Below are 72,089 nucleotides of genomic sequence, written 5' to 3' on the forward strand. Positions count from 1 at the left end.
TTCTCTTTTGATGAAGGGCAAAGCTATGCCAAATTTTGGCCTTAAATTCTAATCTTAAATTTTGTTTTTATTTTTATTTTTAATCTCATTGTAAACTTGTGGTTGTTTATGCATGGATTTGGAATACTAAATGATGGACAATGGATTTTAAGACATAGGTCATTGTGGTAGATAGTTCCCTCGGCCTCTCAAATATCCCAGGGATTCAAGGGCCTCAGATTCCCTTCAATCAATCATTCAATTTTTTTAGTTTTGATGAGAATTCTTTTTGTAATTGTAGCTTTTGTTGTTAGCTTTTCAACAAGGTAAAGATCGCTTGATTGGAATAAAGGCGGAATTTTGGTGGAATTTTGAGTGGGTGGAGATTGGCTGCCTTGGCACTTTAGATCAACCATCTTTGAAAAGGCATTTCATAGTGCTTCATGATTGAATTATTATGAAATATTGGGACTAAGTGAATCTTTAAAGTGAGATTATAATGGCATAAATTTTACTGAATTCAAAGAAAAATTGAATTTTTGGTTAATTTTCAAGTAGAAGATAGTTGCTTGTGAAGGCAGTCTTGATCAGTCAATTTTAAAAGAGTAATTCTTGCGACTTAGGTATTGAATTGAATTTAAATTTATTGAAGCAGGATCGCCTTCAAGTTAAATATGCAATAAAATAAAAAATTTCAATAAACTAAAAATCATGTAATTTAGAGTTAATTACAAAATTTTAGCAAATTTTGGAGTAGAAAGGGATTTGCTACCTTCAATAACTTATAAATTTTATTGTTAAATTTTAACTTTTACTTTTAATTTTTACTTTTAACTCAATCTTTAAGATTTTTTACTTTTACTATAAATTAATGATAACAACTTGATCAATTACTCTTACCATCAAATATTTAAGAAACAATAAATTATAAATTTTAACTAATTAATTATTTATCTACTTTGATTAATTATACTTTTGTAATCACATAAAAATTAGTAATTATAGATTATATAAATTAACTTAAAGAATTCCTTGAGATTTAAGTAAGGATCATACAAATAGCCTTAATGATCATAATAATCTCATTTAGTCTTTTTTTATTTTATTTTGGTAAACATTGTTTCAAAGACTTAAAGTTAATTGAATTCTTAATATAAATATTTAAATCAATTTAATAATTATATAATTAGGATCTCTCCTATTCCACCTCTTAAATTTGTTGTATGGCATCAATTTCATCAAGTGGTTAAATTTGGGCTTTTAATTCAAAATATTCATACTTGCTTCAAAACACAATCTTCTATTCATATACTTCTTTGATGTATGCTAGATTGTATGCCCTTTATAAATCTATTTTAGTATGGATGTTAACTTAATTCAATTAATCAACAAGTCCAGATATAAAAGATAGAAGACACATATTATTGATGGTGATCTTGTTGAATTCTAAATAATTGATACATATCCACAATGATCTATCTTTTTTCTTTATAAATAAAATTTGAACTCCTACTAGAGATTTGGAATGGCATATGAAATTCTTTGCTAGATTTTCTTTAATATATTTTTTGAATTCAGCCAATTTATTTTGTGATAAATTATAGATTGGTCCAAATGGTGGTTAAGCTCCTTCTTGAAGATAAATTGAACAGTCATAGAGATAATGTTTTTAAAGAACATTTGCATTTTTCTTTTCAAATATATCTTAAAAATCTTAATATTGGCTAGAAATGCCATTTGAAGTCTTTTCACTATTAGAAATAAGTGTGGCATAAATGACACAAGATGATCATTCTTTTATAGCATGCAAGAAAGCTCTTGCACTTAAAAAATATAGATTTGGTTGTAATAAACTTATGAATTTTTACTTGATTAATTAGACTCTTAATTATACTTTAAAAAATTTTAAAACTATGAGAAATCCAATTTTTTCAAGGATTGTACTTTTTTAACCATGATAAATCTAAAATAACTAGATTAAAAAGATATTTAATTATATTAAATACTATAAAAATATTATAATCATTAATTATTATTTTTAAAAGAAATAATTCATAAATATGTCTTTAAAAGATAAAAAATAATCATTTATGATTTCTATACAAATAGGTTTGTTTTTTTTTATTAAAAGTATGTTATATCTTTTAATAAACTCTTCATCTAAAAAATAAGTTAAGATTCTTGAATCTAATAAGATAGAGGCTTTGTGATGTTTAGGTCCTAAACTAACATCTATTGTAAAACAAGAAGAGAATTTTAGGAGAAAATATGACCTTTATTAGATATTGTACAAGGTCCCAACCATATAGTTCCTATTATAGCTAGAAAAATTTATTTTTTGATATATTATCTTTTTTAATAGTAATACTTCTCATTTTATGATTACATCAATTTTTTAGAAAATATTAAGCAATGTGCTTTGGTTTTCCACAATATAAAGAAAATCTTTTTTCACAAAGATCAGGCAAACTGAGCATCAATTTTTTTATCTCATATTATAATCTATAAAAAATTTGGCTATTAAGTGCAGCATCATTTCACTTGATATCAATTGTAAGTTGTCAAAATTATCATGCATATAATATTATAGATTATTTTTTTTGTCTCAAAATATGAATCTTGTTTGTTGCAACATAAACTACATCATGTTCTCCATACATAGATCAAAACTCTGCTAACATTTGTAACACAACTATATGGTCAAAATATAATCAAAAATAAATTTTTAATTAATATCTAATCATCTTGGTTCTATAATAATTCAAGATATTTAAACATGGTTTTTATAAAAGTCTTTTAGTTTATTTTCTTGTCTTAATAGCTAATAGATTAAAGGTTGATTAGTAATTTTATCTTCTAAGCTATAGAAATAATTTTAATATCTTAAAAGACTATAAATTGATAAAAATTAGATTGAAAGAGGAAAATAATTAATATAATTAATATTAGAATTCAGTTAAAGGTAGGATTGGACAAAAAAAATCCCTATGATAAGTTAGGTTGATACGTGGGAATTCACCATTTTTGGAATAAGATTAAAATCAAACTTCTAGCTACTACAATGACTGCCTAAGGCAATGTAGGAGAAGCATTCAAAGATCAACAATTAGAATTGGTCAGTTAGCTTTAACTTGATTTTAGAGATGTAAGACTTATTTTTAGTAGGCTTAGAATAACTTTGTAATTATTGTTCAAAGTGAAGGTTTGTATTGATGATTTGAAATTTATGCAATACAATTAAAGCTAGCACTCTCAACTAATTCATACAAATAGTATGAAATCTATAATTCAAAATTTTTACATTCTTTAGTTGATTGGGTGTCCAAAGTATGTATAAATTTTGTGTCAATCCAACAGTACAATTGAAATACCTAAATTTTGGTACAAGAGGATATTAGAAGTTGATAGTTTAGAATTAGGTAGGATTTCTATGATATTTGAAGTTCTACTCGTCAAATTAAGGTGAAGTTGGCATAGTTATAGAAGACATTATCATCAAGCTATCTACTAATTTTGAATTGAAGTTAATGGTTATAAAAGGAAAAATTTTAACTCAAATATTTGCATTAACTTTCAAATTGCTAGCCAAATAATATCAATGCAATTTTTAGGATTTTTTTCATAGTTTATAAGTTAGATTGGACTAAAAAAAATTAAACATGTAAAAGACTTACAATAGCATTTGTGTGTAAAATTTTATACTAGGTGGACGGTTAGATTAGGAGTTACAACTCACCAAAGTTCATTGACTAGAATTAGGGCTTGTAAAAATAAATAAATAAATAAATACTTAATTATGTAAATAATAAGGTAATTGGAATTTATATATAGTTGAGATTTCTAAGAAGAGTATTTTTTAGCACTTTTTATTAGCTTTAAGTAATTTTAAATTAAAATTTGAATTACATTCTTCTTATATGGATGAAACCTATTAGAATTTTTTGAATATTTATAAAACACAACTTATCAAGGACATGAATCCTCAATACTCTCTTCTATCACTGAAGAGAACTAGAAGGTCACTCAAAAGCTGATGTAATATTAACTATAATGGCTATTGCCAAAAACAAGAAGACTAGAAAGTCTTGAAACAAGATTAAAACTAGAAAGACATTGACAAGAGTGAAGAAGGCTTCACTCTTGCCTCCATATATACTATCTAACTAAGAGCTATGTGGTAATGTCCTATAGGACCTCCAACATGTGTTGACTTTGCTAGCCATATGTCTAATCTTGTAAGGCAAGTTATCTATGTATGCGCCACGTATTTAACTTGTTCCACAAGTTACTACATACAGATAACTTGTTCTACAAGCTATCAATATATGGTTAGCTTTTTGGCCAAGTTTCTAACCTACAAACACATCTAAAATCAAAACTGTATCTATAAAGCTTCTAGAAAGCTTGTCTAGAAGACTATATGAAATTATTTTATATTTACCTACTTTTACTTAATCATATAAGTAACTATTGAAATAAATACATATGTCCGTGACATTATTCCGCCTTCTAGGGACGAGTTCCACAAGGAGCGATCTTCATTAGTTGAAAAAGTCCAAGATGCGATGAATTGTATTTGCTACATACTCTAATCTTTGTTCTCTTTAAAAATGGTTGATAGGTTCCGTCAACAATCTATAGTGTCCCATATCAGGGCAAGAAGACCACCCTATTATTTGGTCATTGTTGAGGCCTTCGTAACATCCTTCAAATAAAATATTTGGAACATCATCAAGAATTGTTCCTACCTCTGATAAAATCACTAAACATCGAAAGTCTCTTCCAAGGTCATGATATCAAAATACATTGTATCTTGCCATCTATTTGAGGAAGGATATGTTATTCCTCAAGATCTTCATTTCAATTTTGTTGTCTTGAAGGTTGTGACAATCACAATATCTCATCTAATAAGTCCACAAATAAAAGCTCTTGAATTAAATCTACTAGTTGTTGATGCTTCATCTCATCACAAATACACACAAGCTACAATAAAAGATAGAAGATAGAATGTTATTTTCCTTTGATCTTATTTCTTTTATAGCAAAGATTTGTTATTCTTCATCTTGATTTTGATGGATGTTGTTGATGAAAGACTTCAACTTTCTTTGCTACATTTACAAGATTCTTTGATGGTTCCTATGTACGTTCACTATTATCATATTCATGCCAATGAATAAGATATTCCAACCTATTTTGGTGCCACCTTGAGTCTAAGACTTCTTCCACCTCAAAGTCTTGGTTATTATCCACTTTTATAAGAGGAGGTGGCATTTATCTTCTTCCTAAGATATTCACTATCTTATACGACTCCAGAAGAGACATGTGAAATATAAGGTGGATCTTCATAAATTCTGGTAGATGTAATCGATATGCAATAGGATTGATTTGTTCATAAATACGAAAAGGTCCTAACCTACGATAATCTAATTTATCACAAGGATGAGTAGTCTTGTTATTATAAAAAAGTAACCATACTTTACCATCCATATTATATTGTGGTTGCTCTTTGCGATAGGCATCCGCATTGGTCTTTTATTGTTCTTGAGCTTCCTTTAATTGTATCTTTATTGTTGTATATAGCTCTGACAAGCAATTTGTTAAATCTTCCGCCACAGGATTATCAACTTTTAAAAAGTCAAAAGTATCAAGACATGGATGATAACCATAATTGGTAAAGAAAGGTATTTATTGAGTAGAAGAATGTACTAAATTATTATATGCAAACTCTATCAATTGTAAAAGAATTGTCCAATCATCTTGATGATAGTTAATGATACATCTCAAATACTACTCCAGAATTTGATTTATCCATTCCGTTTGTCCATCAGTTTGAGGATGAAAAGTTGAAGAAAACTTTATATCCACCTTTAAAATCTTGAATAGGATTTTCTAAAATCTTGATACAAATTGAGTTCCTCTATCCAATATAATATCCTTTGGCAATCCATGATAGCAATAGATATTGTCAATGAAAAGCTTAGGTGTTTCTTCAGCTGTAATAGATTTTGTACATGGTACAAAATGTGCCATCTTAGTAAAACGATCTACTATCACGAATATAGAGTCATAAGAACCTGAGATTGGAAGATTTGTAATGAAATCCATAGAAACAGAAGACCATGGTTGTTTTGAAATGGGTAATGATTGAAGAAGTCCATAAAGTTGATGACAAGGAGTTTTTGATCTTCAGCAAGCATTACAAGATTGTACAAAATCTTTGACTGCCTTCCACATTTATGGCCACTAAAAATCCCTAGATATTAATTCCAAAGTTTTATTGTATCCAAAATGTCCTGCTGTTGGAAAGTCATGACAAGCTTGAAGAACACGTAATCCAGCTTCACTTTCTAGAAGATATAGGTATCTTTTAAAATATAATAGATTATTCTTAAATTTAAACTTGGAAGTATCATGGGACTTAGAAGAAGTATCCTTGATATCTTAAATAAGAGGATCAAATGACATACTTGATTGAATTTGCTTCACAAATGTTGAATCAACAGTCAATGTTGAATCAACAATCAATGTTAAATCAACAATCAATGTTAAATCAACAATCAATGTTGATTTTATAGCTCAAAGATGAAAATGCGCAGGCTTCAAGAGAATTGATCTTTGTTGATCAAAAGATGCATCTCCTTCTCTTGGTGTAAGATAAAAACGTCTAGAAAGACTGTCCAATAGACTTTGTTGATTTCTAGCTCGATAAGTGATCTTGAAATTAAATCTACATAAAGACATGCTCCAATGGGCTTAACGATGATTCAAAACACGTGCTGACATAAAGTACTCGAGGTTCTTATATTCTGTATACACATTAACTGGATTTGAGGTGCCTTCTAAATAATGACGCCATTCTTGAAATGAATCCATAATTGTAAGAAGATCTTTGTCATGGATCTCGTAATTAATCTCGACTGCTGAAAATTTTGATAAAAATAATTTCTATAAAATTAGTCTCGAATAGAAAGCTATTGAGTGGAATTTGTCATCTATTCTCATTTGAGACAACACAGCACCTATAGCAAAATCTGACGCGTCTATTTCCATAAAAAAAACTTTGGAGAAATCAACACAATATAAGATTGGTGCACAAATAAATTCCTTCTTTAAAATATCAAATGATGCTTCTGCTTCTTTATTCCACTCAATTTTGTCTTTACAAGTCAAACGTATAAGTGGAGCTGCAACTTGAAAAAAAATTCTTGATAAAGATTCGATAGTAATTAGCAAAGCTCAAAAAGCATTGCACATTTCATATTATTTTTAGAATCTTCAAATCTATGATAGTTTGAACATTCTTGGGATCCATTATAATGCCTTCATTAGAAATGATGTATCCTAAAAAGTCAACTTGAATAGTGTGGAATACACAATTTTCTAACTTGGCATATAATCTTGCATCTCTAAGTTTTTGTAACACGTGACAAATATGAAGCTCATGTTGTTTTGTGTTCTTAGAATAGATTAGAATGTCGTCTAAATATCAAACAACGAAATCATCTAAAAACTCACGAAAAACATCATTCATAAGATGTTGAAAAGTGGCCGACACATTTGTGAGTCCAAAAAGCATGACATTATATTCAAAATGTCCATACCTAGTTGGAAAAGTAATCTTCCATTCATCTCCTTCTTTGATACGAACTAAATTATATGCTCCTCATAGATCTATTTTGGTGTAAATCTTTGCTTGATTGAGTTGGTCAAGAAGTCTTGAAATCAAAGGCAAAAGATATCTATTTTTGATGGTGATCTTGTTGAGTCCTCGATAATCCACACATTCACAGAGATCCGTCTTTTTTCTTCACAAATAAGATAGGAGCCCCGGTTGGAGATTTAGAATGGCATATAAAATTCTTTACCAAATTCTCATGAATGTACTCCTTTAATGCAGCCAACTCATTCTGCAATAAGCTATAGATTGGTCCAAATGGTGGTTGAGCTCTTTCTTGCAGATCAATTGAACAATCATAAAATTGATACTGTAAGAAAATATCTGCATTCTTCTTTTCAAAAACGTCTTAGAATTCTTGATATTAGTTAGGAATACCACTCTACATTGTTTCACCATTAGAAATGGATGTAGTATATATAGCAAAAGATGATCCTTCTTTTGCAGCATGCATGAAAGCTTTTACACCTATTAATAAAGATTTGGACATATTGGACTTACGTACTTCTACTTTACTAATGTGATGTTGGATTATACTATCAAGAAAGTTAAGGTTATTAGAAATCCAATCTATTTGAGGGTTATATTTTTCTAGCCATGATAATCTTAAAATAACTAGATTAGAGAGAGATTTTATTACATTAAATACTACTACGTTGTTATGAGCTTTAATTGCTACATCTAAAAGAATAGTTTTATAGATAATATTTCTAAAAGACAACAAATGACTATCTATGACTTCTATATGTAATCAAGCTAATGTAAAATCAAAAAATAATATTTTAATGAATCCAACTTATGATCCTAGAATTTAATAGCTTTGGTACTGAAGTTTAATTACCAATTTTAATTCATTGATGAATCCTTGAAACTTTGATCTTATACCATCAAATTTTTTAAATAAGGTAAATTTTGGTCACTTAGTACTTAAATAGTATTCAACTATAGGAGAAGAGATATGATTTGGTACAAATATTAAAGTAGCTCCAATCATCTTTATATCTCCACTTTCTATCATTCTTATTCGTCCTTGTAGTAGTAAATTGAATTGATGCATTCCAAGCATTAAATACTTCAATTACTTTTTTATTTATTTGATTATACTCTTTATTTTGAAAAGCTTCGCCATAATAAAATTTAGAAGAAAAATGATGTTTAATATTTCTTAGGACAAGTTAAAAAAATATATATAACTTAAAAATAAATAATAAAATAAAATAAAATAAAATATTAAAATAATTATAGTTTAAAAGAGGATAATTTGTAACTTCTAATATACTTTTTTTATCAATAAAAAGAAATAATCTACTTTTAATTATAAAAAGTTAAAGCTCTAATATTATAAATATATTCTTGTCAATCTGTCAAGGATAAGAAGTGAATAAAAGAAAATAAAAAAGTGAGACTTTTTCAAAGAAGTATGAAAAAATAGAAATAAAGAAGTATGTATAAAAATATATATATATATATATATATATATATATATATATATATATATATATATATATAATATTTATTGCCAAAAGATTAAGAAACTAGAGACTCTTGAAATTAAACTAGAAGCAAAAAAAAAAGTTGACAAGAGTGAAGAATACTTTGTTCTTGCTTCTATATATATTATCTACCTAGAAGCTATGTGATAACATTCTATAGGACCTTTAAAATGTGTTGACTTTATACAATACATATCTTAACTTACAAGGCAAATTTTCTATATGGGTGTTATATAGTCAGCTTGTTCCATAAGCTACCAACATGTGTGGCACGTGATTAATTTGTTGACCAAGTTCTTAACCTATCAATTAACTATAAATACATGTAAAGTCAAAGTAGTATCTATAAAGCTTCTAAGAAGCTTTTCTAAAAGATATCATAAAATTAATCTATTTTTATTTATTTCTACCTATTTATATCACCTAGATAATAATTAAAATAAATATATATTAGTGACACATTTATTAGCCAAATATCATAAACAAAAAAAATTTAATTCTTATAATATTTAAAGATTAATTTATAAATAAAGTTGTCTTTTAATCTTCATGTAGCTATTCAGATGATTTCAAATGCAAGAAGGAAAGAATTAAATTAAAAAAGAAATTTGGCTTGAAAAGTTTTTTTTTTTTTTTTTTTTAAAGAAAAGTATTAGCATTGTGTTCAGTTTGAATTTTTTTTCTAACTAAGCATATTTGATATGGAAGCTAATACATTTTGTCAATAAATTGAATGGGATTGATATTAATTTATAATCTACATTTTTTCTCAAAAAAAATATTTATTTTTTAACATGCTTATACCTTTTCATATTTAGAATATGTTAAAGAAATTTCAAATTCAGATTTTGTATATCAATGGAAATACATGGTTTTGTCAATTATTATTCATGAATGAATGTTGTTGCAAAGATGAAAATATACCTTGATATATATAATCTACGTGGTTTTATTTCATTTTATTTATTTACATGTTCAAATTTTATTCAATTAAATAAATAATGAACCAATAGTCAAAATTCAAGATTAACACAGTTAGTGAGTTTTAACTTTTTTCTTCTTCTTCTTTTCCATGTCCATTAGCAGATGATATTTGAATGATTTCATGTAATTACATCATGATTGTTTTCATTGAACTCTAAAGTAGAAAGCTTGTTTGAAAAATCATAATATTTATTTTATTTTATTATTGAATTGTGTATGTGTGTGTCACATACCCAAAGTGAGATAGAAAATATCAGGTGATTGTATGGTCAATACTCATTGTGTTTGCCTAGACTTTGGCCCCATTCATACCCAAAGGAGAGAATGCATATGTTGCATTTCCACAGACACATTAGAACTCCCTCACCCACCCACCCACCCTGACCCACACATGGGTGGTCTTAGGTGTCAAATCGTGACCTAAGGCTGTGGGAAAGGAATCCTCATTTAGTCAAGCGAGCCCTATTTAAGTCCGAAGGGACAAAGGGAGGGAGTAAGAGGGGGAGAGGAACTATGACCATTTCCCGAGAAGGATTCTTGGTCAAACCATGAGAAGATGGTCATGGGTGGCCCCATTGTATGTACAACAACAACATCCCCCTTCCCCCTTCCCTTCCCCCACTGCTTCTGCTACTGCTCCCTCTCCCCTGCTTTTTCTTTTCCCTCCTTCTGTATAATTGGCACTTCTGCACCCTTTTTTCCTTCCCATGTGTGAGCCTCTGCCCAGCCTATCCCCCCTCCACTATGACCTCCCTCAGGCCAAGTGTGTAAGAAAAGTCCTTTTGGTAGAAGAATGTGAGAAGGGAGTCTATCTGTCCATCTGCTGGAACAATCATTCATTCGTTGACCCATCCATCCATCCATCTCTCACTCCTCCCTTGCTGCCCTAACTGAGTGGATTAGGGTTGGGTGACAGTGGACAAGCAGTGTCAGGCACTGTTGAAGAGGAAGAGGCGGAGGAAGAAGAAGATCTAGGGATGTATGATTTGCTCATCACTCAAGGTTCACCTGACTTGTTTGTTGTTAACTCACATTCTTCTGCACCCACCCCCTCCCTCAGAGCCAGCCTTGGTAGCTGTGCCAATTCCAACATGGAGGAGGAGTCAAGACCTGCCTGCTTCTTCTACCTTTGACCATCCACATCAGCTGTTCCTTGCTTTGCCTTCTTATCCTTTCTTTTATTCCTATTATAGCCAAACGTTCACTCCATAGCAGATGATTGCTGTTGAGGAATTGACACACTGCCTACATTCAGGTGAATGCAAAAGTTGCATGGCTCTACAGAACACATTGAATGATACTTGGTAGATATGTAGCTTCATTATGGCTTCAACTCCACTTTCTCACTCACCTGTGTGTGTTTGTATGTGAATTTTAAAAGAGAGAGAGAGAGAGACCCACAAATACACAAGAAATGCTTGACTCTCACTTGGGGTGAAACTGTGGGACCACACAAAACTTCATTTATTCTTGAACATTGTGCTGAAGTAATGAAATTGTCTGTAGAATCTTGCTATTGCAACTGCATCAATCATAAGTATGCCATGATCACTTATCATTAGTGCTCACACTGGATACAAGGGAGAGCAAAAGCAACAGAAATTAATGTAAGTGGTTTGGATTTCACTTTCCTAGTGCTTCAAGCTCATCACCTGTAGGATTTACACCAGTTTTCCTGTTTGTTTATTTCCCTAATGGGCTACATTGTGTGCAAAGATGCTCAAGTAGGGTTTGAGCAGATGTAGGACAGCTTTGGGTTGAAGAACTGTGTCTAATCATGCAAGGCATGCTGCTTAAAGGATATATGGTGAAGGGGTCCATCTGAGAGGGCATGTGAACAGGAGGCATGCCAGAGTTGCCACAAACGGCAGCACACCACAGCACTTATGAGTTATCGTCCCAACTTCCTTATCCCACTCTGTGTTCAAGCATGGGAGTCATAAAACTACAGCACTTATAACAATCCCAATCCCCAAGTCTCCTTCAATGCTTCCCACCACCACAGCTTAAAGCAAAGTATTCATGTGTGTGGGGCCTTAACTCAGATACTCAAAAGAACCTCACACTCTTGTCTGAAACATTTCATCCTCAATTTGAAGAAACATCCTCAAAAAAGGCAGTCTTCAACATTTTGTCCATGCACAACTATTGAGTATTCTCCAAGGCCCCATGCATTCCAGACTGAGGAGTAAAAATAGAAGATGGTAGTCATGGTAAATATCCCTGAGGAAGAAGATGAAAACATTATACAAAATAATAGTTCAACAATGGGGTATTTTGCAAGCACATGTATTATGTCTATGAGTGCAATGCTTGTTTTCTGTCTTTACTCAGCTGACACGCAAGGGAGACTATGGTTTATTCAAGCAATGGCTTTTGGACAAAGTTGGTGGTTTTATTGGTTTCCTTTAAAGCAATTTCCTCATATGATGAAAAGCCAGTCAGAGGTGCCACTGACACACATCATATGATAACTCCTTTTAATAACCTTTTCCTATTCCTTTTTTGGCTTTATTTTTTCCCTGTCCCTCTGTGTGAGTGAGAAAAAACAGAAGTTTGGTGAACTGAATCTAGACAACAACCTCTACTCTGACATTTTATGAATGTGATTATAATGTTTTATTTGGTTTCCTCAAGTAGTTAGACTTGGAAGGAAGGTAGGCTTCAAAACAGACAAGGACTGGAAACTTCCCTTCCAACAACTGGGAATTGGTTGACTACATAAAACAAATAAGACGCTAGTTGGATTTGTTTTTTTATGCAAATGCTTTCTTGTTCATTGATTCCCAAACATGCATTAATAGATTATAATCCTTTAATGTTTTTTTATTTTTTAATTTGCTCCCTCAGTATCTTTAAAGGACATGGTTAGTCAACTCTGTTAAATTTACACACAGCAAAAATTGGATGGCCAAATTCTTTACATGTATATATAAATCAAGGAGCTTTGAAATTACTTATGAATACACACAGTTCAAGCTTAAAAGAAACTGTGAGAATCGTAATTACCTTAAAGCAGTGATTTTAGTCAAGGGTGTTATCTGAGAATTGTCACAACAGCACCAAAATAATGTTCAAGAGGAAATATCTTAGCTTGGTAGTAGTAATCTGGTCAAAGAAACTTTCATGTCCTTAGAGTGGAAAAATTATCTCTTAGCAATTCTAAAAGCAAGAATCACTCTTTTTATCAACTGTACTCTTGCATTTAATAATATAAGTTTTAGTTTTTTTAAAATGTAAATTGAAACCACTTTTCAATCTGAATATTCACTTTTTGGAACAATATAAAGGAACTTTTTATGTTCAAGGTATGTCATACAATTTAGTTATCCTTTATGATCATCTTCAAGTATATCAATAAAATTCTCAACTAAATCTCATAGCTTCAAAAAATTATAAAATATTGCCCTTTGAAGAAGAGTTGCATGCATATATATATATATATATATTCATTCAGTCTAATTTATCATTTTAAACAATTGATTTTTTTATTGTCTCTAATAAGAATGTAATTATATTAAGGGGTCTTCATATCTAGAAGTCTAATTTGAAAGGTCACAGTCTAAAAGTTTTCTAATTGGTGAAAAAAAGTTGCCTTGAATCTTGTACAAACAGGCTACTAACAATTTGAACCAGAGAAGTACTTCAAATTTACCTAAAATATGTTCATACTTTTGATTTCTGAATTCAAAAGCAGAATCCAGACATACCCATTCAATCACACATGCTTTAAAAGCATCACTTACAGTCCAATTTATCTCCAACTCCATGACAAAGTAATTTGTGATTGACATCAACATTAAACAAGAAATCAACTCATGCTAAATCTACTTCGAAAATGAAAAAAATCACCTTTAAAGTAGACCATTCAGAAATTCTTTCTATTGAGGAAGGTTTGAGCCTCCTGTGCGAAACTTAACCTGTCAACTCCCTCTGCATCAAATTAAGCGACTGTTTAATTAAGAGAAAGTCACAATCATGAATATGAGCAATATATATTTGAGAACAGTTTATTAATGAGGACAGTACTTGTAGTTTTTTGAGTGTGTTGACAAACGTTGTTACACAGATTGTAAAACAAGAAGTAGTTGCATTGAAGAATGAACACAAATAAATGTTCTTATTCTTTGTCTTTATTATTGATTTTTAATTTGAGATTTGATAATAGAATTAATGAGACTTAAAAAAAAACTTTGTTTTGTTAAAAATCCCACCGCATTGTTCAAATAAAGTTTAATCCTCACACCAACATTTTAATACATGGATGTAATACATGGAATATTGTGAAGGGTTGAAGCTATCCCACCTATATCTGTGTAGAACTGACAACAAATCAAAGTGCTCTTCAAGTTTGGTCCACTCCCCGTGAGATATTTATAACATTCCCTCATTTTGTCTACTTGTCAACTTGACTGACCAGCATATTTTTCAATTGGAAAACTTTAAGTTTTCCAATCCTAGTTTTTATTACAACCAATATTACTGTAGTAGCCACTGCTACAAGCACGTGACACTACTTCATGCATTGAAACAAGAAAACAGTGTAAAAAAGTTGGTATAGAACAAACTAAAGATACTTTCCTTCTACTCACTCATGCATACAAATTGTAAGTCTTTTCTAAGCATCCATTGTTTGGCTCATAAGTAGGTAGGTGAGTGCCACCTCAGCTTGTTGACCAACACATTATCTTGTTGAATAGTACACAATGAAAACCCTTTAATTGTTAGAAAATTTGAGTTATTCAGGCTTAGATTACATATCATTACATACTTGGCAAGTATATAATTTCATATTATCCATTGTGTATTAGCTGAGGGCACAAACTTGCAAAATCTTGACTCTGCTAACATTAATGTGAATATAAATGGTTGGTTTATTATTATTATCATCTATTCCCTATTCTCTTCTCTACTTTTATCTCTAAACATTCACAAAGTGGTGATTTTTTGCCTGTGGGGTTACCACTTCTCTCAACAATTTGATTCAAGGTTTAATCATCACACCGTACAAAGGAAGAAATAGCAACCCACAAAAGAATCTTATTTCAAACATAACAACTATTTTGTTTGTCTGCAAAAGAGTTATAAATGTAATTTAATGCTTCAGAATATACCATACACTAAAATTTTAGCGCATTTGTTAGAAAGTTTGATATTATCTAATAACTCCTAAAATCATACTCAGTTGTATGTATTTTGTTTAAAAATTATATATTTGTATGCACTGAGAGAGACAGGAGTGAACAATTTGGATTGTGATCAGACTACATTAATTTTTGTAATCCCGCTTTAAAAATAAAAATAAGAATAAAAAACTTTTATTTATTAGCACAAATGATGGCAGTGGTGTGCAATCAATAATCATTCATTCACTAAATGCTGGATGCTCATTACTCAATTTCTAATCTCCACTTCTCGACAATAGTGTAATGATTTTCATAGCACAAACCAAGCTCATAAAAATTTACAATGCTTTGAAAGAATCAAACTAATTCAGATTTATTTTTGCCACATACATACAATATGTATGTGTGCTTGTGTGACACACTATTTTTATGTTTTTTGAAAAGATAAAACCTCCTAAATTGCTATTTTAAATGCAAAATCTATGGTTATTTTAAGAAATGTAAATCAAAATTTAACCTTAGAAACCTGTGAATTTATAACAAGATTCAAGAACAAAATATGTTTGTGTAATAAACTGCTGAAAATATTTGCTCTCTTCAATCATCAAAACTTGAAAAGTATGCCTGTAAAGAAACTAGAACAAAAGATGGTGATTGTAAATTACAACAACAATACTGGTACAGTAATGTGAAAAGAGGAACGGTAGTAAATTTGTTAACCCCCCCCCCCCCCCATGGCTCAAACAAACCAAAGGAAGGCAGTCTAATCTGGTGTGAACACATGGGGAGAGACTTGAAAGAGTATTGGAAGAGGCCACCAAACAGAGGAGACAAAGTATTGCACGAAGAATTGAGTCTGAAACCAAACCCTAAACCACCACTCTCTGATCAATGGATGACCAGATTCAATGAATGAAGTGTTTACTGATGGATGTCGTCCATGGCGGATGCTGAGTCACCACCATACAGGCTTTGTGGGCTTGCTCTGAATTTCCAGCACTTCCATCCACATCCATTCATTCGCTGTGAGATGGGTACTTTCATCCAACCCCACCAGGAAGATGAAGGAAGCAACACCTTTGATCATGAATCCCACTCACATATGTTGGCAGTTACAAATAATAATAATAATAATAATAAATAAAATTTTCACATTTTTATCCATTCTGAAAAATTTTACGAACATACTAACCATAATGAGTTTAGTGGATTTAATATGGCATTTTGTGAAATTCTTTGCTTCTTTTATAGGTTTTGATCCTTTCTATTCTTTCATTCATTTCTTGAAAAACATATTCACTTTTGAAAGTGAAATTTTAAGTAATTTGTTCAAAGTGTGTATGATGGTGACTAACATGATGGTCATAAATTCTTGCCTTACAACATTATATTTTTCTATTTTTCTAATTTTTTTTTTTTTTTCTAAATTCTTCCAAATAACTAAATCTCAATCAGGCATACAAGAAACCCAAAACTTTCAATAATTAGCTTAAAATGTTTTAAAAGCACGAGAATGAAAACATGAGATTATAGATTATATGTGAAGAGCATTTAATAAAAACTCTCCCTCTCTATGTACCTTAATTAATTTTTCAATTTATCTTTTCTCCAAAAAATTGTTAGCACCAAAATACTACATTTTTTTCCCTTTCTTTCATTTGTAAATGAAAAAATTATAAATAATTTAACTTCATATTTTTATTTACAGATCTCATAAAAAAAATCATTATTAAAAAAATGATCATGCAATATATATATATATACATTTTTTAAAGTTTGCCATTTTCTATGTGTACATTTTCATGTATCAACCTTCAGTGTACTGCAGCGTGTTAGAGATTGTGCGCTTTTTACTTCAAAGTTGATAGTTTTCAATTTTGTGTAGGTTTGTGCACGTGTTTCTTTCATTCTTTCTTTGTATTGAGAGATATGTGCGTGTGAATATAATTATATAGACACAAAATTTTAAATAATAAAATCAACAATGTATTTTTTACATTAAATATAAGTTACTAGTCACAACATGTGAGCTTAGATCTAAAATGCAACAACCGGTCAACATTGTTACTTGAACGTGAATAAGAACAATAACTTATATATAAATAACGCAATTTCCTTCAACAATAAGTAAAACAACTCGAGACACATTTAAAAAATTTAAAAATTTAATCAATATAATTTACTTATAATCATATTCTTACAGTGTCATATTCTAATTTTTTTTAACACAATAAAACTGATTCTGACTACAAAATGTAACCCATTATTAACATCAAGTATTTTGTATCATGTATATCTAAATAATCATCCTTAAATTATTAAATTTATCTCTGTGATATTTTATTTGCTACATTAAGAAGGCATTTTTAAAACCCACCCAGTAGCAAAAATGCAAAGCATACATTAAGATCCATTATTTATCAGGGTATATTGATTGGATTCAATACATCCATCAAGTTTATTACAAGTGGTGATTGATATTACATGGAATATTTTATTTTAAATGGAATATAGTAATAATAAAAATTGATCTCAAATTTACCTGATGATAATATAATGAACCAAAGAAACCAATTTTTTTATTTATTAAACACTTATCATTCTTTAAAAATTAATTTGTGTAGACATTTATGCATTTCAAAATTAGTAATTCCATAAAAATTTGGTACTAACCATAATAACTTTGACATTGCACAATACCTTTATTTATTTGTTAACTTTAATTTCTTTTGCAACAAGATTTTTAAAAATCTTGAAAAAAAGTTATGACAACTGAACAATAACCCTTTGGATACTAAAAATAATAACCATAATATAAATGAAATAGATTACACAATAAAATTTGGGGAATAGAATCAAAATAAAAAAATGGTTCCATACCACATGTTATTTGTAAAGTTTTACTATATCTTCACTTATAATTTATACCATTATTTATTATGACAACTAAAATTCATAATATATTTATATAAATAATTTTATTATTTTATAAGTAAAATTTATATATATAAATATTTTACAATATTTTATTTTTTGAAAAAAGAGAATATATATATTATCAGATAAGTAGTGTAAAATTGTAGCAAAAAATATATAAATAGAAAACAATTAGCTTTCATTCATGTATATGTGTATATATATATATATATATATATATATGTGTGTGTGTGTGTGTGTGTGCATGTACGTATTTCCTGTTTAATAGGTTTTTATTCATAAAGAATTCAACGTGAGAATATGATAGAATCATAAATTATCCCAAGTGCTCTTGCTTGATATATTTTCGTGTGTTTGTAAAATAAAATACTGATTGGATACTTAATATCAAAGCACCTCATTCCATTCAACTGTTTTTTTAATACAATAACATTGAAACTTTCACTAAATTATATATATATATATATATATATATATCTCATAAGAAAAAGGTATTTACACATTAGACTTTTCTGAACCCATTTTAATCTGAGAATAGTCTTGTAACAAATCAAATTTTTCAAATTCAATTGTCAACAATATCAATTCATAGCATTTTTCACTAGTGAGCTATGATGTTTCAATCTTGATCACTCAGTATATTAAATTTGCATGCTGTTATGATGAGTTATACCAAACCCAATGGAAACTAACCATACTGTTAAGGATTTTTGAGGATTTGTTTTATTATACATCATTATGTCAAACTAAAATCTGTAAAAAATGCTCCAATCTTTTTTGATATTACAGAATAGTGTTTAGAAATCCCAATTTCATCAATTTGGACAAATTTATAACATTATTAAAACTATTATGATAATTTTTACAATACAATAAAGTACTACTTCAACTTACACAATTCACAAATTTGACAAATTTAGTGCATAAGTATACAAGATTTCTATTAAAAAAAAGAGGATAATTTATAATTACACGATATGTGTGGTTGCATGGTAAAGTGGTATATTTTATAATTTACTAAATTTTGAAGAGTATTTTACATCAATGTTCACAAGTTTTATTTATAAAATGGGGCTGAAGCACATGAAATAAAATATCTTTAACTTTAAGAAAAATTAAATCAGCTCAATTATTTTCTTATTCATAAATTGTTATTATTATTTTGAATGATTAGAAATGTAGGTAGAGTAAAGACGATTTGAAAATCACTTAAATGTGGGATAGTGGATTTTTTTACTTTTTGCATTAACATGTTTATTAAATGTTCAATTTCACAATGAAATTGGTGGACAATGAAAAATATTTTCAAGTGCAAGAAATAAAATATATGTAAAGTCTTCTTTCTTCTCCACACTCCCTTGTATAACGAATGGATGGATATATTTATATATATGCACACACATACACTCTCTCTCAAGCAGTTGCACGATACAAAGATTGACAAAATTAATCAAACTATCTAGAAAAATCAATATATTGCAAAATTTAGTAGAGTACACATGTACATATGTTCATAAACAACAGGTTGCCGTACCATTTAAAGTATAAATTAATAATCTTTAGAAATTGTGTTGGTAATGTTAATCCTATGCTATGCAGCAGGTACTTAGATTTATTTTATTATACTTTTTTTCAATCGGAAAATATAATTTAAAAAACTTTAAAATTCCATTAATGCAAAAAGAGCATCACCCGAGAATTCCTTACATAAATTACAAAAGGAATGTTCACACAAATTTTAATAGTAATATTTTTATCATCATCCTCAATGATGATTTTTAACAATATGATTACGAAGTTGAATGTACAAGAATTAATATGCTTGAAATGGACATGAGTTTCCACAAGCATGAAAGTGTAGTAGTATTGAAGTGAGCATTAGTAGTGTGTGTGTGTGTTGGTTAATAATAGTAATAATGATGCATGAGAAGGTAAGGAAATGCTAACCGTCCATTTCTGCAAGGAAAAGAGAAAGCTTGAAGGAAGAGAATTGTGGGAGGGGGATGGGGGTGAAGGCTTGCAGAGCGAGAGAGAGAGAGAGCACCACATAGGACTGGACAGGACCGGACCAGACAGGACAGTTGTGAGTATAATAAGTATATGGCATTCATGTATGTAATCCATCCATCCACCCTCTTATTCATTCATTCATTCTTTCATTCATTCTTGCATTTATAAATCTTCTTCTGCTTCTTCTTCTTGTCCCCCTCTCTCTCTCTCTCTTTGTCTCCAAGTGATAAACCATTCCTACACAATTCCATCCCTAAATGGAAATGAATGCAGAGCAACAGAGCGTGAGAGAGAGAGAGAGCCCCAAATCAAAAAGGGGGCTTGGGGGGGGGGGAGAGAGAGAGAGCAGTGACGGCGCCCGAAAGATGCACAGGGGGCAGGGCAGCAGGCACGCGACCAAGAGAGAGACCCTGGTGGGGGGGCAGAGGCAGAGGCAGGGGGAGGAGGGGGCACCGCCATGTGTCCACCGCCTAGCAGCAGCAGCAGCAGCAGGGACTGACTCTCTCTCTCTCTGGCACCACACCCTCCCACCTCAGCGCAGGCAGCCAGGCGAGCCAGCAACCCAATTCCGTCCCCCTCTTCAACTTCCCTGTTTTGTTCCCATGACCGTGCCCGATCCCTGCCCCCCTGCCCCACCCCCCCGGCCTATTTGCGCACCGGCCCCGTCCTCGTGCCGGGCCTGTGCTGCGAGTTCGTTACTCCCCGTCACGCGCGGGCGGACCAACGGAGCAGGTTCCCTCCCCTCCACCCCGACGACGACGACGAACTTATGGCTGCCTGCGTTGATTTTGGGGGCGTCTTTGTTGGCGCGTCTTGCCGTTCATTTTGAACCCTGCCCCTTCCATGGATGCTGTCTTCCCCTTTCCCCTCCCCTCCCCCCTCACCGCTCTGACTAACTTTGTGCGCCCCCTCCCTGCCTGTGCCAATTGAGGGTTGCAACAGCCTTGGTCTCGATTGCTCAGCCCCTGCTTGCATCGGTGCGGAGAGATTGTTCTTGTGAAGGGAGCTTGTGCGAGGTGAAAGGGTGTGGTGCCTGTTTCTAGCGGGTTTCGATTAGGCGGTCTGCAGTCTAACGCAGTGCGCGATTGCATTTGCTGCGACCTCCTTAAGGGGTTTGCGTCTGAGAGGGCGTGTGAAATGTTTTGGGGAGATTTTCTGGGGAAGATGCCAGAGCAGGGCATATTTGAGGGATTACATTGGTGGCCACAGATATATCAGGGGAAGGTGTGTTAGAGGGGAGAGGACGCGCCCGGGGTGTAGTTGGACATGAGCTGTGGAGAGGAAGCAGAGGGCTGTGGGGATGGTGATGGTGGGAGAGTGATTAGAGAGGATGCCGGAAGTAAGAGTTGATGTTGTCAGTTTTTATATGACGTGGGTGCGGCTGGAAGTATTAGCTTCGGACTGGTGGTAGTGCAAGGTTTTTCTCTCTGAACTGGCTGATTTTATGCATTTGACATTTTTTTTTACACTACATTCTTCACTTACATTTGCCCCCACCATTGCCTACCAATATGTAGAGATGGCTTTTGATGGCGTATTTGACGTGACCTTTACACGCACCTTAGTTTCGTGCCTCCATGCCGATGTAGCGTTAATCCTGAATGAGCGTTTTTGGATCAGTCTAGCGACATTCTGGTCGAGGGAGTCGCCTTCTTTGTAGTGTTGAATTGAGGGCGTCGATGGTACATCGTTCACAAGTTACACTGTGGCTGATAGCGTATCGTGGCTGCAGTGTGCTTGCTGTAACGAAAGTGCAGCTTCTCTTCCAAGTTAACTATTAGACAGTTACGTCTTAAAACTTCTGCTGGGTTACACAGACGTTCTTGAGTGCATACATTGGTTGGGAATTTTCCTTCCTGTTTTGGTAATTGCGGCACTCCGTTCAAGTTGTTATGGGTTTGAATGTGAAAAGATGAATATATATATATATATATATATATATATATATGTTGCAAGCCGTGCTATGGCTTAGGTATATTCAGGTGTTCGCGATGGTTGACCCGGTTTCTAGTTGTTTCTGTGATACTTCTGAAGTGGTACATTTAGTCATCTACCAAAAGCGATGATCTGCGAGTGGGAACATTGCTTATCTTGCTTGTTCCCCGTTCAGTGTGGATGAGTCAAGACTGTTCATTGTGAGCATTAGTACCAATTTACACCTTTGTTCTCGTGCTTCAGGACAACAGTGCTTAAATCGACCATATTGGAATAGCTACAGCATTATCCTTTAGATTTCTGGTTCTTTCATCCCTTAGCTTAGCCTGAATGCGAGCGTTGCGCTTGAAACGGACGTGCCTTTTTGCCGAGAGCATTCATGTTATTGATTAAAAATATACAGATGTGATTCGGAGACTTCTCGGTCATAAATTTTTTCGTCTTCTCAAGAAGATTGTGTTGGAATGGGCAATTTAAATCTGTCCAACTCTTCTGGACAGATCATGTTCGTGGAGTTGGAAATTAGTACGAAATACGGTCGTCTCATTCACTGTTGGTATTGTTATATTAGGTATCCAGGATGATGCGGAAAAGAGCAAGCTTGAAAGGGATTTATAGAATCTTCCTTCATAGTCTCTCAATATGCCTCTTACTGTGATCGTTGATCCCACTTCTACCTTTTGCGAGAATCTTATGCGTCTATTTTATGAAAGTATTAGGGACTCTGGTATGAAGACCATATACAATCGTCTTTACTGGCAGGGTCGGTGGGATTGTTTTCCATAGAATTAGTTTCACCTTCGTAGATGTATTTATATTTCACACTGGTTTTTATGCTGGTCTGAATGCTCCAGAATAACATTAAGCTATTTCTGAGCGATTGTAGCAATTTTTACCAGTGATTTTCTTATGATTTTGGAGAATTGTGAAATCTGAGGCTGTCGTCTTGTCTTTTGTGTTCTTACAGAGAACGACTCCCAGATTGTGGATAGGGACCACTGTAGTTACATGCAGCTAGTATATGCTGCACTAAATATGTAAAAGTTGATCACAAACTAGCAAAGAGATTTTGAAATTGAGAAGGAAATCCGGGCCCAACGTCTGGGCCTAGCGTGCCTTGTATGGCATCTGCTACTGCCGCTGCTGTTAGTGGCACAAATATGATAGGAGGTGGAAGAGCGGCTCCAACTAAAGCAGGTTCTAGTGGCGTGGAGTTATTACCCAAAGAGATGCACGAGATGAAGCTAAGGGATGATAAGGTTGACCACGGCGATGATAAGGTCAGTACTTGCTTGTGATTTGAAGGAATGCAGCCAAACATGTTGAAATAAAAGTTCTTGTCGCCTTTGCTGGACTTTAGTTTAGTGATCGATCGTTCGATTATTGTTTTATTATGTCATACCTAGCCCGGGTTTCATAGATTTTGATAATTACATGCAGGAGATTGAAGCAACAGTAGTTGATGGAAATGGCACCGAGACAGGCCACATCATAGCTACCACTATTGGAGGACGCAATGGCCAACCGAAGCAGGTAGGATAGTGAGGCTCTGCTATCAGAATATTCATTACAGGAGCAACTTGCCGCGCCAAAACCGCGTCTAATGAATACCCTTAAGATATTTGGCCATGACGCAATACCGTATTTAAGAGTTCGCGAATCAACTCGTGGATCCTCTTTACATACTTTTTAGTGTACCCAAAACCAAATTGCTGTTGTGCTAAATCTCATGTGTAATTCTTGCATCATACTCTAAATTGCATTTAAACCTTACCCAGCTATAGCTACATTACAAGGATTCCTATGTGAACCCGTACATTCATATTTGTAGAGGTTTGCAGTCTGGAAGGACTTGATGGCATCCTTCGTGTGATAACTAAACCGGAGGTTAACTGGCCTTATGGATGGTTTAATTGGATGAATTGGATGAATTGTGTAGACCATCAGTTACTCGGCGGAACGTGTTGTAGGTACAGGATCGTTTGGGATCGTGTTTCAGGTAATTGGGATTCTTCAGTACCTCGAATATGACATCTGGATAGTTTGTGAACTGGTCATGTTCCGCACAACAGTATTCTGATCAGAAGCGACTCAATGCTGTCTTGAAAATATCGTCCTTCACACTTAAGGTAGTTTGCATGAGATAGAACCTTGTAACCATAGTTTGTACTGTAGTGGTGAAACATGGGATACATCTGTTTGTGGGACACTCATGGTGATAGAACTAATACATATTCTCATGACTGCGGTGACTCCTGTTGTCAGGCTAAATGCATTGAGAGCGGGGAGACGGTGGCCATAAAGAAGGTGCTCCAAGACAAGAGATACAAGAATCGAGAGCTCCAGATCATGAGGCTATTGGATCATCCTAATATTGTAGCTCTGAAGCACTGCTTCTTTTCTACAACTGAGAAGGATGAGCTGTATTTGAACTTGGTTCTGGAGTACGTCCCGGAGACGGTTTATCGTATTGCAAAGCACTACAATCGTATGAACCAGAGAATGCCGCTGGTTTATGTGAAGCTGTACACTTATCAGATATGCCGGTCACTGGCGTACATTCACAGCGGCATTGGAGTATGCCATCGTGATATCAAGCCCCAGAACCTGCTGGTAATATTGTGTTGTGAGTATTAGTATGTAAATATGGTCGACTCGAGCACAGTTTAAGACCGACAGTTGTGGTATTATTGAGGTGGATGAGGTTTGATTGTATGAGCATCGAGGAGTTGTCAAGGTGTGGAAGTGTGGTGATGAAGAGGTTGGTTTGTGTGGTGCAGGTGAATCCCCACACGCATCAGCTAAAGCTATGCGACTTTGGAAGTGCGAAAGTTTTGGTGAGATGTGATGAAATGTTTGTGATTTGTGGTTTTTTCCTTTCACAAGGTCATGCAGTTCATAGAGAGATAGAAGGGCTCCAGTTGAGATTTTTTTTTTATTTGTAATAATCAGGTCTACTAGAAGAGTCTGCAGTGGTTGCTCATAATATGGAAATTGTCTCGTGCGGTATTCAGTTGAATGCGTGGGTGCAGCATTGATCATAGTGAGATTTGAGTTGTGCAGGTGAAAGGGGAGCCTAATATTTCGTACATTTGTTCACGATATTACCGTGCTCCCGAGCTGATATTTGGAGCTACAGAATACACAACTGCGATTGACATATGGTCGATGGGTTGCGTGATGGCGGAACTTCTCCTAGGACAGGTACTTATGTAGTTCCTGGTAGATGGTGAATTCATGGAGATTCTATTACTCCTGAGTACTATGGTTCGGAATGGAGATAGATCATTGTGTTGATTGTAATGAGATGTAAGTGGTTGGTGAAGTGATCATTGTTGGTTTAGTTAGATGATATGAATTCTGTCTGGACAATTTCGATGTTGGTGCAGCCTTTGTTCCCTGGAGAAAGCGGAGTTGATCAATTGGTGGAGATCATCAAGGTATGTTATACATGGTAGAGTGGAAGCATATGGAGCTGAAGTCGTTTGTACTGATGTTTGATGTGTATCGATTAAAAGTATTGTATTATATTTAAAGATGTTAGCTGCTCTTGTTGCTTCGGGTGGTGTTGCGGTGATAGCGCAAGAGTGATACTGTAGAGCTTATGAGTAGGCGGATGGTGATGTTGACAGGTGTTAGGGACACCTACACGTGAGGAGATAAAGTGCATGAATCCGAACTACACGGAGTTCAAGTTTCCTCAAATTAAGGCTCACCCGTGGCACAAGGTATGGTTTGTATGTTTGGGTTAGCTATTTTTAGTGGTCTATTATATAATTTGATAGGAATTATCCGTGTCCTCGATATTGGTGATTTTGAATTTGGTTGGTTGGACGCTGCTACTCGTTGTGATTGGGAGAATGGAGCGTGTTGCATTGACCTTAGCAACGTGCGAATTGATTGGTTCTGTGGTGGCAGGTTTTCCACAAACGCATGCCTTCAGAAGCAGTGGACCTGGTTTCAAGACTGCTACAGTACTCCCCAAATCTGCGGTGCAACGCTGTGAGTAATAATGGGTTTTCCTGTTGCAGAGGGTCCGTTCGAAGATGCAGGCCATTGCTTCAAGTGTCGGCTGTTGTATCCGGCATTGATTGATGGCATTGGATCTTGATTTGTTTGACAGGATTTTGAATATTGGTTCGTTGTGACGGTAGGTTATATGTGAAAGAATTGTCTGTAAGTACGTTTGTACGTTAACTGACTGGTTATGAGAGTTATGCAGTTGGAAGCTTGCGTGCATCCGTTTTTTGACGAGCTTCGGGACCTCAACTGCCGTTTACCAAATGGGCGGCCACTTCCCCCGTTGTTCAACTTCAAACCTCAAGGTGTGACGTTATGTCTTATTGCTGGTCTTGCGTCTCTTGACGTTGGACTGTTTCAGGTTGTGTTCTTTATGTTTGGATTTGGTGTGCGCTTTTGTGGAGAATTTGAGATTGCAGGTATGGAGGCATTGGAATTCGTTGATTACAGCAATTCTTATTAAGCACTATTTGAGGTTTGATGTACGTATGGACGCTGTGATTGTGCAGAGTTGAAAGGTGCTACTCCTGAGATTCTGCAACGGTTGATACCTGAGCATGCAAGGAAGCAAAACCCGATGCTCGCGTTGTAAGCGCTGGTTTGGAGGCAATTGAAAGGCCTTGTTTTTAAGGGGTTTCCCTGCTTAGAGAACCGGGCAACTATGTGCACAGACATAGTTGAAATTGCGTCTTTTCTGGTTTGATAGCATTCGGTGCCCAGTCTGATTAGGTCCCCTGCTTTTCATACGCTGTGTAAGGGAGACAGAGTAGACTTTAAGCATGTCGCTGTTACGGACAGGTAAATATGGGAGAGTACAGTGTGCATGCATGTCTATGCCAGGTGCGCATGTAAGTGTATCCTAATGTTTCTGGGAGTGCATTGAGGTGCGCGGCAATTGGAAGGGTAAGGAGCGGAGATATTAGGTGTAGAGAGGCTCAGTCGGGCTGTTACATATAGGGGCCCGGCTGGTGCTAGAAGTTAGCGAGTTAAACGGAACGTTGTTATTTAGGAGCAGAAGTAGAATGTAATTTGGGTAGAAGATGGAAGTTCGAAATGTGATTTTATCATCCGGATATTTGTATACTCTGCTTGGGTGGAGAATGCCCTATGTGTACTCCTAAAATCCTCCACTGGGTGGTCTCCCAGATGGTGCTTAAGGAATGGGCCTCCTGCAAAGCTTCTCCTCATCCTAGCTCCTCGAGCGGCTCACTGTGGTCGTCATGAGTAAATTCCCCCACTTGAGTAGCAAGTTGCGAGCACTTGGTGGGTGAGCCAAACTTACATTGGATCGTCCACCTTCGCCTGCATTGCCTACCTCATACTCCACAATTGAAAAACGTTACGTAATATTGCAAATTAGAGCAATGCTCTTGGAGTATGAAGAAGGTAATTTAATAGATAGTATGTTTTTCATTATCCATCACTTAATCATGTTCCAACATTCCTTTTCTACATTGTCTCTTATCACTCTTATCATATGCTTGGATCATTTTGAACAGTCGTGTGCAGTAAGACCTTGAGTCCTTGTACCCCCCTAGACAGAGCCACTGGAGATCTGTCTTCACAATGGCACCTTCTTGGAGCCAATGAGAGGTGAGGGAAGAGTTGAACAAGAAAAACTCCAATCTCTACAATATTGCATATTAGAGTTATGGGAGAATTTCAAAAGCTTTTGGGGTAGGATAGTCATGAATTTAGGAGGTGGTGAGGAGAGTAGATTTATGAAGGGGTCATGTTGAGAATGCTCTTTGCAAAGGTCATTTGCATAAAATTACAAGGTTGTGAAGAGGAGAGTAGAAGAGGTGATAGATGAGGATCCTAGGTTATCTTTGTAAGAGATTGCAAGAGATTGCAAGAGCAACATATTGGGCTCTCTCTCTCTCTTAAGCATTTGAACGATTTTTTTTTTTTTTTTTTTTTACTATTGGTTTATGCTTGAAGGTGTTGTGATTGAAATCCCATGGGAAGTCAAGTCAAAAAGAAAAATGTAGAAAATTTGCTTATAGACATTGTGAGTGGAATTTGCAACAATAGGTTTAGGTTTGTTTTATTGATGAGGCTATTATAATCCATGATTTGTGTCTTGCAAGGAAGAAGGTTTATATGTGTCAAGGTGAGGAACTACATGAAAAGAATTTGAGACCTAGTTTTAAGTTAGATATAACAAATGTTGGAGTTTTTACATGCATTGCAAAATAAGACCATTTAGGTTAGTTTTAATGAAGAGGAAAACAAAAAGAGAGTGTATTATTCCTTATAATAGACTTAGTTTCAATGCTATGCAATTTGCTTGAGAATTGCACAAATCTTACATTATTCCTTTCATTTGCACTCTAAGCAATGAATTGAGTCACATCTACCTAACTGTAGATGGAGCAAGATGGCACCAAGACTTGAAAATGCAAGAATTTATAGAAAATAAGACTATACACAACTATCTTGGCCACCTAATTCTTTGGACCTCAACCTAATTGAGAATTGTTGGATGATTATCAAATGATGCCTTAAAAAGCATATCTTACAAAAAATAAAAAAAAAATAAAAAAATCATGATGTCAACAATTGTTTGAAGCAACACTAGAAGAGTGGAATCTCATTAATTTGAGCACTATTAATAAATAGATAGATGAGATGCTTAGAAGATTGTATACGATTTTTAATGCAAATGGATGTCATATTTAGTAGTAATAAAGTTTAGATGGTATGCTTCAAGTCTTGTAAATTTTGTGAATACATGAAGTTGTATGTGGTTATAAGCCTCATTGAAGTAGACATGTTTTTCATCCACATAAATACAAAGACTTATTACACATGGCTGTATACAACACCTACTATATCTTGATACTAAGAATTTTTACAGCCACTATAATCCAATCTTTGACACTGTTTTTTTTCAATCAAATGGGAGATATTCAACTTTTTTCACACAATCTTTGTTAAAAGTAGTGTTTTTTAAATAATATTATAAATAATATCATATTTTTAGTTTTTGTTAGATGATTAGTACTCTCATTCCTATATAATGATATTTACATTATATTAGATGATTCTTATTTAAAAATTATAAATAAACTATAAATTTTTAAATGGTATGTGCATATAAATTGTTTGTACCTTGAACATTTATACAAAGGGTGATAGATTAGATAGAGCATTTGTATCAAAAAACAAGACTTATACCCAATTTATTTTGTACTTTGTCTTAATATTTTGTAATAAAGATAGATGAGCTAAAAAATCTATTAAATATAAGTGCATAAGGATACACAAATAGATAGAGCAAAATGATTACCTTGCCATGAATAAAACTTGTATCTAATTTATTCTTTACAATATGTAATTTCTACATAATTTGTTTAGAAAATTAAACAAATTTTTAACTTAAAATTAAAATTTAGAATTATTAATATGCAAATATGTTTTGTAATTATATGCTAACAATAACTAATATGTATTTCATAGTATATATTAAAGTAAGTCTATTTTTTTTCTAAAATATTTAAGTATATTGCTTGCCACAATTATTATTATTTTAATATAGCTATTGGAATTTGTCTTTACACCACATAAACATTTTGAACATCTACTATAATTAATGCACACATAAATTGATATATAAATGTATTGTTTATTTATTTATTTTTTAAAAAAAGTAACAATACTTACAAAAAATGATTCTATTTGAAAACCAATGTCTAGTTATTATCAACAAAATTTAAAGTCAATAAGCAACACAATATGTAATTACAAAATTTAACATTTTATTACTTGTTGCATTTTTTTATGACTAATTATCACAATTTACACATTCAGTGTATAATCACAAATTAAAACCTTTAAAAACAACATTCTATAGTAATTGCCAATTCAAGCAACAAAACAAAAGCCATACTATTATAAAATATATTTATATTATTTTAAAAAATAAAAATAAATAGAAATAAACAAAAGTTAGTAGAAGCATTTTAAATAGATAATATCTTCTTTAAGAAACATCATAGATTTTTCTTTAAACATAGATTAGATCTATAGGTTCTTTTATATTTACCATGTTATAATTGAAACATATTTTAGAAATTTAATTTCTTCATGAAGCTACTATAAGAATAATCTATAATACGGATCTTTTACTTACAAGCCTTATGATTCTTAAGAAGTTTTCCATGGCTTTATTAACTTCTATATATAGAAGCAAGATTGTATCAAGTACATGAATTTGGAAAAAAAACTTTTAAAAGACAATATACTTAAGATTTTGCTAATGCCACCATAATTTTTGATACTACAACAATTCTATGAAAATTTTAGTTTTTTCTTGCTACTTTTAACAACAACCATTTTATCATGATTCAATATGTATATTGGAAATATTAATAGTTTTTTTTGATTGGAATAAAAATAAATCAAAGAAATATGTTGAAAAGGTGGCAAGTTATGGTGGTATTAGCAACATAATAAGAAAAGAAAAAATAAATAAAATAGTTATTGCTAAATACTAAAAAACTAGAGAGTCTTGACCAAGACTAAAATACAAGAAAGACATTGATAAGACTTAAAATGGCCTCACTCTTACTTTGTACATATATTAGCTACCAAAAAGGCCTTGTAGAAACTTCCTGAAGACCATGAAGTTTGTTGCCCAAGTATTCAAGTTATTTTCAATAGGGCTTCTTATAAAATAGGAAACTATTAGATTGGTTTCAATAGCTATATGACATGTCTATAGAAATTTAAAGATCAATTCCACATCTAGAGAACTATTTGATATTTTTTTATAAAGATATTATCTACCTTACATGTTTCTACCTGTATCTACTAACCTCTATTTATTTAAGTATTATAGGTATTTGTTACAAAGTGAAGCTACCTTTAGTCTTATTAATTCCTTTTTTAATATTTTATTCTTGGTTCAAGTCTCTCTAGCTTCTTTGTATTTGTCAATAGTCATTCTAATTCATTTCTGTTTTATAATCATACTTTTTAGTTGTTGTTGTTGTTTTTTTTTTTTTTTTTTTTTTTTTTTCCTAATGGTTTATCAATACACTAAACATTTAGAAGTATGTCCAAATACATGTCTTTGACAACTTTTTGGAAATCTTTATTAATACATAAAACATCTATTAAACAAAAAAAAAAAAAAAAAAAAAAAAAAAAACACACACACACATAAAAACATAAAAATAGAAAAAACCACACAACTTTGCCTCAACTTTTTATGTGTAAATAATAAAATATTTCTAAAAACAAGAATATATTCTATCTTGATATCCAAAACGAACACATCTACACCTACTTGAAATTAATATGTTTGTAATTGCTTTAATGTGTTTGAACATTAGAATATATTATTAAATTTGCACCTCAAGACCATAATTGATAAAAGATTTCTATAACAAAAACTACAGACATTAGATAAAAATAAATAATAAATAATAAAAACAACAACTACAATAAAATATGGACAAACAATTAATCACTTCATTTATTGTTCAAAATAATAATTTTAAAATCCACATTTTAGAGAAAAAACTAACAATTGTACAAAAGATTTAGATTTTCCACCACAATAATATTCATTTTGTAATAAATTTTGATTTAAATGCTATAAAACTTTCCTTAATATGTTTTTTTCAAATGTATAAAATTTAACAATAGGCATGTGAAATCATATACATTTCTTGTTTATAAAAGCAAAATCTAATATTTGTCATCAGAAATCATACAACCAAAAAACATGTTGCAAAATTTATTTAAAAAAGCATTACTATGTCCTTGAATAGTATGTCGTCAGCAACCAATCCAGCACCAAATATACTTTCCATATACTAATGGGTTTTTCAAGAATTAAATTTCTCTGGATCTACAACAAAGTAAAGTCTGTACCCAGATCAATCACAGCTCTTAGGTGCATTGGAATTGACAGCTTGTTTGAAGATTATTCTTTTTATTACATGTGTATGACCACCTCGCATTGTCACGGCAGCACCTATCGCAGGTAGCCCAGCCAGGAAATGACCAGGTAAAATATAAGATTATATGATTTAGGCAACCGCTAAACAGGCAGCATAATACAATGAGGCAATCAAGCAATTGCACATGATTAGAAGTAGACAGTAGTTGGCAATGCGAGAGTGCTGCAATTCATGGACTTAGTTGTGAAAATTCAACCGTCAACGTGCAACCGCGAAATGACCAACTCTGAAGACAATCTCTAAACCGAACATAACTACGCCTTAAGAAAACCTAACGCGACTCTGAATGACAACAATTGCTAGAAATAGAAATGAAAATATAATTGAAGTGCCAATGCACCAACTGGAGTCAATATTGTCAATCCTTAGATCCGCTGTATAAAAAATCAGGAAGCGTTAATTTCTTTCTAGATCTCCTTAGGATGGGCTCCTGGATAAGTTCACCAGCGGTTGTGTCTGTCTCATGTACTCGACCATCTTGTCCAACACCCGATGTAACAGTCCCTGTGGCGCTCAGCTCAACAGCTCCAGTGTTTTCGGAGCATGTTCTACTACAACTTGAAACACGATTCTTCCGCCTTGTGTACACAATCAACTCTGCATCCTCTTCATCCCTTTTTTCTTTGACAGCATCATTACATGGTGAACATATCACGTTGCTGACCAAAATTGGGTTAGTTCTATGTTCCACTAGGTCAGCATCAGAGGCACCACCCCCATTCCCTGTATCTCCTCTTACAAACGGCTCCTGAGCATAATTTCCATTAACTGAAGAAGTTTCTCTCGCTCCTTCAACTGTAGTGACCATACTATCATTTGACACACCATCTCCTGAAACTTCTCCAGCACTTGGCACTCGGTTCTGAATCGGCAGCATCTCTTCCAACACTAAAGCGAGTTCTGGTATCCGAGTCTTCGTGGAGGTCTTCACCCTTCGCTTAGGAGATTTCTTTCTCCGGCATAGCAATTTGGAACCAGGTATTCTCGCTGATTCCTCTACGCTATTAACCGGCGCCGCATTGTTACCGTTTGATGAATCCACCTCAACACTCTGCAGGTCCTTCTCAATTAGCAGATTCTCTGTAATAGCTGACACAAGCTCTGGTGTCTTTCTCTTCTTGGCCGCCCTCTCACCAGGATTAGAAGATCGTCTTTTCTTTGATTTCTTTGTGCTGTTGAGGGGCGCTACATTGCTACCATCCGCAGAGGCAACTTCGATAATCTGCAAGTCCGTTTGTATTGGAAGGTCATCATTCGTTTCTGAAGCAAGCTCCATTGACTTCATCTTCTTAGAAGACAACTCCACTGGCTTAGGAGCTTTTTTTGGCCTAGATTTCTTTAAACTTCTCACCCGCACCTCCTGGTTACCATTTGAAGCAATCCCTTCAGCTCTCTGCAATTCCTTCTCAACCAGTATGTTCTCGTCTGTCGAAGTGGACACTTGTAATTTCCTTTTCTTAATGGCGTTTCCTCCCGGTCTGGCAGCTTGTCTTCTCATCGCACCGTTTGAGCTGTTGAGTGGCATTGAATTGCTACCATCTGCGCAGTCAACTACGACAGCCTGCACTTCTGTCTCAGTTGGAAAGTTATCCGTCGATTGCGAAACAAGCTCTGGTGTTTTCCTCTTCTTGGACGGCCTTTTCCCTGATTTACGAACGGCATTTTCTGTTGATGTGGTTAAGCTTTTCGGCGAAGCTGGATGGTTATGCTCTTCCTCACCAGCCACCGGAGGTGGAAGAAAATCCTGAAAGCCAAGGTCCGGCCGTTCTTTCTCACGACCTACAAAATTATTTGCAAGAGCAGCTCGACGAATAGCCATGTCCTTCTTGAAAGAGATCTTATGTTCCGGGTGCAATAATTTCCAATGTCGAAAACATTGATTATCAGTACGACCCAGCTCAGCTCCCACTGCAGCCCAGCGATGCCGCCCGTACTTGACAACAAGTTCTTCTAGCTTAGCATCCTCCTCTGGACTCCATTCATCAATTTTCACCGAAGGGTCAAGCACATTGCACCAACGCTCCCGACATTGAACATCAGAACGTCCTGGCACATGAGCGGCAATATTTTTCCAGCCTCGAGGCCCATATACAGATACCGCCCATTTCAGCCGGGTGTCTTCCTCGGCAAGCCAGCGTCCTCGACGATGACGATCTGGATGCAAAACCTTTGTCCACCTGGACATGCACTGGGAACCTAATCGGCCTTCCATGCAGGCGGCTACTGATTGCCAATCTTTTTCTCCGAATTTCTCTACCGCTGCCTGGAGCTGCTCGTCCTCTTCAGGAGTCCAAGCACTACGCAAAATTGCCGCATTCAGACTTCGCTGGTATCGAATGGCACATTGTGCTGGCGTTCTTTGAGTATCCAACTCCTCTGCAATAGCAGCCCACTCCACCATATCGTGTGCCTGGACAATCGAAAGCAGTTTCTTGTCCTCAGCCTTGGTCCAAGGTTTACTGTTTAACAAAGGATTCTCGTTATTCTCCCACTGCAACTTGCACTCCCAAGCTGACCGGCCACTGACATAGATTCTAGCCACCTCGTTCCAATCGATAAATGGCAAACCCTTCTTCAACTCTTCTTCATTCTCTCCTATGGTTCGCATTTGCTCATCGAAATCCTGACCTTCCTCATCAGAGTCCCAACCTTCCATCATCGCACGAAGACGAATCTCTTGCAATTGTTGCCGGACCCCCTTGGACAGAGCCTGAGTTTCCTTCTTCGTCCACTTCTTAACATTAAACTCTGCTGGAAGCTGGCTCTGAAGTTTCCTATATATTTCAACATCAGGGTTTTCTGGAGGACCCCTAACCTTAAACTCTCCTGACTTCTTTTTAGATGCAGGTTTAGTTGCAATGAGCTCCACAGAGGAGTTAACTACCTCTGTAAAACCACAGAATTTGCGAGTGCAAGCCTTCTGATACTCTACTAATGATACTGCACGTCGTTGCATTTCTTTGTTTTCGCTCAATTTCCTCTCCACTTTCTGAAGCACATCTCTAAGAGTTTGCTGGCAAAGCCTATTTTTCAACAATGCATCAGTAACAGCCTGTACATTTTCTGGCACCTTGGTCTTGCCACCACAGGATCCCAACTTGGTGTCATGAATAGTGAGCGCCAATGGATTCTCGTCAAACTCATCGTCACTCAATTGAGCCGGAAGAAAATTCTGTAGTTCATCAACTGTATCGACGATCGCAGTGTTCCATCCTGCCCCTTCAGACCTAGCTATCGCCTGAGCATTGTCACTGCTAACAGCCTCCACGCCTGGGACACTCGCTTTGTCCTCCTCAGCAGTAGAATTAGCACACCTTTCATCTCTAGCAGACTCTGTATCTAGGCCTCGGAAAGTTGGCACAACTACCCCAGAGAGGACTTCTCTCTCTACATCCCCTACTGCTAGTGATGGAGGATTTGAAAGGGTGGTCTTCTCGTGCTTAGAGGCTTTCACGAGGTCGAGAGCCCCACAACTTTCTTTCACTGACCTCAAAAGATCTTCATCCTCATCGTCAGAAGAATTCTCACAGACAGGAGCAGATCTTCTTAAAGATTGGGACACTCCATCAGTTTCTGGTACAGATGGACGTCTTGCAGTCGTACCCGTGATTCCTCCATCCTTGGCAACTCCTTGTCGCTCCTCACATTCACTGGAGGCTCTTGGAGTAATCCTCTCCTTCGCAGGAACTGCTTTAGATCGAACGGGCCCTGATACCAAGCCACCTTTTCCCAAAAATTTACGCTCAATCGACAAAAGTAGGGCATCATCATCATCATCATCATCATCATCCACTTCCCCATCCCCCTCTTCCTCATACTCTTCTTCTCCAAACTTGGATGCTGCAAGGGTTGAGGAGCTCTTGAGCCTTACCTCGGCGCCGGGTAACATCTGGCAGGCTTGTTTCAATGCCTCTATGTGTTCCAAAAACTCATCGTCAAACAAATCTGCAACGTCATCATCCTCATCGTCGTCATCCAGCACCCGCGATAATCCTCTTTCATACGCCATAACTATAGAAGTTCGCCCACAGACGATCAGCGAATCCGTAAACCTCCCAACTCTCACTGATATAGTATTTCAATTGCTAAGGAATCCCTACCATCACCTATAGAAACCTCTCGCGTCCCAACCGACCTCACCAACTAAAAACCGCAGAGGCAGACGAACTTCTCCGAAGATCTGCCGCCCATGCTAATGCTTACGCCAAGCATGAATCTGGCATCCGGCAAAGCAATCTCCTGTCAAACTCATAATACTGCAAAATAAGCCCGACTGCCACGTCAAAGCCAATCCAACTTTGTCGTTTGACAAGTGGCAGTGACGCCATCCAGAATTCAATCAGCTTTCACCAGCGGTGAGCGCAAGGCAAACTCCATGAGGAATCCGCACGAGCAAAGCACGACGCCAACAAAGAGGAAACCCTCGTGTCCCGGCACAAGAACTGATCCGAGCAAAAAAATCCACCCCAAGATTATCGCCACCAACGATGCAACGCCGAACGCGCCTCCGTAACGAACCGGAACACGAACTTCAGCCATCGCACACATACACACACAGCACTCTTGCGACACCACACAAGGTTCCGCAACACCGACTCCGAGACTCCGGCAGACAAATCTGGTGGCAAGAAACTCGTTACATGCGTAAACCCAGAACCCTAAACGGAAGAGATCCGAGCACCGCATGCAGTTCAAAACAGAAACTATGACAGATATAAGAGGGAGCCAAGCCCTCCCTCCCCTAACCTAGGACTGCCCTGCACGGACCTACAATCCCCAGTTAGCAGGTCTGGAGTCGAACCTAGCGGGTGGGGACTTGCAATCCAAGCCAAACCCTTGTGCCTCGTTTCGACGTACTAATGTAAGCACGTTCCATTGAAAAAGTAATTAAGACAAAAAGGTCCTTTTCCCGTTTTCCTTCTTGCTACCGTAAACTTTTCCCAACAATTTCAATAAACTACTTTTGCAAACTGCAGTCCATCTTTTTGTGTTCGTTACCTTTCATGTAAGAAAGAATTTAAACATTAGTGGTAAAATTTATCCGATTATTTGTATTACTTTGCTTCTGTAAAATACGTGGTTGTGTTGATAAATTGTGACTTTTATTTTTGATAAAAATAAATTAAAACTTAACATGCTTTAAGACTGTCCCTTAGACGAAAAACCCAAAAACACAATATTTGTTTAGAATCATAGCAATGTATTTTCTTGAATCCTTTTAATAAAAAAATAATTAAATAATTAAATTTTATATGATGCATATAACATATTTTAATTTTAGGTGTTTGAAGACTTCTTATTTTACTTTTTTAAAATACAATTTAATATCAATTTTAATTCTTCAAAAATATATGTATATTCTATCTTTTGGAATATGTCCAAATTTAGAGTTTAATATTTATTCTTTTGTAGCCACTTTCTCTTTTGTCTTGTTTTTGCCGATGCTTTTATTCTACAAAAAAAATTGAATCGAGAATAATTATCTATTATTACCACAGTTATTGGATGGATCAAATTGTTTGTCATTATTATTGTACATTTTAGTTAGAATTGAGTGCTCCATCTTTGACCAATTGTGATTGCAATGCTAGTGTTAAAAAGGTGGTTGCTTGGAGATTTTATTGGTAGATAAGTCAATTTAGTTTAATATCTTGTTTCTCTTTCATTAATTTTATACAAGTTTAGGTGTCACCATTTATATTAGTATTCTGTAGCATTTTTTATTAAAAAAAAATAAATTAATTAGTGATTTTTTTAAGGATATTGATAATGTATGGTAAAAAAATAGAGATTAAGTATAACCTATTGAGAAAAATTGGATTGGGTTCTATGAAATAATTTGTTTATTTATTATAACTAACAATTTAAAAAAAAATTAGGGTTTAAAATTTCAACCTATGTGGACTTTAGAATCTCTCTGCACATTTGTTTTTGTATGTAGAACAAAAGTATAAGACTTTATTAATAATATTTTTTCATTGTTTTAATTTATTTTTATAATTTATACCTCTTTCAACATGGTTCTAATTTGTAGCTTCAAGTGCTACAAAGAATTGGACATCTTTGACTTTTGTTAGATTACTATAATTATATAAGATTGTTTGATTCCTTAAAATTCACTTCAATTATTATTATTATTATAACTTATATATGTACCACTGTTTTACTTTGATTTACAATATGTTATTTACATGTTTTATTTTTATTGTATAATATTGAATGTTAAAGATAATTTAATATTCAACTAATTTTGTTTCTTGTAGTGAAAATTAAGCAGTCAAAAATTAAAATATGGCAATGATTATTAAACATCATAAGAATACAAAATTTATTAATATGGAATATTAATAAATTTTAAATAGCTATTAAAATTTTAATGCTTTTATTGATTTGATTTATTTGCATGACTTATTTGCATGATTTATTTGCAAGATAGAGTTGATAAAGTTAGAATTAAAACTCACACATACAATAAATTCAGTGTTCAAATTAAATATGTTTCTAATAGTATTGCAATTCTGTATATTCTTAAGTGTGGTGATATTTCTATAATAAATTTTAAAAACATTTTAGTTATTTATTTATTTATTTAATGTAAAAAATAAAACAACTTATCATTAAATGCTTATAATGTTAATTTTTTTACTTGTAATATTATTTAAAGAATTGGGTTAAATTTTTGCCAACTAAAGATTTTACAATTGTTTTGCTACAAATAACTTAAATAAAACCAAAGTTGACCAAAAAATAATCTTTTAATATGTATGTTTATTACAAAGAAAACATTTAATCAATTTTCACAATTCAGTAATAGTATTTAATCATAATATTATATCACATTAAAAATATAAACAAACTTATATCACTTAAATATACAATTGGTATAATTTATCAACATTAGAGTTATAATGTAAAGATTTTATAATATATACACAAATCATGTAGAAAATTGCATCAAATCATATAATGTTTGTTGCAAAACTAATTTTTAAGATGATGTAATGTTAATCACTTTAAATATTCTTGACTCTGATATTGCATATGATTTGAATAAAATATAAAATATTTTGAATCTTTATTATAATATAATAATATAATAATATAAAAATAAGATATAAAAATAAATCTACTGTGCTGCAGTTGTCATTGATTTAACAGTAAAAATTGTGTACATAAAAATTATATTAAAAAAAAAAAAAAAAAAAAAAAAAAAGAATGTTAGAATTCCTAGTGGAAATCAATATCTGCGAGATAGAGAGACTATGCAATTGCAAATTTTATTTGGACACAATATCCGCTATTCTTAAAGAGGCTTTTTTTGTCACATGCACGTAGTAGCAAGTTACTCTTTCAATCTGTAATTTGAGAGGAACCTTATGCAATGCATGACACAAGGATCTTAGAAGTTCGAATGCCTGGAGAACAGAGAGTTTGTATTCAGATGTAATGAAAAGGAAAACAAGCGCAGGGTTCAGCCATAAGTTTCCATAAGGATGGGCTTTGAGAGCTTATCAAACCTCCTATATTCTCGAAACATCTTTTGGATAAAGGGCGAAACCAAACGCAACGTACAAACCATGATAGCAGAAACTTCGTGACCAAGGAACACGGTTCTTCCGCAACCTGATGACACATTCCATCCAAATAAGTAACAATGTTGGAACAACATTCCAAGAGCAAAGCGGCTTGTCATCCAATGAACTCTGAATCCTTGAAGATGTTAAATGAGAAAGATATATCACTGATGTCTGTTTCGGCTCTATCCACTGACAGTAGACAGCCGACGAAGCTGAGGTTTGCCGTGCAGTATTATGCAACAGACAAATATCAACCAAGACAAAAATGATTCCAGAATAGTTGCACACATGACCATTTAATCTGTGCGACACCCAGACTATGCAGTGATTAACTGGGTAATACACATACCGTGACGCACGAGTCGTCTGCTTCAAAATGATTTAGAACTAATCAGCGAATTGGCAACACAAATCAAGTGTCAAGTTTTGAACCTTAACTGTTAGCTTTTCCAGATGCAACAGGTATAGGAAGAGCTAGTGTAACATCACATCTCACAATACCTGCAGTTGCGAGCCAAAGTGACTTCCTCAACCTTCCGAGCGAATACTCCAAATTGTCATATGCACAAAACAATCACAGGAGAAACAGCAAATAGGAGAACAGAGTACGCGTGGAATGTATACATAGTGTTATCACCTGTCTGTCACCACCAAAGCCAAATATCGAAAGCAAAACAACTCAAGTACTAAAAATCTACAATTTCGCAGTAAAAAACTGTGGTATCACACATCAAACGTGAACTACAACTCAGACGTGCAGCAGTATCATGTAAGCCGGGATTGAAGTTATCTATATGGACGCCACCAACCCCTTCCAGAACTGATACAGTTTATAATTATCCAAAATCTCTCAAGGGATCCAGTCTAATCTTGGTTTAAATTGGAACAACCCTTCTACCCTGGCTTGCCGCATCTTATCAGAGAAGGACGCAGTTGGAGGAAATCTCCAATACTTCTCTGCTTTCTTGTAAACTGCAATCCTAAAACTTCCATCTCTCGTATAACCAGTAATGGCGAGATGATTTCCACTAGCAACTATTTCAACACCCTCCTCATCCTCGAAAAACTTATTTCTAATCTTATAAGGAATCTCGATTCCAGTATCTTCCCACCTCTTCGTATCAGGATTCCTCTCGAAAAGCAAAATCCGGTATCCATTTTCTTCAATAAAAAAATCATCAACAAGCAAAGGCAGGGCTGTCATCACATGACCGTCCCACTCAAAAATCTCCATGCGTTCCTCCTCGTCAGTAGTCTCCTCATGCCATTGATCGTTCTTTATGTCATATGACAAGAGAATATTCTCATTTGACGTGCTTGTAACAAAGTAGACCATACCATTACAAAGCATGCCTCTTTTAGGTGCTTGATTAAATGAAGAACTCAAAGGAAGCTGGAGTTTGTACTCTGGAGATTCCGTCCACGTCCCAGTTGCTGAATCATAGATCTCGGTCACCAACCTTGTGTCGGACTCCATGTACTGGTAAGGGTGTTGCTTTGGGTTATGAGCCATCAGAATTTTGTAGGTCTTGGAACTGACATCCGCATAGGCATGCACAAAGAAAGTGCCGCGATTGACAGTTTTGTGCTTACAGGTGGGAAGATTCTTCCACTTGTTGGTGAGAGGGTTCCAAACTAACCAGGGGAAATGAGTTCGAATATTCTGCTCTTGCTTCCAGAGGAGCAAACAAAGAAGCCCTTCTACAGAGTAAATGCTCTGATCGACAAGAGAGTGCTCCACTCTAGTTTGAGGAGGAAAGCTCCTCATCTTCTTCCATACTTTGTCGACATAATCATAAATTGACCACTCGAGACTACTCGGGTAGTAAGATCCCGCATAACAGATTGCAGGACTAGGACATTCTGAGGCGTACCTTCCATCGTACAAACTACGAAAGCCACGACGATGGATTACGTAGCGCCAGTCTTTGCACACACACCGAACCTGGAACAAGTTTCGAAGGGGCAAGTAGCTGAGCACCTTATGTTGCAATTCCCGGGGTAGTTTCGTCCACAAACAGATATTCTCCCCTTCCGTAGCGGGTTCGGGATTATCCCTGTTCATCGTATCGGGATCCTCTTCGGCCATGGCCACCTGTTAGTATAAATCCCACGAGACGACAAGCTAACGCTTAGCAGTTGACGGGAGCCTACTAACCACTCGGCTTTAAGGATTACAATACTAGAAGAACAACAGCTTCAAAGCACAAATGACCTAACCTCAAAGGCGCATCACAAACTGACACGGGAAAATTTCCACGAGAAACAAAAATATACCAGACAAAGCTTCTCAAGATCCTCAAGAGCGAGTAGAATGATACAATTTGGGATTCAGGCCACGCAACGTCTTCAGACGATGATCTAGCTCCTCAACCAGCTCCAATCCAAGAGAACTCGCTAGCAAGAAGCTACACCACTCCCAGCTCAACCCACCATCAGTTTTAACAAGAAAATCACGCATCGTACCGCAATTGAAATTCCAATCCACGCAAAGAAAGAATTGAACAAGATGCAGCAGGAAGCGGCAAAGCACAATTAGAACTTCAAACCTTATAACAGCGAGTGAAAGCGAAACAGAAACCCTACAGAGGGCGAATAGAAACAGAGGGAAAGGATGCTCCCATTCCGACACCATCCATCCCCTCCCTAAAATCCAATAGCTGTTTGCGGCTACATGAATGATCCACCTGAAGTGAGGAGCACGGCCACAGACATCATGCTGCGAAGACAAAATCCGACACCGCGGAATGACCCGAAGAGCAGAGATAGAGAAGGACAATTATTTGCCGCACCACAATGCTCCTCCTCTTCCTCTTCCTCCTCCTCTAAACCTTGATTGAGTGAGGGGGGGCATGGGCCGGCGTGGGCGTTGTTGTTAGCTTGCTTCCCTTCCCTTCCGACAACTTAAAAGACTTGACCAAGCCTTCTTTCAAGTGGCGTTGGCTCCTTTTCACACTACCGTAATGTGCCCTCTCTTCTCTGTCTGCATCATCCCATCTATGCCACCAGTGCAGCCAGTCATATCTCTCCTTCGTGCACATGTGAGCTCCCATCCCAGCCGTCCACTCACCCTTCGTAGAATTGTGTCGCAGGAGCCTCCCTACTCAATCGACTGGGTCCGCCATCGTGGGCCTTCGGATTGCAGCTGCCGCTCAGATTCAATCTCAACCGCCGATTCGGGGGGGGGGACGGAGGGAAGGAACGTAGGGGGACCAGGGGGGAGGGCAGATTGGACGGCGGCAGGGTTTGGAACTCAGAGCCCACACTGATTCACATTCACATGGGTGCTGACGTTTGTTCATGGGCTGCCTCAATCCCAATTTTCAACTATCACTCTTGCTTCAAAGATTTTTTTTTTTTTTTTTTTTTTTTTTTGTTGTCATACACAACAACAGTACTCAACTCAATGTGCATGATACTTTTGTTTTCAACAGGAATTTTTGCAACTCAAAAAATTTACTAGTTACTTTTTTCTCAAACACAGATATTTTACAAACAAGGATTCATCATTGATTATTTTCTTTGTAAAAGAAATAAAATATAGATTGGCTACATTATAGTTTATTTTATTTTTTAATTAAAATTTATTTTACACATACTCTATTGGAAATATTATGAAATGTTATTGTTATATTTTATAAAAAAATTAAGATAACTCATTTAATTAAGTTGCTTTTTGAAATATTATTTTGGTATAAGATATTATATAGATTTATTTATTTTCAACTTATTTTGCAAATCATAAAATATTTTCTAGATTAAGATGCAAGCTCTCCTCTTAGTAATATACATATATCTCCATATTTTCCCAAACTCCTCTACATGTTCTTTGTGGCTACTATGTAAGGATGTATTGATGTTCCAATAGAGGTTGCTCAACATGTGCATAGGAAATGCTAAGTTATTATAAGTGTTGATATAGTGAGAGGGGCTTTATGTGTTGTAAGATTCAAATAATAAATAAAACAAAAGAAGCCAAAATTGAATTAAAAACATATCAAGGAGCAACTTGAATTTGCTAAACGCCATGAACATTAGACCATTTTTGACCAAGAGCATATTATCTTCTTTGATGAGGCAAAGGTAAATTGATTTTGCATTGATAGTCATAGCTCGTGCTAGATCTATAATAGAAAATCTTGCAAATTAAGACAATTTCAATAGACAATAAACTTTGGTGGTCATTTGGTGATGGTGTGGAATTGTATGACCTTCCAAGGCCTTGACATTATTTGTAGAATTGAAGGAAGAATGGTTCAATAGTAATACAAGAAATCTTGTGGTGAGATTTATTATACACTCCAATGGCTTATGATCTTGATCCTTCCCATTTAATTTTTCAACGTGATAATGATTCCAAACATACAATAAAAAATATTGGCTACTAGTTGAGATCAAAAAAGTTACATGCACAATCTTGTGATCTAAATCCAATTCAGTATCTTTGGATAGGGCTAAATTGTTGTCTCAATTAATATCAAAATGCTCCAACAAGAATTGTAGAGTTGTAGGAGCATATTATAGAATGTTAGGCTTCCATTACACTAGAAGAGTGTAGAAAGTTATATGAGAGCATGCCAAAGCTAATCCAAACTGGTTTAATTAGTAAAGATAGATGGACAAAAATATTAAGTTGTTTTGTGATGGAAGATACAAAAGTGAGTCAAGGAACTTAGTTTCCATTATATATGATTTTCTTGTAAATATTAATATAAAAGAGACATCTTTTTCCATCAAAATGTAGCCTACTCAAACTATTATCTTGGACAATTTATGGTTTATGATGATGATCTATTGCCAATTTCTCTACATTATTGATTAAATCAGGAATTTCAAGAGTTTTACTCAGTTTTGCTACACACTACATGTATGTGTATATGTATATATATATATATATATATGTATATGACAGTGTGAGTCTCAAGCTTTGGGCACTTAAGAATTGAATAAACCTAGTAGAGGCAAGGCTTTTATGCTTTGATGAAATCCAGTGGCACAGGTTGTGTGTGTGAGACAAAAACCAGCTTGGTTGTGGGTTCATTCATGCACTTGTGTTCATCCACACCTCATTCATTCATCCAAAGGGGTCATCAGCACAGCAGTCGTCACTCAACTCTTCTTACTTCTGCTTCTTCATTTTATTTACTGCAGCTTGTTATCATATCTGCAGCATCGCCATCGCCATTCTGTGCACGGAGCTCGGTTTGCCCTTCTTCTTCTTCACCATCCCACCACCACCACCACCTTCTCTTGGTTATCTATTTATTTATCTATCTGTGGCTCCTGATGTCTCTTCTTATCCTCTCTCTCTCTACCGCCCCATTTTTTTCTGGTGCAGTATCCAGGACTTAAGTTTGTTAATGCTGAGTTGGTCTATTTCTGTTCGGGAGAGTTGTAGTTTCCTTGGGAGAGGAGAGGAGAGGAGAGAAGCTGTCTGACTGTCTGCCTGGTTGGTGCTCCTTCACCTACTCTTTCAATTCTTTATTATTTTTCTATGTTATCTCTGTTCGTCGTGTTAACATGTGGTTCTTTTCTGAGTTCTGTTGCTTCTGGTGTACTCATTATTTTGCAACCTTCCACTTTGCCAACCTCAATGGTTGGTGGGTCGATACATGCCTACCCACGCACCTATATACGATTTAGCCTAAGTTCTGAATTACTCCTGGTAGACTAACAACAGTATACTGTCCTGCCTTAATCTCCAAACTAGGGTTCACTTTTAATTTCTTTTTGAATATCGGCATTTTAATCACTGTGAGATTCCCGACGGAGTTATTTTTCTCTTTGGGAGCTAGACACTGCAGCCTATTTTTGAAGGTTGGGATTCTTTTGAGCTGTCTGTTTGTTTTCGGATCCACTCTTCATCTGCGAATATATTTCGTCGTTAGAGCTTATTAAGTTATGTGCGTCCAGTTTTTTCATCTTTGTGCCACTCCGTCCGCTCTTCCTATTTGATTCTTCAAAATCATACGAATTACACCTAATGCTTGCGTAACTGATGAGATTGGATGGTTGCACGACTCACATATTGAGAACGCACACAAACACACACACACACACACACTCACACACACACATTATAAAAATCACTGTTTGAGTGTCGTGTAACTTGTCGTTTAAAATTTTACGTAAGTATTACGTTATATCACCATGCTGTTTCATCGCGTCTAAATTTTACATCGAATGCCTCCCCATTTTAAACTCTCCTTACTGAAACTAGTGGGACTTGGAATTTTGCGCAGTTGGTGCTGATTACAAGGAATCATACCTGGGCGTGGGATCACTTAAATTTTTTTTCCATTGGTTCTTTTACTGCAAGCATATCTTGAATTTTCCCAGAATTAATTCTCAGGCACCATGGATGATGAGTGGGGTATGTGTCTTCTTCTATTTCCCTTCAATGTGGCTTTGCATGACAGCAGCACTATATTATTTTGTTCCTTTTGCCCGTCGCGGAAGTTCTGACTCATGTCTGTCGCGTTTTCTGTTCGTCTTCGCAGATGCCGACGATTTTGTTCCCTTGCCCCCAGTGTCGGCCAAGGATGAACCCAAGACTACGAGTCAATGGGACGATGAAGACGTAGAAGACGAGCTCAAGGAAGAGGCGAAGCCCGAACCTGTACGTTCGGTTTTCAATCTGTGAAGTAAATGAATTTTCATGTTTCATGGGTTGTAATACAGATAGCTAACGCAGGTATTGAAGTTTATTTATTTATTTATTTTTTACCTTTTTAATAATTCTATTATTAGTTATCCTTACAGCACCCATCGTTTATAATTTGCATTATGGTATCTTATACCCTGGATGATGTTGCTGTCAAGACTGGGTGAACTGATACTTGGTCGCTGTCTCATAAAGGTGATTGCACCCAAACCCAAGAAGAAGTTCAAGAAGAATATTGATGACGAGGGGGATTTGTCGGACCCAATTGCGGAAAAGCTTCGTCAACAGAGGTAACACTTAAATGTTTATGGAGTGGTCATTTAGCTTGTCTTTTAATGCTCGAAAAATATATGGACTAATATCTTCCATTTTTTATTACCGTTTTTTGGTTTAAGGTGGCTTAACTACAAATTGCTTTTCATCTCATCAAGAGAAAAAAGAACTAGAAAATTGTGTAGATCCTCATTTAGTAAGTGTATGTCATGTGCGATTAGCTTCTTGATTCAATGCGGCATGTGATATCTGGCTTTTGATAGGTTAGTTGAGGAAGCGGATTATCAAAACACATCTGAGCTTTTCGGAGACAAGTCAAGGACTGGTCATAGTTTAGAGTATTTCATTCCCAAGTCTGAAGAGGATTTTCTCGATTATGCGGAACTAATTGCTCAAAAGATAAGGCCATTTGAGGTACAGATTCTGCAATCTATCGCAATTGGTACATTTGAAGTATTCATTAGTGTGAATAGGTTCATGTTTGCTGAACACACTCTGGGCTTTGTGCAACATGTGCAGAAAAGTTTCCATTACATGACACTTCTCAGAGCATTGCTGCGGCATTCAGTTGCAGCTGTGAAAGCTTCTGATGCGAAGGAGTTCGCTTCAAGTATGACTGTTATTGCCAATGAGAAGTTGAAAGCTGAGAAGGATGCTACTGCAGGAAAGAAGAAGACAGGTACATGTCTACCCATTAACAATATGTGAGATTTGTGTTTAAACTGTGTTTTGTTGGTGAGATCTGGCTCTTGAACCTGCACTACATGGAGTCCATTTTCTTCATCAATTCTGGCGGTATATACTCCGTATTGTGGAGGTGAATGCATTGTTGTACTGTATTGATAGCTTGTTTGAATGGTGCAGGTGCAAAAAAAAAGCAGCTTATGGTTGACAAACCAGATGATGATGGATTGGGTGGTGGCTCTTATGATCCAATAGATGACTACGATTTCATGTAATGGAGATGGGAGATCCTTTCACGTAGCCAATTCAGACTCTGAAGTCACGTTGAGTAGTGTAGTTGAAGGCAGTATTTGCTTAAGACAAACACGTCGCTGTTAAAAACGTCGTCTAGATTCAGCAATTTGTTTGGTATTGCACGCCGGGATGCGTGTCTGCTGTTGATCTGTAACCAAGATAATCGTTGCTGTTAGGGTAGAATTTCTCTCCTTTTTTGTTTTAAGTGCAATTTTGAAGTCATTGAGGCTTTTCTATCCTATTTGTGAACGAATAGTAACTATCTACTGGGAATTGTCCCGTTGAAACGTGATGTTGCTAACAATTTGTTACCATGGGAAAGAAATGGCTTGGTAATTTGGACTGGTAACTAATCTCTAGAGCTTGGTTTCTTTTCAGCGCTATGCCTCCTTTTGACTGGCATATCTTGAAGTATCTTCTCAATCAGAAATTTGATTTTACCCGGAGGCTCTCGTTGTTGGTTGTTAAAAGACCGAATTTCTCTCAAGAGGAATTGGGTTTAAGGAATTAAAGTGACAATCCTACGTCTTCTGTTTAGCTGATTTTGCGTGTTGGTTATATTGAGGATATTATCACAACCTGTTTCTTACGTGCTACTCGTGGGCATCTCAATATCTTGCTAAGTCCTCGTAATAACATCAAAACCGCAGACAAACCGGAGGAGGACGATTTTTCATGAACAAAAAGTTCTGTAATTATGTCCTCAACGAGGCAGTACCTCAGTATGACACTTGAGTATCATAAATTCTTGCATAATGTTACCGTGACAATCTATGTAGAATTGCTTTTCTATACTTCGATGACTGGAAAATTTGGATGCCTCAAACTTAAATTATTTTTTCGCGACACTTGATGCAGTTACACACAAGAATCTAGTCTAAATAAAATTCTGAATGTTCGTTTCATCATCCAGCGGTAAATCTCTTGGACATCTGGCAACTCGAACACACCATTGCAGTTCTAAATCATAATCATAACTACCTCAAAGCTACTCAATGTTCCAGTTCAAAGCATGCCCTGCCCACATTGGCACCACAGTACCTGGTCCAAACCCATATTCTGTAGGCACATTCCATCTCTTCTTAACCAAGGTGGTCGTGTTAGAATTTCTTGGCAGTCCATAAAAATCTGGCCCATTCAAGCTTGTAAATCCCTCCAATTTGTCAAGGGCATCTGCCTGCCATCACCAAAAAGTAGCAAAAGTAAAATGTCATTTTTCTGAAGGCCTTGAATTTTGCAGGCATACTAGCGCAAATAATGTACATGTGCCATCAAGAGATGGAATGTGACTAACAAACTAACTGGGTCATTTTTGCATGAGAAGAACACTGAAGACGCAACACTACCAAACTGGACAGACCTGAATTATCAACAACAAATTTTGCTAACTGTCTGCGTAATAACTCCAGAAAAGGAAACACCGTTTATCAGACTCGAGTGACATATCCATGCCTGAGGACACTGGTGACAAACAGTTTACGTGTAACATACTCGTTTGCGATGGTGTAAATACCTGATCAAATACTTCCGCGTATAAGGGAAGGGCAATAGGAGCACTAAATATGCCTGCACACCCACAAGGTGCTTCTTTGGTGTGCCTCTCGTGGGGTGCACTATCTGTTCCCAAAAAGAAACGTGAGCTGCCACTTGTAACTGCCGCAACCAAGGCTCTTCCTACAATATCATCCCAAGATAAATGAGTAAAAGTAAAATGCAAGCGCGAGTTGCGAAACAACGGTAACGCCAATTATGAGATACAACTATGCCCTACCACAGGTCAATGCTAGTATATTTATTAAAAATAAAATGAAATAAAATAAAACAAAAGTTACAAGGTAGATATGCAAAACTACAGACAAGTAACATTTTTATCTTGCTTAATTATTCATGCAACACAATTACTTAAAATAGAAATGATGTCTTACTGTGAGTCTCTCGCTTAAGTACTGGAAGGCAGTAATTATGGGGTTGAAGTCCTCCCTGAAACAGCGCATTCCTATTCATTAAGAGATGTTGTGGTGTTACTGTTGCTGCGACCTTGCCTGTCACAAGAAGATGACAAAAGTTAACTATCTCCCAGCTACCACAACAGGAAGGGTGGAAAACTTTAATCCGGAAACATTTTCAACTCACTTTCTACTCAAAGCAGGGTGAGTTTCTACACATGCGCACAACGGCAGCTGCTCCACACTAGATTCCTAAGTCAGTAATGAAGGACTCGTCCAAGAATCTTGAAAATTGATGATTAATATCTCCGAGAAGTACCATCACTATTCGACTCAACATACTTAACCGCGTCTTCAGTAGTAATGTGTTCCAATACAATCTTAAGATCCGGGAGTTTCTGTCTAAGGGGAGTAAGTACTGTCTCGATGAAAACTTTCTCCCGGTCAAAAATGTCCACCATTTGATCCGCTACTTCTCCGTGAACCTACAGCCATGTCACCAAAATAGGTCAACGTATCAAAGATAGAAACAGAAAAGGAATCCCTAAGGTGCGGAGCTATAATACAAAAGAGGACCTAGTTGTCTGAGGTTTCCCCTGGAAGTTTTTCATCATTTCAGAACCTCAAGAAAAACGCGTATATATCTGGCCTGAAGAGCACGAACTAGTTATCTACCATTCAAAACTTAAATTTTCCATTTCAAGTGGAGGCGACACCACGCAATTGTTATGAAACATGCGCAGTAAAGAACTACCCTCGTAGGACTTCAGAAGAACATCAAGGACACCAAATTTACCAGAAGAGGCAACCCCTGTTCGACCATTTCCTCAAGTACAGGCAGGCACTTTCCAAACAAGTCAGTGACGCCTGCTTGTGAATTTGTAGTTGCTCCTGCTGGGTACAATTTGACAGCTTTCACCAGCCCACTTTCACCTGTCAAGGCACCCCTCTGCTACTCCCTCAGTACAGCCAAAATTTCGACCTATTGAAAAACAGATTCCTACTCCTGCTTCATTCGTTTTAGAAGCAACCAATTCAAAAATTATGCAGTTCATGGAGTCAAAAACCCTTGAAACTTACTTGCATCCTTGACATCTTTCCTGGTCGTTACATCTGTCAAATACAGAGTCATCAATGGCTCGAATTCTGCATTTGAGGGTAGAGCCTTCATGATGCGATCCCTATACGCCAAAGCTGCAGCAAGATCTGTAACTGGCGGCTTCAAGTTGGGCATAATGATAGCTCTCCTGAAAATACCTGCACTGAAGGATTTCAAACAGCTCCCGTGAGCACTTCAGTCTTCAATGCAATGTTTCAGGTAAACTGCGATTATTCACAGAAGATTGAATCTGCGACATGATTGGTTTTTGGTATACACATTTCCTGTCTAAGAACACATATCCCATGGGCAAAAAGTTGCAATTAACTCAATCATGAAAACAACCCCGTCGATGTTTCATTTCCTAATTACCTTAAAGGAGCAACTGCATTCAGACCATCGCCATCCCGAAGATGAAGATGCCAGTCATCTGGCTGGATAATTGTGAGCCGCTGAATCCCGTTAGTTTGACCAGTGCCTGGCTCAACAAGAGTGCTAGCTCCTGAAGTCGAATTCATGACTGCCAGCCTCCCCTTTCCTGATCTCGGGAAGAAGCCTTCAGTAGGCACTAACGAGAACGAAGCCGCAAAAGCTCGGGGTTTAAACATTGCGGGAAGCATCACGAACTTAAAGTTGAATATATGCCGAGGCTTCAAAGCAAATAGTCGTAGAAGAATTGGATTTGGAAAAAGGAGAAAATCGTTTCCGATCAAAAGGAATCTTACGCCTCGTCTCCCAAAACCCTACAGAACACTCAACTAAAAAAATGTAATCCCACAACACTAGAATGGCTCCTACGAGAACCCTACCCCAACAAACAATCAACCCAGCTCCAAGACCAATACCTAATCCCTCAGCGCCCGAATCGCCACTTCAAACCACCACAAAACCTTCAAAGGACACGAGGGAACAGACTATACCCAGGATTGGAAACACCTGCGTCCATGGACGAAAAGCACACTCGACGACACTGCTCCATCTCCATTGTTGAATTTGCAGAGATAGATAACGACGAATACCGAATCTGCAGTCGGCGCAGCGCAGCGCCAGAATAGTGGGGCGTGGAGACAGACCCATGGACACATTTTTTTCTATACATTGCATCTTTGTGATTGTTGTCAAGTTCTTTTTGGAGTGCCATAATATTTTGTAGCTTTACAACATCTTGCTCCACTTTCAAGGTTTTATGAAATGACTCCAAATTAAGAATCTCAAATTAATTCTGTCTAATGGATTATCTTCTAGTTTGTGTATTTTTAAACTTCGTTTTCTTAGGGCAATGTGGTAATAACGGCTGAGCATGGGTTCAAGTAGGCTGAGCACGGGTTCAAGTAAAGTTTTTTTTTTTTTTTTTTTTTTTTTTTTGCATTGCTTCTAATTAGTAAGTGGCACAGAGAGTTTTTATATTCATTAAAGATATCTTGTAGATCTACAAGGTCCAAGTTTCAAATTTTTGTAACATTGCTTTATTGCATTTATATAAATTTTACAAGTGTTTTGATTAGAACCTCTATCTAAATTTGGGTTCTTCTACCTTCTTATGGACCACACTCATGACCACTTAGTATAGAAAAAATAACAATTTTTTTTTGAATTTTTTTAAAAATTAGTTGGATAAATATTAAATTTATTTTTTTTATTTCCTTAATTTCTTACTTTCAAAGTTATCTCTTGGGAGTTATTATTTTTCCAATTGGATCAAAAGATTTTTTTGGTAAAATTAATTAAAATATTTTATAAAAAAGGCATATATTTTATCAAAAAAGCTCCTTCAATAGAACTTGGATAGAAATATTTATCACTTGAGTACATAAAATGATAATATTGTAAGTTATTTAGGATAATTGAGATAATAGAGAAATAAGGGTTTTGACAAGAAGAATGAAAATGATGCAATTGACTATTTAAAAACATGCCTTAGAAGTATAAAACTATAATTTGATATTATCTACTTTTTGGATAGCAACAAATCCATTGACATAGTTGTTGTTAGTAAAATCTCATTTAATAATTTATTTACCAACATTTCTAAGATTAGAAGTTTTTGTTTATTTTTAAAGCATTGCTATTATTTTGGATTTTGTTTATAATTTGAAGCTATTTGAAATATAGCTATTTAAGCATAAATTTAGATCTTATTTAAAATTTGAAGTTATACTTAAAAGTAGATAGTATTAAATTACAAGTTGTGTCTAAATAGTTATGCTTAAAAGAAATAGATACTATTAAATTACAAGTTGTGTTCAAATAGTTATGCTTAATTAGAAATTATATTTAAACTAGATGAATCCATATTGTTGTCACAAAAAGTGTGATTCAAATGAAGTTTTATTTATTTTTAAATATATGTTTGAGAGCTAATGAATATTTTTTAATTTTTTTAAAAATAAATAAATAAAATTTACAATCAAACTTTCAGCTAAAAATATGATAGCTAAACTTGTGCCATTGTCATGGATAATATGCAAAAAAAGTAGTTAAATTTTTTTTAAGGAATTACTTGTGAAAATTTTAAATGAAACATTTAATTACATTAAAAAATCATAAAAGTGTGTTAAGACATTTAAAGAAGTATTAAAGTCAAATTTAAAAGATATAAAGCAATTTATTGTGACATCTTTAATAAATCACTTCATTGTATGAATTCAATCTATAAATATAAAGATTTAAAATTATAAATATAAAAATATAAAGATATAAAATTATAAAATTATATAGATATTTGATAAAACTATAATATTATAAAAATATAATATTATAAAACTATAAAGATTAAATATATATGTATATATATATATATATATATATATATATATATATATAGAGTCTTTTTATCCATAGAATATACCTTAGTAATAAGCAATTAAGATTTTATGGTTCTTGAAGAATAATTCAAAATAGTTCGAAAATATGTGGGAGTTTGGAAATCATTTTGCCTTTGTAAAAGTAATATCTAGATGGTGTGTAACATGCTATAGATAAGATATTTGTATTATTGATACATAAAAATAGATAGTTGTAACCATGTTTGAAAAGTTATGGAAGTTTTTAGAATTGGGACTAGGTTAGTGGACTATGTAGGATCCATCGTGGAACATTCTAAAAAGAGCTTAGGGCGGTTATTTAGGTCGAGCCTACCATGGAACCTTCTAGAAAGAATTTAGGACAGTTATCTAAATAAGTTCCATAATCTAAGAATATTTTAGAAAGTCTAAGGTGGTAGAACAAAGTATAAATAGGACTAGCTAGGGCCTTTTGGGCAGTTGGTTAGGTATAGCTTTGGATCTTTTCTCTTAGTAAAATTTAGTTTTGCATCTTCTTGTTTAGTTTTGTACTATTTTTGTTTGCTGAGTTTTGTCTTTCGTATCTTATTTTATTTAATTTTGTTCAATTTTATTTTGATCGATTTGATCCTACCTTATAATGAGATTTTATGTTGCTGTGGATTAAAAGGATTTTAGACTCTCGAGATAGAGTGATCCTATTTTATTGGTATCAAAGTGACTGTTAGACTATTTTTTGATAGTGTGTCAATAGTAATCATCTAGTTCAAAATTAATTTTGTAGTTACATTGGATATTGTCCTAAGGCTATCATAAGCTATTCTTAAAAAATCAACTAAAAGGTGAGAAGGCATTACAATAATAGAGTCTGATTGGAAATTACAATATGAGAGATATGACAAAGCAATCTGAGATGGAGGCTCAAATACAACATTTTTTAGGCCAAATAGCTACTGTGCATGTGCAAATAGAGTCTTCTAGGACAAAAGAATTGGCATTTGCTAGACTAAAATTGAATAAGCTAAGTACATACTCTGAGACTTCAAGGCAAGAAGATATATGTCAATGACTCTTCAACATGCAATATTACCTTCAATTATCTAAAGCAAATACCACTGAAGGAATTATATATGCAGTCAGCTGTTTGAAAGATGTAATAGCCATTTACTTGCGACATTGAGTTCAAAGCTATCGAGCTTAAGGTAGATTTTGTGATTGGGAGGAGTTTGAGACAAAGTTCAAGAATCAATTTCAACCTATTAATGTAGAGAAGATAGTACGCAATCAGTTGAAAAATCTTACACAATTTAGGTTGATGCAAGATTATGTCTTTTAATTCAAATCTCTATGTCTCCAAATTGGCAATGTTTTAAATGCGGACATGATGAATTGATTTCTATGAGATTTAAAACTTGGGATCCAGCAAAAAGTGGAACTAAGAAATCCATAAATATTTGAAGAGAAAATTAGGATTGCAAAGAATGTTAATTCTATAGATTTCAAAAATTGTGCAGCACAAATTATAATGCAAAGTCCTATGCCGCTATCTAATACTATGGTACAACAATCAACACCAATGGAGATTAATGCCTTATAAAGATCATTAATACTACAAAGACAACAAATATTGGTGCAAAAGAAATTGTATTTTTATTGTCGGGAGCCAAGCCATTAGATTGGATGTTATCTAAAATGTCAAAATTCAAGCACCAACAAAACAAAGTAAATTTTTAGTCTCAAGATTCACAAAGTCGATAATAAGACATAATAGAAAACAAGGCTTCTTAATAAAGGCACCAAAGGCAAGTACTGGAGATAGCTATTGTCTCTCAAAGACAAATGGCATAGCTTTGGACAACTATAAAAAGAGTCGACTAATACATCCAATGAGACTACTAAGAGGACAACTATGTTGAGGGCTTGTAGATTGTGACTCTACAGAAAATTGTATCTTGGTTGAAATTACTGACTTACTTGGGATTAAAAACAAGGTAATCAAAAGAGGGAGTGTATACCTTACAAATGACTGAAAAAATATATTGAATGAAATATGTGAAGAAGAAACCTTGAGGTTGACTGACACCTAAGTCTTAAGAGAGAAGTTCAAGGTAACAAAGCTAAGATATGATGTTATTCTTGATATGCCATGGCTAGAGATGGAAAATATGTAAATTAATTAAGTAGCAAGGACAATCTTCTTTAAAGATGGTGGACACAAGGTAACTCTTTATACTTCCACACTACGTAAAGAGAAAAAATAATATGCAGTTAAAGACTTACTTATAGAAATAACCTTTATGAAGAAGCAAATAGGGCATAAGCAATTAGTATATATGGTGGTTTTAAATCTTGTGTTAGTGGCAGAAAAGATAGCCAAAAGAGTAAAATGGATAGAGCACTTCATAGAAGAATATCACAATTTCTTTTCAACCGACTTACCTAATGGCATGTCTTATTATCAAGGTGCTTTGTTTCAAATAAAACTATTGCTTGGAGCCAAATCAAGAAGTAAGCAAATATATCTTCTAGCACCAAATGATCTTGAAGAGCTGCGAAAGATATTGAATGAACTCTTAGAGAAGGGCTTTATTCAAGAAAGTACATCACCATGGAGAGCACTTGTACTCTTTGCACCGAAGAAGGATGGTACACTTTGGTTTTGCATTGACTATCAAGGCCTCATTAAGCAAACTGTTAAGAATGCATATTGTTGTTCTCATTGTGTTCAAGCTTCAATATACCAAAGCAATTGAACTAATAGAGGTCAGTTTGAATACGAGAAAAGACTTGTTATATAAATTGGATTTGTTAGTGTCACAATTGACTATACTTTAGCTATCTGAAATCAATTATCAAACTACAAAACACCAAGGTTTACTACTTCCATCTTAATTCAACCCATAATCCATTCTACGACTATCAATTCAATAATACTTCCATATTCTTATTCGTTCATCTCCCACTTACTCTCTTTGAGGTTTATATATATTAAATTACTGATCTCCATCTTACCTATTGTATTCAGTTTTTCAATTCATCACACAAAATTCAATATCTCCACTTAAGACTCTCACAGTTTGGCTCCGATCTCTCTTTCTTCAACCTCTTTATCCTACCAAAAAGATGATCCGTCGGCCAACGGATTCCAAAGGTTATGACCCTTTGAATTCTTAACTATTTATTCTACTAAGAACCTACTGTTATCAACTAAATTGCCTAACCATTAGTCTAATTCTCAAGGTTATCAATAATCAACCAGTAACTTACTACAAAGTTTATTTACCTATTCTACATAGCCCCACTCTTAATTGTGTAGCATCCTTGCAAACATTATTTAGTCTCAATTTATAAAGACATAGCAGTGTTGATTTCTTCAATCAATGGCGTTGGCTTACCATCCAATTGATCATTTGCTACATTATCAAATTTGCATTCTACCAAATTTGGTTTCAATTGCAAATCTTCTTCCTCCTCCTCCAGTCCGTCCATCGACTCCTTCTTCAACTGGTTTGAGAGATCTTCATTATACTCTCCCAATTCACGGACTTGAGCTTTCAGTTTCAAGATCTGGACATCCTGAAGTTTCAATTGTTGTTGCTGCTAATTCATCCATTTTGGAACATCTTCAATCGACACTTGTGACCGGATCCTCACTATTAACTCTTAATTAGAACTACTACTCTCAAAAATACAAGAAACACAAGAAAATGGCACTCCAACTAACCCAAAATAATACCATAGAATGACTTTATCTAGTGCCGTACTCCTATTCTTTTACTATCTGGTGATAATGACAACATGTTACCCATACTATCCATGAAAGGTAATGGGAAGTAATCTTTCTTGGTGGCTGCATTAAGTTTCCAAAAATCTTGACAAATTTGGATTTTTTCATTCTTTTTTTGTACCATAATAATTGGTGAAACCCATTCACTAAAAGGAACTGGATAGATAAATCCAACCTCGAAGAATTTATCTAGTTCTTCTTTTACCATAAGTGAGTATTTTGGATTAAGTTGATGTTGTCTTTGGTGTACTGATGTAGTATTCTCCTCCAATATAATTCGATGCTCACAAACTTGAGTTGGAATTCCTTTCAAATCCGCATCCGACCATGCGAAAGCAGTTTTATGCATTAAGAAGTAATCCACCCAAATTTCTTTTTCCTTGTCTTTTATACCGTCGTAAATTTGAATGATTTGGAGAGCCTTTCATGTACCTAAATTAATTGGTTGACATCGTGGAATTTCAAGAGTCTCTGGAATAATGTTCTGCTCAATTCCAAAATCTTTCATAAAATCTGATACATTAAAACTTTCCAACTCCAGTTCCATAGTACTAATGTGATTAACATCCTGTTTATTTATTTAATATGCAATCATATGATCAGAATCGTCAATAATATCTGGAGGAATTAAGTACTCTCCCTGTCCCCTGCACTGGTATTTCATTCTAGTGTGTTCAACAACTTGCCTTGTATCAACATAAATTGGTTCAAGTGCACCAATTTCTTCTTTTATAGACTCATCTTCACAATTTGACGTGAATTTTGAACTGACAACTTGAATTTCTCCGTGATATTGGACAAGGTACATTTGAAGCACAATTTTATCATTACCTTTCTCAATTGTCAATGTACCATGGCCCTAGTCATTTCGAGCTTTAGCTTGATACAATCACGGTCACCTCAATAAAATTGGATATGACAATATAGAGCTTGGCAATCAAAAAATAATATAATCAATTTTGTAGGTAATCCTTGCAATTACTGTATCAATACTTCATAAAATACCCATAGGTTTAACTCGACTGGAATGAACTATTCTCAAAACTACTGTAGTAGGTAATAAGTGATCCAAATCCAACTCCTCTATTGTAGCGGCATTCATAAGATTTACACTAGATCCTCCGTCTACTTGCACTCCCGATAATAACACTCCATCAATTGAGACATCAATTATTGGTGCACCTAGATCGGGATTCAAACTTACTTCTCGGATTTCTTCATTTCGAGATCTGTAACAAATTAATGAGGTATTCAAGATAGTTCGACACTTAGGTACTACTACCAATAGTTGTTTCATAGAGATAGTGGGCTATATGGTGCCCAAATCTTTTAGAATATCATATGATTCTGTATTAGTGATAATTTCCAATGTTTATTTTTTCTTCCCAGTCTTAGACACAGACGCAAGTAAATTGATTTTCTATATATTAAAAATTGGTAAAGCTACTGGAACTAAATTTGATGGAGCCTGTAAAATTGGTTCTTTCAATGGGTAAGATTTTTCTCTCAATTGGGCCAATATTGGTTCCTTGGAATTCATGCCTTTGAGAGGATCTTTCAACAAAAAGGACGTTTTTTAAAATTATATAGAAAACGGAATAGCTTGAAATGGAACCGAAGCCTCCGTAATTGGTACCTCATTGGGGTGCACAACTGATTTAGGTCTTATACTGAGTAAAGACCCATGTCAGGACCTAGATTGGATGTCCACGTAATTGGGTCTAATTGATTCTTTGCTTCAGGATCATCCAAATGTTGAATTGGTCCCTTTCTCTTTTGCTGACTTCTTGTAAGGATAGCTTAGACTACTTCTACCCGATGAACTGGTCAATCTTAAGGACCTTGATTTATCTCCTCCATTGTTCCTTGATTTTGGATCTACTGATCTTGATTATTAAAATTGAACGGAGCATTACATTGTTGATAAATATGTCCCGACTGCTTGTAATTCGTACACACTGGTGCATAATCATCACTGGCTTTGAGATTGAGACATTCATTAGCATAATGACTAATTTGTCTGCAACGGAAACAATGAAGTCATCTTCTTGCACCTCCATTCGGCATATTGGATGTCTCCATCGGTATATATCTATTAGGCTTGTTCCATGTAAGGTTAGAAAATGATCCTAGTTGTTTCGTTGGTATACAAGATACCTAGTTCGATGACGCCAATAGAGCATATTGCTGATACCTCTGTTGCTCCTTCTCATAGTTCTAGGAGTTTGATGCAGACCCCATATTAAAATTGGAACTTTTAAAGTTATTGAATGTTCAATTTTGTCGATTAGATCGATTTCCATTCCATCCATACGTATTTCTCATTTGAACTTGATTGACTTTTTACTGAGTCAATAGGATCATGGTCTGATTATTGAATTATTGTTACCTTTGTAAATGCTAGCAGTTTTGGGTAGGGTGCTTTCCTTCGTAAAATGGACATTGAATACCCGTTTGTCTAGGTGATGGATATTCCATATCAAAATGACCTTGTCCCTTACAATTATTATACCATACATTAGGTCTCGTATTAAAAGGCTTAAGTCATTTTTCCTTGTCTTTAGACAAATTCATGGCTAATTCTTCCATCTTCTTTGTTAGATTTAATAACAAGGCTTTATTTGGATCTTTAATAGTCGCATTTGTGAACAACTATGGTTGTTGATAGGTGGTGATGTAAAATAAGGTGTCATTGTCATTGGCGCTATTGCTTGGAGTGGTGTAGCATTAATTGGTTGTTGCAACATAACATTCTTCACATTGGAGGTAGCCATTAGTGGATAATTATCCATGGACACATTTCTCGGTTGTATTTGTTGGCTTCCTGAACTTGGAATCATCATGGCCCCCACTGTTAATAATTGCTCATAATGACATTCTTTCCATATCTTTGCTCATGCTAACGATGCCTCTATCATAGCTCGTCGAGCCTCTTTTACAAACATTTAAAATTCTTGTGGATAAAAATCATTGATTAATATCGATAATATAAATGCATCTGGCATTTGATTATTTGACCATTTGCAAAGTATATCCACGATCCGGCCATAATAGGACTCTACTGATTCTCCCGTAAATATCTTGCTATTCATAAAACTTTCTCGAAGTCGATCTTCAAATCGAATTGGTCTAAAATGGATTAGGAAGGCATTCCTCAAGGCCTCTCAATTGAAAAATCTATCCACTGGTTGCTGAATATACTATTCAAAAGTTATAACTTTTTAAGTTGCTGGCAATCATCTCAAGCAAATGTCTTCAATTCTACTATTATTAGCCACACAGACTGTCAAGAATTGAGATATATGATAATCGAGATTTGAACCCGGCCAACCACTAAAAATAGGTAATGGTGCCACATTTGTAGTTCAATCTCCTACTGCTCCTATTTGTACTGCAATTGATACTTCTAGCACTCCTACGGCCATTGGTGTTATCACTGGTCTCTTTGCTATTTGAATTTGAATTTTTCTTCTTTTGGTTTTATTTAGACCTACAATTCCTTTTTGTCGTTCCCGTAGGAGATTTCTTATGTGTAATCGCTCCTGTCTTTCTTTTGCTTGTTGATTAATTCTTTGATAATCCTCCCCTTTATGATTATCACTCATAATCTTTCATTCTTCTTTACAAAATCAATACTATCTTGAATTATAACTCACATATTTGTAATCTTAAAAATGCTTCTTTTCACGTTCTTTTTCAACATATAATTCCATCTCCCATACAATCAATTTCTAACATTTCATATTATTATCATTTCCCTGGCAACGGCACCAAAATGTTATTCTCGTTGTGTTCAAGCTTCAATATACTAAAGCAATTGAACTAATAGAGGTGGATTTGAATACAGGAAAAGACTGGTTATATGAATTGGGTCTGTTAGTGTCACAATTGACTATACTCTAGCTATCTGAAATCAATCATCAAACTACAAAACACTAAGGCTTATTACTTCCATCTTAATTCAACCCATAATCCATTCTACGATTATCAATTCAACAATACTTTCATATTTTTATCTGTTCATCTCCCACTTACTCTCTTTACGATTTATATATATTAAATTACTGATCTCGAGCTTACCTATTGTATTCAATTTTTCAATTCATCACACAGAATTCAATATCTCAGCTTACAATTCTCACAGTCTGGCTCTCGGCTTACGACTCTCACAGTCTAGTTCTGATCTCTCTTTTCTTAACCTCTTTATGCTACCAATAAGATGATCCATCAGCCAGCGGATTTCAAAGGTTATGATTCTTTGAATTCTTAAATATTTATTCTACTAACAACCTACTGTTACCAACTAAACTGTCTAACCATCAGTCTAATTCTTAAGGTTATTAATAACCAACCAGTAACTTAACACAAAGTTTATTTACTTATTCTATACATATCCACTTTTATATATGGATGATCTTCTTAATCAACTTCAAGTTGTGACTATCTTTAGCAAATAAGATCTTCAAAGTAACTATTGGTAGACACTTATTGTAAGCGAGGATATAAAAAAGATGGCATTTTATATGTGCTATCGACATTTACAATGACTTGTTTTACCTTTTGGCTTCACCAATGCTATAACCTCTTTCATGGATCACATGAAAAATTATTTTGGAACCTTTTGGATAAGTATATAAATGTCTTCATTGATGATATCCTCATATATAATAAAATCTCTGAAGAGCATGAACAACTCCTACAAAAATTGTTGCACCATTTGCAAGATTATCACTTTTATTGCAAGCAATCAAAATGTAAATTTAAGAAGTCAAAAGCCACCTTTTTGGGATATGTGGTATCTTTTGACCGTATGCACATGAAGTAGGATAAGGTAAAAGCAGTAGAGGATTGACCAACCTTCAAAGATGCTTGTGAAGTTTGCTCATTTTTAGGTCTTGCTAGATATTATTGCTGTTTTTTTGGAAATTTGCACACGTTTTTGCCTCATTAATAAATCTATTAGAGCAGGGTGCTTCATTTGAATGGAAACTAGAATAGCAAAACACCTTTGATAGGTTGAAAGAGAGATTTATTACTGCTCCAATATTATAATCATATGATCCTAACTTTCTTTGTATACTTCACATTGATGCTTTCAACTTTACTGTTGGAGTGGTCCTTCAAAAATACTTTTATAGGAACCTTCAACCTTTGGCATATGAATCACATAAGCTCAGAAGGGTAGAGCTTAATTACTCTCTATGTAATTGAGAGCAATCAACAATTAAATATGCCACAAAGGTGTAGCTACACTATTTATTGGAGAAGCCAATAGTTATTTAAACTGATTATTGATCCTTGCTATACAATTTGTATCTAAAACATATGAAATCATGACATTAATGTTATTATTGAGAAGAAAAATTGCAACTTTTTGATATCTAGCTTGAATTCAAGCAAGGACGAGAATATGTTATGCTAGAAAACTTATTGCATAGATCAGACTTGAAAGCCAAATGAAGAGATAAGGTAGAAGTTGCTACCATTAATAGTGTCATTTCAAATCTAATCAAAGTGAAAAAATGGAAGGAAGCTATATATTGGGGTACTTATTTTAAGATGGTTAGCGATCGGCTCGAAGTGGACAATATAAAATATCAAGATTACAATCTTAGTGATGGCTTACTCTATTTCAAGAAGCAAATTTATGTACTTGATAATACTATACTCTGGATGTGCATACTTTAAGATAAACATGACATTCCAATATTTGGACATTTAGGGAGAAAAAAGACTATAGAACAGATTTCAAGGATATGTTTTTGGCAGGTTTGGATTGTAATATTTAAGCTTTTGTATGCTCTTGCAAGTCATGTCAATGTAATAAAGCACGTTGTTGTAGTACATATTTTTCTATTTAGGAATATATTAAATATCTAATTGTGGAGAGCTTATTTGTAGTTTAATGGCTTCTTACTCAACAACCAACTTATCTATAACAGTAAAAAATTACCAAAATTCTATGAATATAATAATTGCAATAGTAAAAATAACCAACAACAGTAACAATAATCAATAATTAATAACAATAACCAATAGTAGTAACAATAATCAATAATTAGCAATGGTAATTGAATTTGGTAATAATAACCAATAGTAGTAATAATAATCGATAGTAATAATAGTTATCAATAACCAATAATAATAACTAATAGTAATAACAATAGCTAATAACCAGTAGCAATAACCAATAGTAGTAATAATAATCAATAATCAATAACAATAGCTAATAGTAGTAACAGTAACTAATAACTAGTAATAATAACCAATAGTAGTAATAGTAACCAATAACCAATAATAATACCATCTTTAAAATAATTTAATGTTAGCACTTAGTTTTTTCCAATCTAACTATTAGATTGAGTTAAATTTTTTTGAGAGGTAAGATAATACTCTTAACTTCTACTATACAAAAAAAATCAATAATAAATTCATTACCAAACTCCAGATATTGTGTGTTTAGTAGCAAGTGTGGTACATATTATCTTTACAAATATCCATATATTGATTTCATAATATCTTGCTAATTCAAAATTCAAATACCATAAATCTCATGTATAAAGTTTGATAATATGAAAATATACATTCTTGAAAATGTTTAGCCAAAACCTTTTTAAATTGCACAAGATATAGCTCAAAACACAACTACTAGCAATTCAAGTCACTTACTACTTCTTAGATTCCAAGTGCTAACTTCAACTTCTAATATCTCCATTGTCCTAATTTAAAATTTATCAAGCAATATATATAAAGTATAGTCAAAAAAATATTCTTTCTAATTTTAGTTGCTGATCTTCTATTGCTTCCTGTGCACGTGCATTCTCTCCAAAAGAATGATAGTAGATATCCAATCAACACCTTTACTTTGAGTGCCTATATCTCTTTTATAAAAACTCCAAATGATACAAAATTTTGACCAAAATCCTAACCAAAAACCTAGATCCATTGATCCTAGACTCTGATGTTTGAATGCCTCCCTCTGAATTTTATCCTAGGCCGTCGTTTTAGTGGCCAGAGATTTGATTTCGATCCTTTCTCACATATAGTCGACCCCTTGGTATCAACCGAATATATCCTAAGGATTTTTTAGTCCAATCCTATCCTCAACTTAACTCTAGTATCAACTTTATTAATTATTTACCTTTTTAACTTGATTTTATCAATTTACGATTTTTCTAAAGTAGTAAAAGAGTCTTTATAGCCAAAAGATAAAATTACTAATTAATCTTCTATCTACTAACTATTAAGATAAAAAAATAACCTAAGAGGCTTTTATAAAAGATATGTTTAGATACCTTGAATCATTATTAAATTAAGATAATTAGATATTAATTTAAAATTTAATTTTGATTATAGTTTCACTATATAATCGTATTACATCACGACAATGCAATATGGCATTTTTTAGACTATTGTAGCTAATTCCACTACCTACAGTACATTGAGAATAGGTGACTATAAATCTTATTAAGTATTTGTCAAAAATGCCTCATAATCACATTACAATTGCCATCTTTGTGGATTGACTCTCAAAGTAACTTCACTTAGCCGTGGTGCACTCGGATATTGGTGCCTCAATACTTGCATGGGTCTTCTTTGATATTGTCTTTCATCACCATGGATTATTTTTTGTCATCATTTTAAATTAGGATCCACGCTTCACAAGAAGTTTTTGGCAAGCCTTATTCAAGGTAATAGGCATACAACTTGCTATGTCTACAACCTTCAATCTCCAAACAGATGAATAAACAAAGTATACAAATCAAACCTTAGAAAATATACTATAGATATTTGTGGTAGTTCATCATGATGATTGAAATGAATATTTGATGCCATTTAAGTTTTATTGTAATCATAGTATTTAAGAAAGTACCAATCATTTATCATTTTTTCTTAATATCAAACAATATCCAATTATACTAGTAATTCTCTATTATTCCATTGATACTAATAATCCAACAATAGAGGACTTTATACAACGGTTTATAAGGCCTTACAAGAGGTAGAGAACTGCCTCTTTATTGCATAGAATTGATAGAAGTAGTATGCAAATAACTACTAGCAACACAAGACTTTATGGGAAGGTGATTAGGTGTTACTCTCTTATATCAACTTGCCACTTGTTACATCAATCCAAAATCATAAATTAGCACCTCAGTGGCTAGGATCTTTTTACATTTCTATAATAATTTTTAATATTGTATATTACCTTGAACTTTTGTCATATATTCACGTCCATCCAAACTTCTATATTTTACAATTGAAGGAATTTCATACCAAGTCTCAAGGACAAGAACTCGATGAAAAAATAATTCAGAGAAGTGAGCCTTCACTCAAAGAAAGATAACAAAATATAAATAAGCAAGTATGTATATTAAAAGAGAAATTGGAATGGTTATTGCCAAAGACTAGAAAACATGAAGACTCTTGAAACTAGACTGGAAACAAGAAAAGAGTTGATAAGAGTGAAGAAGGCTTCACTCTTATCTTTATATATACTATCTAATAAGAGGCTACATGGCAACGTTCTATATGACCTCCAATATGAGTTGAATTTGTAGGACACATGCCTTGACTTACAAGGCAAGTTTTTCTATGTGTAGACCACATTATTAACTTCGACTTCAAGCTAACAACATGTGTGGCACATGGCCAACTTGTTGACTACGTTTCTAATCTAAAAAGTCAATTAAAGATACCTATAAAGTCAAAGTAGTATCTATGAAGCTTTTAGAAAGCTTCTATATCCAATATTATAGAATTAATTTACTTTTATCTACTTTTACTTACTTCTACCTATTTATATATGTAATTATTGGCTTACATGAGTATGTTTGTGACATTATCTCCCCTTCTAGGGACAAGTTCTATAAGGAGCGATTATCATATGTTGAAAAAATCTATGATGCAACGAATTATATTCACTACATACTTTGATCTTTGTTCTCTTCGAAGATGATTGATAAGGCCTCTCAACCATCGCTAGTGTCCCATACTAGGATAGAAAGACCACCCAATTATTTGATCGTTGTTGAGGCCTTCATAACTTCCTTCAAATAGAATATTTGGAATACAATCAAAAGTTGTTCTTACCTCTAGTAAAATCAACAAAGATCGGCAGTTCCTTCCCAAGTCATGATACCAAATGCATTGTATATCGCCATCTATTCGAGGAAGAACATGTCGTTCTTAAAGATCTTCATCTCAATTGTATTATCTTGATGGTTGTAACAATCATAATGTCTTGTCCGGTAGGTCAGCAAATCAAGGCTCTTGAGTCAAATCTGCTAGTTGTTGGTTCTCTATCTCCTAAGTGTCACAACCACAAAGAAACTACAAACAAGGATTGAAAGTAGAATGTTATCTTACCTAGATGTTGTTTCTTTCATAAAAAATGTTTTCATCTTGATTTTGATAGATTTTGTCGATGAATAGCCTCTACCGCCTTTGCTGCATTTACAAGATTCTTTATTGGCTTCCATGTACATTCACTAATATCATATCCTTGCCAATGGACAAGATATTCTAATTTATTTTGGTACCGCCTTGAATCTAAGACTTCTTCTACTTGAAACTCTTCATTATTGACCACTTCTATTGGAGGAGGTAGAGCTTGTCGTCTTCTTGGTATGTCCAATGTCTTGTATGGTTCAAGAAGAGACATGTGGAATATTGAATGGATTTTCATTGACTCTGGTAGATACAAACGACATGCAACTGGATTGATTTATGTAGAAATAGAAAATGGTCCAAGCCTTCGATAGTCCAACTTGTCACAAAGACAAGTAGTCTTGATATTATGACAAAGTAGCCATATCTTATCATCCAAGTGGAATGGTGGTTGTTCCTTTTGATAGACATCTGCATTGATCTTTTGTTATTCTTGAGCTTCTTTTAATTGCACCTTTATCGTTGCATGTAGCTCTGACAAATGAATCGCCAAATCTTTTGCAGCAAGATTATCAACTTTTGAAAAGTCAAAAGTATCAAGTCATGGATGATAACCATAATTAACAAAGAAAGGTGTTTGTTTTGTAGAAGAATGTACCATATTATTGTAAGCAAACTCTGCCAATGGCAAAAAAGTTGTCCAATCATCTTGTTGATAATTAATGGTACATCTTAAATATTGCTCCAAAACTTGATTAACACGCTCCGTTTATCCATCAGTTTTAGGATGGAATGTCGAAGATAGTTTTATATCCACTTTTAGAATCTTAAAAAGAGTACGCAAAAAACTTGATACAAATTGAGTTCTCCTATTTGATATAATATCCTTGGATAATCCATGATAGCGATAGATATTGTGAAGAAAGAGTTTAGCTATTTCTTCACCTGTGATAGATTTTATACATGGTACAAAATATGCCATCTTGATAAAACGATCTATTATCATGAATACAGAGTCATAAGAACCTGAGATTGGAAGATCCATGATGAAGTCCATAGAAACAAAAAACCATGGTTGTAATGGAATAGGTAATGGCTGAAGAAGTCTGAAAGATCGATGATGAGGAATTTTTGATCTTGAGCAAACATCACATGATTGTACAAAATCTTTGACTGCCTTTCCTATTTGAAGCCACCAAAAATTCCTAGATATCAGCTCCAAAGTCTTATTGTATCCAAAATATCCTGTTGTTTAGAAGCCGTGACGAGCTTAAAGAACACGTAAACGTGCTTCTCCTTCTAAAACATATAGGCATCCTTTGAAATAGAGTAGGTTGTTTTTGAACTCGAATTTAGAGGAATCATGAGATTTAAAAGAATTATTCTTGATATCATGAACAAGAGGGTCTGAAGACATACTTAACTAGACTTGCTTAAGAAAAGTTAAATCAAGAGTCAATGTTGATTTTATTGCTCGAAGATGAAATTACTCCGGCTTCAAGAAAACCATTCTTTGTTGTTCAAAAGCTGCTTCATCTTCTTTTGATACAAGATAAGAATGTCTAGACAAGACATCGGACAAACCTTATTATTTTTCTGGCTGATAAGTGATGATGAACTCAAATCTTGATAAAGACATACTCCAATAAGCTTGACGATGATTTAATACACATGTTGACATGAAATATTCAAGGTTCTTGTAATTCATGTATACGGTGACTGGATTGGAAGCGCCTTCTAAATAATGATGCCATTCTTGAAAAGAATCTACAATTATAAGAGGTTCTTTGTCATAGATCTCATAATTGATTTCTGCTACTGAAAATTTTCTTGAATAAAAGACTACTGCATGAAGTTTGTCATCTGTTCCTATTTATGACAAAATTGCATCCACATCAAAGTCTGATGCATTTGTTTCCATAAAGAATGCTTTAAAAAAATCAACACAATACAAGATTGGTGCAGAAACAAACGTTGTCTTCAAAGATTCAAAAGTAACTTTCGCTTCTTGATTCCATTGGAGTTTGTCTTTACAAATCAAATGTGTAAGTGGAGTTGCAATTTGAAAGAAGTCTTTGATGAAGATCCGATAGTAGTTGGCATATTCCAAAAAACATTGTACATCTCTTACCGTTTTTGGGATCTTCCAATCTATAATAGTTTGAATTTTCTTAGGATCCATCATAAGTCTATCATTTGAAATGATGTAACCTGAGAAATTGACTTGAATAGTGTAGAATACATACTTTTCTATCTTGGCATAGAGTTTTGCATCTCTTAATTTTTGTAACACACGACGAACATGAAGTTCATGTTCTTCTAGATTCTTAGAATAGATCAAGATGTCGTCTAGATAACAGACTACAAAATCATCCAAAAACTCTCAAGAAACATCATTCATTAGATGTTGAAAAGCTATTGATGCATTTATAAGTCCAAAAGGCATGACGTTGTATTCAAAATATCTATACCTAGTTTGAAATGCAGTCTTCCATTTATCTTCTTTTTTGATGCTTACTAGATTGTATGCTCCCCGGAGATCTATTTTTGTATAGATCTTAGTTTGATTCAATTGATTAAGAAGTCCAGATATTAAAGATAGTAGATGCTTTTTCTTGATGGTAATCTTGTTGAGTCCTCGAAAATCAACACTCATCCACGATGATCCATCTTTTTTCTTCACAAATAGAATTAGAGCTCCTATTGGAGTTTTAAAATGGCATATGAAATTCTTGGCTAGATTTTCTTCAATATACTCCTTGAGTTTAGTCAATTCATTTTGTGATAAACTGTAGATTGGTCCGAATGGCAGTTGTGCTTATTCTTGAAGGTCAATTGAGTAATTATAGGGATGATGTTCCGGGAGTGTATCCGCATTCTTTTTTTCAAATACATCTTGAAATTCTTTATATTGGCTTCAAATGCCACTTGAAGTCTTTGCATCGTTAAAAACGGATGTGGCATAAATCATATATGGTGAATCTTTCATAGCAGCATGCAAGAAAGCTTTTGTACCTATAAACACGGGTTTAATTGAACTGGACTTATGACTCTCTATTTGATTAATTACACTAGTAGTTATACTTTTAGAGAAATTAAGAGTTCGGAAAATCCAATTTATTTGAAGGTTGTATTTTTTTAACCACGATAAATCTAAAATGATTGAATTAGATAGAGATCTAATGATATTAAATACTACAAAGCTATTATGACCATTGATTATTACTTCTATAGGAAGGATTTCATGAGTAATATCTCCAGAAGACAATTGATGACCATCTATGACTTCTACATGAACAAGTTTAATTTTCTTTATTAAAGATATGTTATGTCTTTTAGTAAATTCTTCATCTAAGAAATGCGTTGAGGCTCCTGAATCTAACAAGCTACAGGCTTTATAATGTTTAGGTCCTAAAATAACATTTAATGTAAAACAAGGAGAGGGTTCTGAAGAGAGAATAGGACCTTTACTAGATGTTGTGCAAGATTCCAACTGCACGATCCCTATTGTAGTTGGACAATTTTATTTTTTGACATATTGTCTTCTTTGACTGCCATACTCCTCATTTTGTGGTTGCGTCATTTCTTTGGACAATGTTGAACAGTGTGTTTTGGTTCTCTATAATATAAACATAATCCTTCTTGACGACGATGAGTCTTTTTTTGTTTAGTAAGACATTTGAAACGTATTGCATTGATTTGTATATCTTTTATTTTTAAAGATATGTGTTGAGAAGACGTAGATGTTGCCATTAAATTATAAGAATGTTGAGGCCTACTTATGTGACTCTCAGATCAAAATTCAAAAAGTCGATTATCACATTTTACAGCAAAATCAATTGCTTGACTCAATGTTTGAGGATCGAGTAAATTGAGCATCAAATTTTTTACCTCTTATTATAGTCCATAAAAGAATTGCCTAATAAATGCAACATCATTCCACTTGGTATCAATCACAAGTTATCAAAATTATGAAGCATATATTGTTATAGATTGATTTCATTGTCACAAGATACGGATCTTATTTGTTGTAACATGAACTGTATCATGTTCTCTATACATAGATCAAAATTCTACTAGGAAAGCTTCTAAATTATCTAATATTTGATCTTGTCATTCAAGAAAAGATTAAAACTATGATAATGGAGAACCAGAAAGTAGTGTTCTAATAAACCTGACTTATGATCTTGGAGTTAAATGCTTTGGAGTTGAAGTTCAATTGTCAATTGTACTTGATTGATGAATCCTCGAAACTTTGCTCTCGTACCATCAAATTTCTCGGATAAGGTAATTCTTGGTTCTCTAGCATTTGAATGGTGTTCCATCATGAGAGAAGGGACATGATTCGATGTAGATGTTAAGACAGCTCTGACTATCTCTACATCTCCACTTTCTGTTATTCTTGTTTCTCCTTCTGTTGGTGAATTAAGTTGATGCATTACAAGTATTAATTACCTTAGTTGTTTTTATATTTGTGTCATTACACTCTTCAATTCGACAAGCTCTGCCCTGGTAACATCTAGAAAAAAAATATCTAATATTGCTCAAGACAAGTAAGAGAACGGACTTGAGAACAAAGAAAATACTAAAAACAATATCAGTTTAAAAGAGGGTAATCCACAACTCTTAATACACTTATGTCTTATCAAGAAAAAGAGGTAATCTACTCTTAATTAAGAAAAGACAAAGCTCTGATATTGTAAGTGTACTCTTGTCAATCTGTCAAGAACAAGAACTTGATGAAAAAGCAATTTAGATAAGTGAGCCTTCACTCAAAGAAAGATAACAAAATATAAATAAACAAGTATGTATATTCAAAGAGAAATTGGAATGGCTATCGCCAAAGACTAGAAAACATGAAGACTCTTGAAACTAGACTAGAAACAAGAAAAGAATTGACAAGAGTGAAGAAGGCTTCACTCTTGTCTCTATATATACTATCTAACTAGGGACTACGTGGCAACATTCTATAAGACCTCCAATATGTGTTGACTTTGTAGGACACATGCCTTGACTTATGAAGCAAGTTTTTCTACATGTGGGCCACATTGTTAGCTTGGTCTTCATGCTAACAACATGTGTGGCACATGGCCAACTTATTGACCACGTTTTTAATCCAAAAAATCAATTAAAGATACTTATAAAGTCAAAGTAGCATCTATGAAGCTTCTAAGAAGCCTTCATACCAAATACTATAGAATTAACTTACTTTTATCTATTTTTACTTACTTCTACCTATTTATATATGTAATTACTGACTTACATGAGTATGTCCGTGACACCAAGCCAAAGCGCTTTTTAGATCGATACCAACTACTACTACCACCAATTATAGTTGATGACAAATAAGAATATAAAATAGATAATATTTTGGAACACCGCTAATTGTGCTATGGCAGCAGATGTCTATAACTTCAATACAAAGTTCTTTGGAAGAATCATCCTATCCACAATATAATGT

The 72,089-nt window shown here is 34.4% G+C and overlaps 5 protein-coding genes across 15 annotated transcripts; 2 read left to right on the plus strand and 3 right to left on the minus strand.

Annotated features, from left to right (window-relative positions):
• Positions 1-20,897: 20,897 nt before the first annotated feature.
• Positions 20,898-27,346, plus strand: LOC112290613 (shaggy-related protein kinase epsilon). 4 transcript variants are annotated; one of them, XM_090255269.1, is made up of 13 exons: positions 21,007-21,621; positions 22,711-22,866; positions 23,107-23,419; positions 23,580-23,672; positions 24,079-24,138; positions 24,405-24,752; positions 24,920-24,976; positions 25,203-25,343; positions 25,529-25,579; positions 25,772-25,867; positions 26,058-26,141; positions 26,362-26,464; positions 26,669-27,346. In XM_090255269.1, the coding sequence occupies exons 3-13, from the start codon at positions 23,261-23,263 to the stop codon at positions 26,749-26,751; spliced, it is 1,275 nt and encodes a 424-aa protein (XP_090111395.1). In that variant the 5' UTR covers positions 21,007-21,621; positions 22,711-22,866; positions 23,107-23,260; the 3' UTR covers positions 26,752-27,346. The 4 variants fall into 4 exon arrangements, with proteins under 4 accessions (XP_024392840.1, XP_090111395.1, XP_073394324.1 ...); XM_024537072.3 differs by lacking the exon at positions 22,711-22,866 and having other exon boundaries at positions 20,898-21,621; XM_073538223.2 differs by lacking the exons at positions 22,711-22,866; positions 24,079-24,138 and having other exon boundaries at positions 21,018-21,621.
• A 4,825-nt stretch (positions 27,347-32,171) lies between these two features.
• LOC112290523 (uncharacterized) lies at positions 32,172-36,800 on the minus strand. Its single transcript, XM_024536870.3, has one exon. It carries the CDS (start codon positions 36,138-36,140, stop codon positions 32,490-32,492), a length of 3,651 nt encoding a protein of 1,216 aa, XP_024392638.1. The 5' UTR covers positions 36,141-36,800; the 3' UTR covers positions 32,172-32,489.
• A 3,571-nt stretch (positions 36,801-40,371) lies between these two features.
• On the minus strand, positions 40,372-42,569 carry LOC112290572 (putative F-box protein At3g16210). 6 transcript variants are annotated; one of them, XM_024536971.3, is made up of 3 exons: positions 42,396-42,569; positions 42,030-42,116; positions 40,372-41,803 (listed from the first exon to the last, which is right to left on the minus strand). In XM_024536971.3, the coding sequence occupies exon 3, from the start codon at positions 41,795-41,797 to the stop codon at positions 40,559-40,561; it is 1,239 nt and encodes a 412-aa protein (XP_024392739.1). In that variant the 5' UTR covers positions 41,798-41,803; positions 42,030-42,116; positions 42,396-42,569; the 3' UTR covers positions 40,372-40,558. The 6 variants fall into 6 exon arrangements, with proteins under 6 accessions (XP_024392739.1, XP_024392733.1, XP_024392734.1 ...); XM_024536965.3 differs by having other exon boundaries at positions 41,986-42,116; XM_024536966.3 differs by having other exon boundaries at positions 41,986-42,116; positions 42,295-42,569.
• Positions 42,570-44,841: 2,272 nt separating this feature from the next.
• On the plus strand, positions 44,842-47,972 carry LOC112290707 (uncharacterized). Of its 3 annotated transcripts, XM_024537313.3 has the most exons (8): positions 44,896-45,157; positions 45,419-45,525; positions 45,951-46,081; positions 46,209-46,327; positions 46,568-46,662; positions 46,909-47,059; positions 47,165-47,324; positions 47,510-47,972. In XM_024537313.3, exons 3-8 carry the CDS (start codon positions 46,066-46,068, stop codon positions 47,602-47,604), a joined length of 636 nt encoding a protein of 211 aa, XP_024393081.1. In that variant the 5' UTR covers positions 44,896-45,157; positions 45,419-45,525; positions 45,951-46,065; the 3' UTR covers positions 47,605-47,972. The 3 variants fall into 3 exon arrangements, with proteins under 3 accessions (XP_024393082.1, XP_024393081.1, XP_024393080.1); XM_024537314.3 differs by lacking the exon at positions 45,419-45,525 and having other exon boundaries at positions 44,842-44,910; XM_024537312.3 differs by lacking the exon at positions 45,419-45,525 and having other exon boundaries at positions 44,910-45,157.
• Positions 47,973-48,423: 451 nt separating this feature from the next.
• Positions 48,424-51,541, minus strand: LOC112290706 (dihydroorotase, mitochondrial). Its single transcript, XM_024537309.3, has 7 exons — positions 51,041-51,541; positions 50,650-50,831; positions 50,366-50,502; positions 49,889-50,054; positions 49,549-49,665; positions 49,137-49,297; positions 48,424-48,800 (listed from the first exon to the last, which is right to left on the minus strand). The coding sequence occupies exons 1-7, from the start codon at positions 51,286-51,288 to the stop codon at positions 48,612-48,614; spliced, it is 1,200 nt and encodes a 399-aa protein (XP_024393077.1). The 5' UTR covers positions 51,289-51,541; the 3' UTR covers positions 48,424-48,611.
• Between the last annotated feature and the right edge of the window lie 20,548 nt (positions 51,542-72,089).

The sequence above is a fragment of the Physcomitrium patens genome, chromosome 13 (assembly GCF_059467195.1).
Source record: "Physcomitrium patens ecotype Gransden chromosome 13, ASM5946719v1, whole genome shotgun sequence".
NCBI lineage: Eukaryota > Viridiplantae > Streptophyta > Bryopsida > Funariales > Funariaceae > Physcomitrium > Physcomitrium patens.

Coding starts and splice junctions, on each gene's coding strand:
- LOC112290613 (XM_024537072.3), top strand. CDS start 23,261: ATGGCATCTGCTACTGCCGCTGCTGTTAGTGGCACAAATATGATAGGA. Junction 26,142..26,361: donor CAAATCTGCGGTGCAACGCT/GTGAGTAATAAT, acceptor AGAGTTATGCAG/TTGGAAGCTTGCGTGCATCC. Junction 26,465..26,668: donor GTTCAACTTCAAACCTCAAG/GTGTGACGTTAT, acceptor GTGATTGTGCAG/AGTTGAAAGGTGCTACTCCT.
- LOC112290523 (XM_024536870.3), bottom strand. CDS start 36,140: ATGGCGTATGAAAGAGGATTATCGCGGGTGCTGGATGACGACGATGAG.
- LOC112290572 (XM_024536971.3), bottom strand. CDS start 41,797: ATGGCCGAAGAGGATCCCGATACGATGAACAGGGATAATCCCGAACCC.
- LOC112290707 (XM_024537314.3), top strand. Junction 46,663..46,908: donor GAAAAGCTTCGTCAACAGAG/GTAACACTTAAA, acceptor GGCTTTTGATAG/GTTAGTTGAGGAAGCGGATT. Junction 47,060..47,164: donor AAAAGATAAGGCCATTTGAG/GTACAGATTCTG, acceptor CAACATGTGCAG/AAAAGTTTCCATTACATGAC.
- LOC112290706 (XM_024537309.3), bottom strand. CDS start 51,288: ATGCTTCCCGCAATGTTTAAACCCCGAGCTTTTGCGGCTTCGTTCTCG. Junction 49,666..49,888: donor TGTTGAGTCGAATAGTGATG/GTACTTCTCGGA, acceptor TTCTTGTGACAG/GCAAGGTCGCAGCAACAGTA. Junction 48,801..49,136: donor ACGCGGAAGTATTTGATCAG/GTATTTACACCA, acceptor TGGTGATGGCAG/GCAGATGCCCTTGACAAATT.